Genomic DNA, 71,580 nt, shown 5'->3' with positions numbered 1-71,580 from the left:
TAGCTTTATTTATCATGTCTGTTTTATGCTGTTTTCTAGATACTACTACAACAAGAGAATCCTTCATAAGACCAAAGGCAAGAGGTTCACCTATAAGTTCAACTTCAATAAACTGGTTTTGGTCAACTACCCTTTCATCGACATGGGCTCCACTGGTAAGCCTGGACAGTCTTGCGCCGTGTGTGTGCATGCTCAGATATCTCCTAATCCTAAAGAAGGATAGCATGATTACATAGGATTATACAAGCGAACATTGTATGTTATTTCTCAGTATTCTCCCCTTCTTTTTTCCCTATTCCTCCCTCCCTTGTCTTGACATCTCCAGGAAGCAGTGTCCCTCAGAGTGCCCCTCCTGTCCCCACCGGTGCAACGACCCACTTCCGCTTTCCTCCTTCAACACCCTCTGAAGTCCTCTCCCCCAATGAGGACCTGCGCAGCCCCGGTGGCATGTTCAGCTCTGTGGCTCGACGAATGGCCCGTGGCTCCGTCAGCGACTGCAGCGACGGCACTTCGGTCAACTCTGAGATTGAGGAGGGCAACACAGGAGCAGGAGAGGAGAGGGGAGAGAGGGGTGTGAGCGGAGGAGGAGGAGGACCTGGCGGTGGAGGAGGCTATCGGAGTATCATCCATCCTCGTCTGTCTCATGAAACCCTGTTCCGCATGTATGGAGGACCAGGCAACCCAGCTGCTCACCCAGGCTCCCGTGGTCCTGCAGGGCACCGGATCCACACAGAGCCCCTGTCCCCCTTCCCTGTGTCCCCTCTGCCAGGGCCAGGAGGAGCTGGCCTCTTAGCCCCTCCTCTATCCCCAGCGCTCTCCATGACCCCCACATCTCACCTCACCTACACTCCCTCGCCCACCCTGTCCCCTATGCTAGGCTCCCACTTTTCCTTCAACCCAGAGGACATGAAGCGCTACCTGCAGGCCCACACCCAGTCAGTGTACAACTACGGCCTCAGCCCGAGAGCTTTCCTCCAGTACCCCAACATCGTCATCCCTCAGCCCCACCGGCCCGCCACAGACAAAGCTGGTCTGAGTGGAGAAAGAGGAGCGGCCGAGAGAGCAGAAAGAGCAGCGACAGCAGGCGGAGGAGAGAGGGGAGGGGAACGGCACCACCACCCACCTCTGGCTCACTCCGCCCACCACCACCCACATCCACCTCACTCTGCCCACCCTCACCCCCATTCCCATCCCATGCATCACCCACTCCATCTTGGTGAGGAGCCTCCGCACATGTCACCCTTCAAGTTCAAATTGCAGCCGCCGCCACTGGGCAGGAAGCAAAGGGAGACTCAAGGGCAGAACAAACCCAGGCAGAGCTCGCTGTCCTCAGGCTCAGGATCCGGGTCCATGTCATCTACCTCTGGCCTGGGATCCTCACTGTCATTCGGGAGTGACCTGAGCTCAGCCAGCGGCTCAGGCCTCATTTCTGCCTCCTCCTCAACGCAGTCTCTAAACAGTGCAGGACTTCCGAAGATAAAGGTGAGACACACTGATCTGTGCAGTACTCTGAAATCTATGCAGGGTAAATGTTTGACATGAATCACACCACAAGACGTTTTGAAATTGTTTTTAAAATTCACTTGTATAATGAATCTACACAATTACCAACAGTAAGTCTTGTTTTTAGTAAAGCTTGAATAATTTATATCATTAAAAGTGAAATTTATGTTGTTAAAATGAGCTCCAGTGGTATTCACCATTTCTTGAACATTGAACTAAAATGTTTTACTAATTCATTGTGAATGAGTTTTACATTTTCTCTTTTCCTCTTGTGTTCATTGTCTTTATCCCTTCTTTTACCTCACTGTCCAGGTGGAGCCCATCTCTGACATAGAGTCGGAGGAAGAGGTGGAGGTGACTGACATTAGTGATGAGGACCCAGATGAAAGAGATGAAGAGTTTGAGCTCTTCTCCCCTCGCCACCTCAGAGCCCCTAACCACCACCACCTTGCTAACGGCACAGCTGCACCACAACATCAACCCCATCCTGATGAAGACCTGGATGAGGACGTCTTCAAAGCCCCTGCTCCGCCTCCACCTGGCCTGATGCCTTTTTTTACCTCGCAGCACGCACACTCCAATGCGCATCGTGGGCTGCCCACCCTCAAGATTGAACCCACCGAGCCAGGGGAGAGCAACACGCCCCCACCTCAGGTGGGCTCGGGAGGAGCTCCTCAGACCAAGTGCATCCCCCTGAAGCTGCGCTTCAAAAGGCGCTGGAGCGAAGACCAGCGCATGGAGGCCTCACAGGAAGAGTCAGATGACAAGAAAGTACGACCAGAGGAGGAGAGGGAAAGAGAGAGGCAAAGTAATGGACAAATGGAGATGGAGGAGGACGGGACAGGCAGTGGAGAGGGGGACAGTCCTCCCCCATTGGCATACGAGGGCTCTTTAGCCACACCATTGGCCTCACACCGGAGGGTGAGCGCAGAGCTGCATCGTGCCACTGCACAGCTGTCCCTGGAGAACAAAGACTGCTGATGAGACACACAGCCCAAACACTACTGCTCCAGTAGCACAGGAGGTGGTGCAGGAGTATGTAAATCGTTCCTCTGTAATCCCTCTCCCAAACTGACAAACTAGATTCCTGAAACCTCCAGTGAGCTGAGAGCACAGTCCAACATACACACATATAAAACCAACACCTCAATGATAGCCCAACTCCTGTTTTGTCAGACCCCCTCCCCCAATGTTCTGTCTGAATCAAGGCTCTTCTGGGACACATCCTTTGGGAGGAGGGACTCACTCAGACTCAGCCAACCCAGACTCAGTGACTGTACGGGGGCTGAAATCAAAGGGATGCTCCCTCATGCAACTTGGCCACAAGTTCACCTCCCGCCAGGCCAGTGAAGCTCCAGATGCCCTGTCCCAGTAGCACAGCTCCTGCCTTCAGGCCCCCACCAGTAGGATCAGCAGCCAGTTAACACTTTCCTCAGGGGACACACACTCCCTTACAGCCCAGCAACACACCCAGGATGACAAAGTGCACACTCTCCGCTATGCTACTTTTCCTATAAGACGACAGGACTTTGATAAGTGCCTGCATCTAAAACCCACAGCCCTGGAGTGACATGGAAGAGAGCAAAGATGGGAGAGTGTCAGGGAGGAGGACTGCTTTGAGTAATCATCCTTTAACTCATGAAAGCTTTGCAACATCTGGCAGATACTGAAAAATCATGAGGACAAAAAGGAAAGTGTGTCTCTCAGACTGAAGAGTGGGGCTGTTGCTGTTGTCTGACTGACTCTTAAACCTGGCCCACTCCACTCAGGGAAGCCTATTGCTGTATGTTTATTGGATTCATGCACACAAACACACAACGCAAAAAAAAAAAAACAACAACAACAACAGTGAATGGGACTTGGGGACTATGGACACTAAACAGTGTTCACAGTGACGCAAGACCATACACACTCACAAACATGCACTCACGCATACACAGACTTTGACTCTCTGGCACACTGTTCTCTCAGAGCTTATGACTTTTTTATAACCTTCCTTCTGTCTCTCTCCTGTCCTGCCCCTCTTTCTCTTGCGGACCACCTGTGGAAAGATCATGACTCCACTCACAGAAAAAACAGGAGATGGAAAAGAGGAGAGTGAAGACGAGCTGCTGAGGGGACCACTAGGGGGAAGGCAGCAGGGGGAGGAAGGATTTGAGGGGGCTCCAGTAACTTTTACCTAACCTCCTCACCTCACCTAACATGGCCTGTACACTGAAAATAGTTTCCCTCAAGTCCCAGCAGCACAGAATCCTAGTTCACCAGCTATAGCTCCTCTAACAATCATAGATAGTGTTAAACTAAACCAGCAGACACACGCGCACACACACACAAAGACACACACACACAGACACACACACACACACACACACACACACTGCCTCTATATGCCTTGTTTTTATAGCATGTACAAAAGTGCAAACTGAGCTCTAATAACACACATTCAGACTATATCTTTATATATTCTAAATGAAATTATTATAGATAAGTGAGATTTTAAAAGAACCATAGCATTTAAATGATATGATTGATTCAGGATTTTTTGTAAGTGGATTATTTTGAGTGGTAAGTGTCATGCCACTCATTGGGTAATATAGTATGGAGAGTGGGTGGGCAGAATGAAGAGGGGTTGAGGGTCCAGGATTTTCTTGTACATTTGTTTCATAGACAAACAAGCCAGAGAAAAACAGCACAGGCCAGTCCACCAGCAAGGAAAAAAAAAACAGGACTTGAACAGACTGCTAATGATTCAGACGTGTGGTTCACTCTGCTGTTCACTTCATTTGCAGTAGCTTGCCCTTTCAGCACACAGCCCTCTGCTCTTTCCTGTCTGTACAGTCTAGCTCAGCTCATTGGGGTTCTCCCCAGCCTGAGCTGTCCTGGCCCCAGGCCTCTCAAGGTCCTGTGTGTGTGTGTGTGTGTGTGTGTGTGTGTGTGTGTGTGTGTGTGTGTGTGTGTGTGTTTGGTGGGTGTGTGGGTGTATGAGATAACTCATGGGTTATTAGTGTATTAGTAATCCTGTCTTTTCTCTAAGGCCAGTTAGCATAATGCTCCTAAGTTCGCAGCAGCTCTGGATTTGAGCAAAGGGGGGGGGGGGGGGGCTTAAGGGGTTAATCATTATTGTAAGATAGCCCAAAACAGTCAGACACGTGAGGCCCTGTCCTGAAACGCCCTCTCCTCAAGCTATGCACGCACACGCACGCACACACACACAAAAACACACACACACGTTTGTGATTATGTTTTAACATCCTGGAGCTTTTTGTCTCTGCAGCCTGGTCATCCAGGCGTCTGATTGGTTAACTGAGCTCTGACCAGAGAGAGGCCTGTCCCCGCCTGGCCAGCGACAAGACGGATCTATAGCAGAGAACTGTGAGATAGATGGCCTCCAGGCAGTCTGTGTAGCTGAGCTGATCGAATTTCCTCATCAGACCCCTGTGGTCTGGACTGGAGCGTGTCACAACACAAACACAAACACACCTACACACACACACACACACACACACACCCACACACCCTCACTCCCACCAAGTCCTGTGTCTGTATTTGAACTGACAGCTGCCTTATTACTACTTTTCATATCTCAGCAGCAGATGAGGCATCAGTCCACCTGCTCTGCACTCTTTCTCTGTTCTGTTTCATTTTTTCCCTTGCTCTGTGTCAGGCGTTGTCTGACTTCCTGCTAACTGCGGCGTGATCTTACTCAGTCATGATATTGCAGGGTAAAAAGATTGACTGGCGTCTGATTGTAACACAGGCTCTCTCTCAACCTCTACAGTCAAAGAACGGTAGACAAACAGCACAAAGATTACATTTCTCTATCAAAAGAATAAAGGTTTCTCAGTTTATTTTTTTGATGTCAATATTGCTATTGATTATTGTTGTTGTTATTATTGTTCTCATTGGGTTATTTACCTCTCCACCTGGCATTATTACTATTCCATGGTTCTGTTAGCTGTTGCTTTTTATGTTGTGTACATCACTTTGGATGATGTGGAAACCCCCAAACTCCATTCCCTGTTTCAAACCTTCAAGCCCCTGAACCAGAAATCTTTTTCCTGTCTTTAATTTTTACAAATGTAATATAACTAAAATGTGTAATATTAATTTTGATGCTGACAGAGAAATAACATCGGGGACTGAGAGGGAAGAGCAGTGTCGGAGGATTTTATTTAGCAGCAGAGGGGAAGTGATTTTATCTTTTTTGTCATGTATTGTAATTTTTATTTTATAATGTTACCTTTTTCTCTCTCTGTCTTGTATATTTTTTCATTTTTTGGGGGGAGGGTTGGGTTGTATCATTTTAAAAGAAGAAAAAAGATGTGTATCGTTTTACTGTTTAAAGGTCTATCCTCTCCCTCTTTCAGTCTCTTCTTCTTTCGCCTCGTCTCCCCCGAGCAGTTACATAACACTCAGATGGAGAGATGAGAGTTAATACCATGATGTAACATTGAATTTCTCCACTTCTTTCGTGTTTTTTTTCCAAACTTGTAATTAAGCTGTAATCAGGGTTAATTAAAACCGGTTAAAACCCAATATGAATATCACTGTGTTTGTTTATGCCTGTCTCTCACGCACATCCATATTTATAAATGACATGCAATCAGACAGCAGAGTTTTATTACCAGGGTATTTGTAAACAAGGAGATTAACCCCTGACTTTTTGTCTAGTCAACAGCAAGCCGACAGTTATATGAGGCCGTTTGGTCTTTCAAGATTACTGTAAATTACATTGGAAACAAAATGACCCTAAACTACACTGTACTTTACTTAAATGTTTTTCAAAAGTGGTCTCCACGACTTCACTCTCTTGGAGCGAATATCTTAAAGCAAAAGCAAATCTCAGGTAGGGCGCTTTCTTCTCCATCACTGAAGTACTATAAGGCTGCAACCAACATTTTCTTTAATTATCACTTGTTCTGACAGTTAATTTCTTTAATAAAGGCCCATCATCGTTCCCTGATGCCTGAGTGAACATTCAAGTAGCTTCTTTCTTTTTTTTTGTCTGACCAACAGTCAAAAACCCAAAGATGGTGAGTTCACTATCATAGAAAACGAGGAAACTAGTACATATTCACATTTCAGAGGCTTGTTTCCAGGGAATTATAATAGTTAATATTTAATCAGTTATCAAATTTTTTCCCATTTGTCTCCCAATCAACTAATCAATGTATCACTTAATCATGATTGGTTGATTTCTAGCAAACGATGAAACTGCACAGTGAAAGTCAGTAGAGTTGGAGGTTAATTTGGTTCTGTTAAATGATATCAAATCAATCACCCAGTTCAACCTGTAAACCTCCCTTATTAGCACATTTAATTTGTGCAAGAAACTCAAGTGTATAAATACCAGACTATTTCTTGGCTGTAAGCACTAACGTCCTCTCCTCTGGTTGCCTGCCAACAGCGCATGGTCCAAATCATAACCCCATATGACCAATAAAGAAAAGCACTTTGTCTGCAGTGTTGCCGCCCACCCACATAATGTTCACATAAGACTCAGCCATTTACCTTTACCGAGACGTCAGTACTCGCTCCTTTGTGTAAAGCACACTTGCAGCAACATATTGTATTAAAGAGGCGGAGGATGAGTTGTTGGAGTGATGGCGAAGAGTTGTTGCTCTAGAATACCCCATAAATTTTAGTGTCATATAAAATGTTTAAAGCAAAAAAATGCAAGAAACACCAACAAAAACCCAGCTTCAGCCTTCGTACACGCAGGTACACAGAAACATTTACATACGTTTGAACAAAAGCAAACTATAACTAAAATTAACAAATGAAAATGACAAAACTGTAGCAGCATTTTGACCATTGTGTAAGGAAATAAAATAACATCTGAAGTAGATGTAAAGACTGAAGTCTGTATTTTCATGAAAATATGAAGAGAACCACATTTAACGCTGTTTTTTTTTGTCCTGTGGTTCAGTTAAAGTCCACTTAAGTATTTTGGCCGGTTCAGAAAACGTGCAGTTTAAACTTTAAATCTTATATATGTTTTGACAGGATAAATTATGTGAACAAGTTAATACGAACCGTGTTTAGCCTCTGATGCTTGATCAACACCTCTCTGATAGTATTTATAAACTTGCCAAACAACTAAAACAAAGTTTACTCTTCATGTTGTTCACGTGTTTTCATCGACAAGTTGAGTAAAAACAATAGTAAAAGACAGAGGGAATTTTACATGCAAAGGACTGTAACTGGAAGATAGACATTTATCTGTATCTTATCTATCTATTATCCTCAGATCAACTTCACATCGGATTTGTGTACTGAACAACGACTGTGGATTTTACCCTGGAATCGGTGTAGGGTGCAATCACTATACTGACAGTTTCTTCATTTCCAGGGAATTACTGGTAAGTTTCACCTCTTCGGGCTTCTAACAGTCATTCAAATGAGTCATTCACAGAGGAGAAAATCCCTCTGGTTGACCTCCTCTCAGGTCATAGACATATTCAGCCTGTGAGGAGGGGTCACAAGCAGACACTGGTTCATTTTAAACAGTCGCCAGCCAAAAAGGTTGGGAACCTCTGCTTTAAATGATTCACCCACACAGACGCCTCTGTGTTCCTAAAATATCAGTGTGTGATATATGACTCATGTAACCTGGTTTTACCCGCTTTGACCTTGGTCAGGGTCACTATATACATGTATACAGTGTGTGTGTGTGTGTGTGTGTGTGTGTGTGTGTGTGTGTGTGTTTGTGAGTGTGTGTGTGTAGATTCCTGGACCCCACTGTTGACACACCAGTCATCCAGGTTCTCCATTCACAGCAGAGGAGAGAGAGAAAGAGAAAGAGACCACAGGAGCCACTGTGCTCTCTCACCTGTGCCACATCCCTCTCCCTTTGCTTCCTCTGAGCGCCTGCTTTCGCGGAAATCTGCGCAGAGCCGGCTCTCTTTTCCACATATAACCACAACCTGTGCATTGTGCAGACACTGCACAGCAAGAAGCCTTTGTGATTTACACACACACACACACACACACAGGAGTATTGCATCTACTGCCAGAGTGACGGTACGATGAGATACAGGAGGTATGCTAGTAAATTCACCACATCCTCCACCATACAGAGAAAAACTGCACCACACAGGATTGATGCACTTTCACAGTGACGGCACTTTGTCACATCGAGCACAGACGTGTGCATGCATTGATGTGGTTTGTTTGAAGCTCTGGTACTTGTATTTCCTTTTTCTCCTTCCTTCCCGCCAGTCTTTCTGTTCAACCTATATGACCCTGAAAAGAAATATGTTCATTTTTGTCTCATTTAGACGACTGAAATATCATTGACTGACCAGAGGTGTAAAGGGTAAATAACACTCAGTGAAACAGGCCCAACTTGACTATATCATACACCCCTAGAATAAAACTGGTTCAGTTTGCTCCTTCAGTTTGCTCATTTCCCATTGACTGTCTCCCCCTGTTGTCGGAATTCTTCACTGCACATTATCCAGCTTTAAGTTCATAGTTGAAGTTGAAGTACTGTATTTCTCAGTTCTGTTAACTGTGATCAAGGTGTACCTAATAAACTGGGTACTGAGCTACTTGCATATTATAAACACTGTTGATTATGCAGTTATGAAAGGCTGATTGGACTGATTTGTGGTTAAAAGCACAACATTTTATTATTGTACAAGTAAAAGTTCATATAATTTGGTGTTGTAGTATAGAACAGTATACTTATATACTGCTTATAGATAGATAGATAGATAGATAGATAGATAGATAGATAGATAGATAGATAGATAGATAGATAGATAGATACTTTATTTATCCCCTAGGGAAAATTCGGCTGAGTTGTTGTATAGCCTGATGGCAGTGGGAACAAAGGATATCCTGAACATATACAGTTATAAAACTATGTTATACACTGGGCAGTGATGAGACAATGGACACCTACGATGGAGTGCACTGATTTGCAAAAGCTTGGTAACCACTCGCTTTTCATATCGTCTCTAATACAGGCAGGAATATCTGTGTCCAAGGACACCTGTCCATGGGGGTCCTGTCTTCAGCCCCGGGACATGACGTGGACCCTGTGGAACAGCTGAGTGGTGTAAAGTTACCGTGAACAAGAAGCACAGTGAGCACAAGGGCCTACTGTTCTCCACACTGCAGCTTGTACGGACGCCAGCTTCCTGCACCACTTCTGTTAGGCTTTAATAACACTATGATGTGCTCTCTGTGCCTTTTTTTAGCCATTTATCAGGGTCATGGACCAAATTGCATCAGTGTACAGTAGCTGTTCATGTTTCAGAATGAATCTATAAATGAGAGACATTGATAGATTTCTGCCTTCATATCTTTTGTGGTCGTTTTACTCAAACTGGTTTTATTTCCTGGTTTTATACCAGTGTGTGCTGGCATTGTCTCTTCTAAATCCTTAACCTTACTTATGCAAAAAGTTAAAGTACAAATATATTCGAAGACTGGCTCAAAGCCACAATGATTGATAATTAAAAACCTAGCTGAAGTTTCAAAGACTCACAAGAAGCACATACAGGCATTATGATTCATGCTGATGTTTTGCAGATATACTGTTTACAATGTTAACCATCTTAGTTTAGCATATTAGCATGCTAACATTTACTACTTAGCACTAAACACAAAGTAGAGCTAGAACTGGTGTGTCTTTGCTGAATATTTAAAATCCAAGACTTTCCCTGCTGACTCCAATCCTGTAGGTAACAGGAGTCCATTGCTTCAGGAACTGTGAAAGACTGGCTCTCAGATGAAACAGTGCATGACGTCACAGTAGCACACTTTAAATCCTCACTGAACACTCAGAATCTGAGTTTTATTGTTGGTTTTCATTGTTTTATTGGAGCACACTATCTCCATGACTGCAAAGCTGTTTTGAGAACTCTTTTCAGCTTTCTATTTTCATTGCTTTTCTGATGGGGTTTGACGGGGCATGCGTGGTTTGACTGGAGTGGGTGAGAGGTCAAGGTGAGGGTCAGAGGTCAGAGGTTATGATACTGTGAGCATCTGCTTTAAGAAACCCTGAGGTGAGAGACATTCCTGATGATGGGTCTGGCTTTATGTGGGGTTATGGTTAGTTTGGGGTTAGTATACAGGCAAGAGTTAGTTTACGGTGTTTTCTTCTTCCACTTCTTCCCTCTCTGTGTTTCCCTCCGCGGCTGTCTCTACCTGAGGCTGGGCTGACAGCAGAGCCCAGCAGGAGAGGAGGGTCTCCTGTGTTTGACTGACAGACCAGTGATGAGCATACAGAGAGAGGGTGAAGGGTGAAGGCCAGAGGTCAGGATCCCATTGAGAGGGGGAGAGTAGAGTTGGGGAAACAGACCAAAGGGAGGGTGGGGGGGTGGGGGCTTGCTAACAAGGTAGAGTGGTCAGTGCTGTGGCATGCAAGGAAAAGAGATAAAAACCACGCTGGAAATGATACAATAAGACTTTATTGATCCTCTAGTGGGGCAAAGGGGCCACTGTACCAGCAAATAACTAACATACAACAGAAGAAGAACAAATAATGTATATATATTATCAACACTAGTATTAAGGTATCAATAAAGATTTGAAAGACATGAATAATGCTTGAGTTTGAACTTTCGATCTTAACTGTGGAAGCTGTAGTTTGACAGAAAGAAAAGTTCAAAGCTTACTTACTAGTGTTTTCCGTACCTAACCTAAATACTTAAAGTGAGTTAGGTGAGGATATTTGAACTATCCCGTGTGTTGAAGAAGAGAGGTGGTTGAAACTAGCTAACTAAAGATAGTTAAGTGGACCTTAATTGTTTTGTCAAACAAGTAAAAGTGTCAGCGATGCTCCGTGTAGCTTATTGGTTCAATTTTTCGTATAAAACAAAATACAACAGTATAAGCATTACACAGACCTGTGATTCATAGTGATACTTTTTTTTTTTAAGTATTTGCAATATTAGAGGCGTATCTGTAAGTCTTACACATGACAAAATGGAGGAAAATGAATTTACATTGGATTAGTTATTTTGAAATTACAGCGAACAGAATATCAGCAGTGCAGAGCCTAGGAATGCAACAGGAGTCCAGGCCCAGCACTGTTCACATATGTAGTGCACATTTATGGCTGCTGAATCCCTCACTAAAACTCTGGACCGCTGTTTGGACAATGTAGTCAGTTTAAAAGTTTATGTGCTTCCACAGCTATATTCAATTCTTCATCTTCATTTTCTCCCCAATATTTCATATGGCATTTAAAATGTTTCTCTAAAGGTGCCTCAACCAAGGCTGGATTACCAACCTGGCAGTCATTTAACTCAGATCATCTGGGTATACATATGATTAATCAGAAATTTCCACCAAGTACAATACCAGCTGAGAAGGGCCCTCCAACCTCCATCTTGTCACCTTATCTTATCGAAATCTACTTTAGAGACCCTGTCTGTTTCAGTTTATATTCTGGTCATTCAGTGTAAAATGTACTGTTAAATTGCTTCAGTTTCTTCTTTGTGTCAAGCAGTTAACACACAGAAATAATTTCAATGTAGAAGTAAGGCTGTAAGGCTGCAACCAACAATTTGCTTTCATTATCAATATGTCTGAATATGAAGCACATATGTCGAGTTTACTAGCACAGAAAACCAGGGAAATACTCACATCTGAGAGGCTTGGTACAGTACCAGACAATTTTGGCATTTACAAAAAAGAAAAAAAAACTTTTATGATGAACAAAATTGCTGCCAGTTAATTCTCTGTCAATAGTTTAGTTGATTAATCAGTTAATAATTTCAGCTCTAGAGCACAGGTTGGTTTTAGGGTGCCTGGGGAAATAATGTAAGTGTCATTTACAGTGGGGCTTAATGGGGCTCAACAACAAATCTTTGCCCCAGGATCCCCTGGGATGTTAATCCACCACAAAACCAATGTTTCACTCTCTCTTGTACAGAACCTTCAGTTTGATGTCTGCACAAAGCTATCAAGAAATTAACACTGCCAAACAAAGTAAAATCACACCAGTCCACAAAATGTTTTGAAATTTGCACAAGTTGCAGTGCTGGAAAATGACAACTAGATGTCACTCTACATCAACATTTAATCAACATCCAGCTTTATCTCTGCCCCCCTCCCCTCTCTTGCTCTACACACACACACACACACACACACACACACACACACACACACACACACACACACACACACAAGTGGCAATCACACTCTTACAAAATATTCTGCTCTTTGCATCCAATCAGGACTGTCCTCTGTTTTTAGCTCTACTCATCCCTCCTCTCCCACCACTGCTTGAGTGAGAGATCAGCATGCATGCATCAGATCACACCGACAGGGGACGCTGCTTCTATGAGGTCCCGCATGGCTGTCTGTCTCAACATGAGTCTGGTCTTCTCTACTACACACGGAGCAGAGATTATGTAATGTTTACTATTACCGCACTTTATCTTTTGCAAGGTATTGTGCTTTCTCTTCTGCTATGCAAAGGTTAAAGGCCACAGTGGTGATGTCTTATATCAAAGTGATCACACGTGCAAGAGGCCAGTCTCACGCGCCACATGCACATCTTTTCAGTAAAGACTCAGCACACCGGTTCGCCTCCACCACCGCTGCCTGCAAGTTGCAAACACGGGGTTAGCCGAGTTTACGCCAGACCACGCCCCCTCGGTCCAGCTGGTGGCAACACTCGTGATGACATCACCGCCGCGCGCGCCCATTGGCCCCAAGACGTCGCACACCTGCCCAATCGCCTGCCGGTGAAGTGACGTCAGCGGAGACCGGTCCCGTTCACTTCCAGCGGAGTGGGCGGGGTGGAGACGTTACCGACGTCAGAGCAAGCGGGATGCTGCGCCACCATTGGCTGAAAGCGGTGAAAGTGAGCGTCTGTTGCTGAGAGAAAAGGGAGAGGGAGAGAGACGGAGGGCGGTTTGTGTCGGCTGCAGCACGCAGGAGTCGTTCAGCTCCGGGACAAACTTTTCAAACGTGCACTTAAGCTCATTTCTGTCCTGTGTCAGTGCGTTCACTCTGTTTGCCTAAATGATAACACAAAACAGCGGTTGCAACAGTTCGGATGGCGGGGCCACAGAATAGAAAACTGCCCACCGCATCGTGGTGCTTTAATCCTGCTGCACCAACTTCTTCCTGGACAAGCATAAGCGTTGATGCATTATCACCGTCTGCTCAGGGATGGCACTTGTGCTGTCAATTATGGTAAACATACTCCTTTTCAGAAGGGGAGGGGGCATTTGTGCCTTTCTATTGGCTCTCAGTTATTTGCTCCCTCCTCTCGACCCTCCCTCATGCTGTTCCTATGGTTCCCAAAGCTCTCATTGGATACTGTAAAGTTTGGGACAGGACACCGGTCTTGCTCAGCATCCCCACCACCATTGGCTGCACCCCCCCGTCTGTCAACTGCACTTTGACAGCCCGCCACGCCCTCTGGTCTGTGGCGCCGACGTTGATTGGCTACTGTACCTGTCAGCAAACTCTGATTGGTCAGCTCGCCCAGCTGTTAGTGGTTCATTCACCATTTTGTGACTGTAGTGGGAAAAGAAGACCGATAGTTTTTTATACCCTTGTTTGAGTTTCTGTGGGGGAAAGACATGTTTTGCGGAGGAAAAGTAAAGTGTGAGGCCGGACCGCACAGTCGTCAAAGCCGACAGCCAAGGGATGTTACCGAGAGTTGTGTGAGCCTCCTCATCAGCAGAATAAGACCATAAATCTTCCTCTGGCGAAGGAAAAAGCTCTGTTTGGGTGAGTTGAAACTTAGTTAGCAAAAGGCAGAGAAGCTCAACTGACATGAATTTTCCATTTGCAGGATCAGCGAGTTAGCACGAGACGAGCATCAACTGCCAACCGTCGGTCGCTTGTTCCGATACCGTCCGAAGAAACGGAGTGACACCGCTTGCGAGGCGAGGAAGAGCCGAGAGAGAGGGGAGGGGTGAGGGTGTAACAGCCTAAAAACTTTCTCAAATGTTTTACCGCAGTCCCACGGACGACGGAGAAACATTTTAGCTTCCCGCGGGTGGATATCACTAAATCGTGGTTAGTGTTGAGCACTTTTTCCTTGACCTTAGTTTTCGAGTTTTGCGCGGAGCAGCGCTAGCGTAGTAAAAACAATCGACCTATTTGCAGCATTGCAGCCCAAATGTTTACCAATAGCCTCGCAAGCTTATTTTGTGTTTATAAAATGGATCCTGGGGAGAAAATGGAAAACAACATGAGAGCGTGTTACATCCCGTTTCCTTGTGGTCTGGCTGACGGTGTCATTATGTGGGTACTAGTAGTCTGCAACCGTTGCGTACTACGACTACTACAACCACCACTACTACCAACGTTACTGAGCTGCTTACTAGAGCGAAACACCAACACGGAAAGATTCCTGCTTTTTCCAAGTTTATAAAATCATATAAGCAGACTGTCACTTCACTGGCTCCATTAAGGAAGCTTCTCTGGAGTGGTTGCGTGTATACTCTAGGCGTTGTAGTGGATATTTGCATGCCAAACACCGTTGTATGAGGAAGAATCAGGCCCGTCTAGTTGGGATAATAAAGCGTCACTTGAAACCGGTTGTTTGTGTTTGTTACCGAGCACCGTACAGCAGCGCAGACCGGCTGACTGCCTCGAGTCATAATACTCCTTTGACATTGTGTAGCGCCTCTCGTAGTACTCGCAGAGATCAGCGCATAGAAGCCGGGGATGCATTCGGTGTTTTCTCGGCTTTCCCCTCGCCGACACTCCACTTTTCTGCACTGCAAGCCCGCAATCAGTGTCTGTGCAACCCTTGACATCTCTGACTGGGCAGTTTTAAACAGTTCTGTCATATTGGGTACATTTTAAGTGATAGGAATTTAATGCCTGTTTTTGACATTTGGAGAGTGTCCTCATCTGTCCTGCAGATTTACACCGTGGCATGCATTCCTCATATCTTCATTATTGCACTTGTTTACGCAGAAGACAAATCCTTGATGGTGTAGGCATCTTTGCATAGCTTGTAGAGCAGTTGGCCATTGATGTGGCATTGGCAGTTCTGCCATTTGGTCCCAAACAGGAGCAGTCACCCCTGATCTATGCTGCAGCCTCCTGATCAATATGGGCCAGAATGCACAAATTCCAGGCCTCAATGTTTCTCTTTTATTGATATAATATCTACAGAAAGATATGCCATCCACTAAACAGCTGCCAGTATTCATACTACGTCACAATGGATGCCTCTTCACAACAAGCGCGCGCACACACACACACACACTTCATTGCTCATACATACACACTTCAGCTTGCCCTCTTGCTACACCTAAAATACCATAACGAAATGTTTTCTTTTACTTGTGTTATGTTGCCTGTACGATCACATCCCACTCACTCATGAGAGCACGAACCAAAGTGTGTGTGTGTGTGTAACAGAGAGCATGTTCTGTTCATTTTTTTATTTTTATTTTTATTTTTTTTTTGCTGTTTCATGTGTGAGTGTGTTCCCCAGTGACCCAGTTAAGGGCAAAGCACCCTGCCATGCTGGAGTGTACCAGGGCCACGGCAGGCTTCACTATCACGGCCGCACCACTGCCTTCCTCTGTTGTACCATTGCACGTTCTTCTCTCTCCATCTCTGTCCTCGTCACTGCAGCCCTGCGCCCATACAGACACCCATAAAATGCTTTTAGGAGAGGGATGAGCTGCAGTGTGCCTGGTAACTACGTATACACTCAAACTGACATATAGTGCAAATGCAGCGTTGAACAAGGTACAACCTGAAGACAGCCGTATACAGTCATACCTTGTGTTCTATAAGCAGCTCAAATACCCCCACGTATCCCTCACACACACACACACACACACACACACACACACGTTCTGTGCCATGTTGCAGTGGGGCATAGGCTACATTCTCTACGACTGACGGAATAAACTGGCATCAAGGTGGAGGTTTAGTAGGGTTGAACAGTCCTGTAATAAATACTGCACAACGTCTTCCTCTTGTACTGTTGACATTAAGTTTGGATCTCCTTATGAATGACCATTCTGTGTTTGTGTGTGTGTTTGGCACATACATGCACCCGTGTCCAAACTGCTAAGAAATCACCGGCAAGGTGCTGATTGCATTAAAATGCATATTTTTAATCTGAAAATTTAAAAATGATCAAAGTCATTTTTATGTTTCTTTTTATAGAAATACAAAAGTTATACTGGCCGGAGTGTGAGCTCCTGTGCATGTGTGTGTGGACGAGTGTTTATACGGCGCAATAAATGTGTGAGTGTGAGACAATGTATAGGTTCAAGGGAGATTTTAACAGTGTATGCATCACTACACTGTAAATTCCAGGGAGAGCATTTAGTGTGTGTGTAAAGTTTGATGTTGCTATGCTGTGGAGGGGGGTTACATTGTGCGCTCCTGTTCGTTTAATGAGTGAAGCAGCATCTTTTTAAGGAGGAGTTCAGTCCAATGCAATGGAGACGATAGCCGTCAATTATCTGTCTCTTCAGGATTTACAGTAGCTTTAGACCAGACCAGCAAATATCTCGATCTTAACCTACTCTAATACTTGAAGGTGTAGACGTCTTGAATTGCCAAAATTATGACTGAGTTCCTCTCTGCTTCGCCTGGATTCACCCCAGAGGACAATCAGGATTTTCAGCAGTTCCCTATTTTTTTGGCCCCTAATTTCTGATGAACAACTTGATTTAGACTTGCTCTTGGCATCTTGGATTGTAGCTAACACTAAGAGTTGAAGGTCTGTAGTTATATTCGATTTAAGGGATATTTGTTGAACACACACTGTGTAATTCTTCAGATTTGTTTTATGGAGAAATTATGGGCTCATATTAGGACTATGTGAAATGTTAAAATCCTGTTCCATTTATTATATGGCAGCACTGCAATTATAGATGCTTCCTGCATAAATTCATATACTTTTCCCTGTAATTTAGTATAACATATTTGGTGTCTTTGGCAACCTTGGTATTTTGTCTGGAATTTCAAATAAAATTCAGTGGATAAGATTATTGCTTGTCCACATAACATGTGTTTCTAAGGATGGACTCACATGGTTGAGGCTTTCTTTGATTGATGAATTGTTTCAGGCGGGCTATAAACTTGCACCAAATACTCAGTCCTGAAAGTAAAGATAGGTCAATGTCTAATTCTGAAAGTCCTCTGTTATCTACATGCTGTGCATGCTGTCTGTTGTGCTGTCCAGTGCCTTCAAAGTTACAGAACGTGAATACTCACACATGCCTGCCGATGGCTTATCAGCCAAAGCCTAGAGCATTTTGGGAGACCATGAGCATGACCAAACGCATTTTTCTATGCTAAGATCAGATCCTCGCAAGTCATTCAGTTAACCAGTCAGTCGGCCAAGTGGTCCTGACTCCTTCCTGTCTCTTCCAGTGCACTAGTGTAACTCTACAGGACCAACACTCCCAGTCGAGGCCTCTGTCTCTAATGAAAGGGTACTTGGCCTGCTACTGGTAGGATGTACATTCCTGCAGTAAGAGCTTTCTGTCTTTTTCCGCTTTGTCTGGAAATGCCGATTTACACATGTAATTTACAAAGATCTGCTGTAATTAGAGGGTGAGTAATGTACTGTATGGTGTTTCACTTTAATTTCTTCTCTTTATTTTATTTTCTTTTTGTTGGCAATGGACAGTATGATCCGTTATTTGTTCCACAATATATTTTCTTATTAGCACTAATATCAAAAGTATCCCAAATATTTTTGGATTGATTATATAATTCAATTCATCAAACTTCTATTGAAAAGATCAGAAATGCCTGAAACATTTGTATCTGTTTAATTTTCATACATTTAAGATGAAGTAAATGATCTTCAGTTGCAGACACCTTGTAATAAATAAGCACATATCAATAGGACATAGTTTTTCAAATGTCTGTATCTGCAGGAAGCATCACAGTACAACGAGTAAACTCCAGATGTGAAACTACACACATGGTGCAACTGCAATGAAATACAAAACATCAGTATCACAGCACTGTGTGGGAAGACTTTACAGTGGAAATAGTCAGCTAGTTTATATTGGTCGTAGGTAAATGTTGTACATTACCAATCACTAACAATGATAATAAATCACTGAAAATAAGGAGTAATAAAATGATGATTCAGTAATGACAACAAAAGCCAGTTTGTTCTGTTTATACAGTAAATATTGTGAGAGGTATAGAGGTTAAAATGGCGAGATAGTGATGAGAGTGTGTGAATGACTCGGGTTGTTTATTAGTCATTTTGGACCAGGAAGGGGTGCTTTTCTGTACTGCAGGAAGTGGAAGTGGTGTCATACTGGTATATGTTGTGGATTGTTTGTTACGGCAAACAAACAGTTAATAGTAAGGTCACCTTATGTGTGTGTGACAAACTTTTCCAGTGTCTAGGACAGGGAGTGTGAGTATGTGCGCTGTATGAATTTGTCCGTGTTGTCTTCTTTTCTGTTTGTGGGAATGCAGGCATTTGCACACGTTGGTGAGTTGCTGAGCTTAATCGAGGGAAGCACATATGCACAAGTGTGCGTATGAGTGTGTGTGTGTGTGTGTGTGTGTGTGTGTGTGTGTGTGTGTGTGTGTGTGATAGAGTGAGAGAGAGAGAGAGACTGTATTTAGCCTGTAATCTTGCATCAGTGAGTGTGCCTGATCCTGTGCCAGCCTTTTAATTTCTCTCATTTTGGGCGTATCTTACCATGGCAGATTATTCCAATTATATTGTCTTTTTTGCAGAAGTGTGTGTGTGTGTGTGTGTGTGTGTGTGTGTGTGTGTGTGTGTGTGTGTCAGTGAGACAATGACAAAAGGCGACTGGGAAAGACTGAGACATCGAGAAAGAGTGAGAGAGGGCCAGCGAGTGCTAGAATGACTGTGGAAATTCCCAGTGACTACACAAGAACAGCCTATTTGAACAAACAGCCAAACAGCCGCATACTCCTACCTCTCTCACTCCCTTTCTTTCTGTTTCTCTCTCTCTTATGTGTCGTAGGCTGACCTCATCCGGGCCACTGCCAGCCCTTTACCTCCTGATAGAAGACTAAATAAATGCTGTGTTGTTGTTGCGATCCCAAGTTGAACATGGAGTATCAAGTCTATAATGCGTAGCAGGAGAAAGCTACGCTGTCGCATGTGGAAGTAGCTGGAGGGAGTACAGTGGAGAGATCAGGCGACCTGTAGTCTGAGACTCAAGTGTGTGTGTGTGTGTGTGTGTGTGTGTGTGTGTGTGTGTGTGTGTGTGTGTGTGTGTGTGTGTGTGTTACATAGAGAGATAGAGAGGAAAAGCATTTTTGTCTCTGCATGCATTTAAAGAGATGTAGGCCTCATTAAAGGCAGAACGTAAGAGACAAATTGAAGCAAGTGACCTTGGATTTTTATGTTTCTTTTTCTTTCTTTCTTTCTTTCTTTCTTTTGTCTTTTTATACAATTATTTTTTTCTTTTGCTGACCCTTTGTTTTTGAGTAAACCTACTATATGAATGACACACTCACCACATTAAACGTCAGACATTCTTACCCAGGTTTACCTGGGAGGTAAACCAACATTTCATGATAATCAAAACATAAACAGCTGTTTATTCACCCATCATTAATTATGTAGTATTAAATTAACGGTGATAAGATCTTAACAAGAATGCTGATTTTTATAAGAAAAACACTTGTCCTTTATTTTCATCATGCAGTTGTTTTAAAATGTTGTTGTAAGGTTTTAAAATGGTGGATAATTAATGTTGGAATTAAGATTTTATGTTTTGAGTACACAAACTTGCACTTACTGACAAGTACACACAGGCATGCTTGCATGCACAGTGTTGTGAAGCAGGCAGACATTGAGGGTGAATGAGAGCATACGTTACATATTGAGTCAGTGTGATAGCCAGTGCAGAGTAGCACGCTTCCAGGTATGACGTCATTTTTATTCTCAGCGATTTTTGATTATGAAGATAATAAATGACCACCTGTCTTCTGCATCTACCTCTTCCTTTCCAGACTGCAATACAGAGGACAGACGGACAGAGAAGGGGGAGAAGAAAAAGCAGAGAAAAATAAAAGGAGTGCCTTAGAAGTGAAAAAAGAGGAGCACCACACAATCTGTAGCACTTTGTGAACAGTGAAGAAGAGATGAGGCCAATAAAGAAACACAGAGGGCGTTCTCCACCGTTAACTAGAGGCAGAGGGGGGAGAAGGAGAGGAGGCTCTCAGCCCCTCCAAGAGAAAGACCCCAAAAGAGTCAAGAGGGAGACGCACGTCAAAACCACACAGCACACACCTAACACTCCCTCGACACGCAAACAGAGTCTGCCCACAGCCACCAACTCAAATGAAGAACCAATCACAAACAGCAATAGCCCCACGAGGGCGGAGTCTACTGAGCCGAGGAAACCTGTGGAGTCCGTTGAAAAAGATGGAAAGAAGGCAGAAGAAAAGACAGAAAAGGAGAAGATAGTGGGCATGAATGGAAGCACTGCTATGTCCACTGATACTGTAGCATTTCCTACCTCTGCCCCAGCGCCACTCTCCACAGCTACACCTCCTCTGGCCACAAATCACAGCACCAGTTTAGGCTCTGTTTCTAGTAGGAAAACAGCCACATTTAAGGCTCGTGTCCCCAAGAAGAAATATACATATGAGCACTTTGCTAACAATGCAAGTGCCATGACTACCATTCCTACCTCCAGCCCTGCACTCATACACAACAGTTACTGCAATATTAACAGCAAAATTAGTGATAATGTGAATACACCCAATAATAATTTCAAGAGTAGTAACAGTATTAGTAATAGCATCAATAAAAGCATTAATATTAGCATCAATAGTAATACTAACAATAACACTACAAGTGGTATTTACAATATGACTACAAGTAGTAACAGTAGTGCTGGGAGCCATAGTACTTTTATTAATATAAGTAATAGTAGAAGTAATAATTGCTCAGGTAATCAGCCATCAGTGCTAACTGTGGATAGTAAAGCTAGACAAGCAAACCATTTTGTCTCCGTGGAAGATAGGGCCCTCAGGACAGCAAACTCCCAGGAAAAAGAGTCCCAAGCTGGTGAAAATGAGTCAGAGGGGGCCCCTAACTCGGTGCGTTCCTCTTCCACTGATACAGCCAGTGAGCACTCAGCTGACCTGGATGTGATGGAAGCAACAGGGCCAGGTCTTCATCAAAAAAATTCCCACATCCCAGCTCCCCTCCATAACTCACATCCTGAAGAGGCCAGTCTTTCAGAGGGGCTAGCTGAAGCTCTGGCCAAAGGCATGAAGAACCAGAGAGTCCTGGCTCGCCAGATAAAGAGGACAATGGAGAGTGGGTTTGGGGCTGCAGGGGACAGAGGGGTTAAGGATAAAGACTCATACCCCTCCCTGTCACCTGTGTTCAGACCAGGGGTAGTGCGTAGGGTGAGTGGAGGTACTGTTGATGTCCAGCTCCAAGGAGAAGAGACCCTTGTTAAATACCCTTTCCGTGGTAGAACTGTGATGACATCGTCATCAGGGGCCGATAGCACTGTGGAGTTAATTTTGGATGCCCCCCCTCCTGGCATGGCACCTGTGGCTGTTGGGACCCGAGTGTGTGTGCCCTTTGGTGGAGAGGAGGGGGGTCCTCTCCTCTACAGAGAGGGGATTGTCACTCAGGTGGACCCCCACCCCGGTGTTTCATTTCCTTACCAGGTGCTCTTAAGTGAGGACAGAGAGACTCTGGGTGATGGAGGGGTGGCAGAGGAGAAAGAGAAAAGGAATGGTAAAGCTGTGTGGGTGTCCAGACAGAGCCTGAGACTGCTCACCCCTCCATGGGAGGTCCCACATTTGGATGGTGGGAGGGCAAAGGAGAGAGAACGGGAGAGGGAAAGGGAAGAGAGGGAGCGGAGGGAGGAGATGGAGGTAGAGAGGGAAGTGTGCCAGTTGAGCATTGGAATGGGGGTGCTCGGAGGGGGAGCAAGGTTGGTCCATGGTTTTGCACATGAAGGGGTTACAGGAGGGCATCCCTATGGAAACGTACATCCACCCCCCCACTCCTCCACTGTGACTTCTAGTGCAGTAGCCAGCACAGTTCATGGCTGTGGAAATAACTACTCTGATAGAGAAAGACAGACACAGCCAAACACTCCTGAAGAAGACGTTGAGGTGTCTCGTTTAAGCATGGGCCTTACCGTTGCTTCCAAGCCAGTTGCTGGGATGTCTCAGCAGAGAAACATCATCTCCAAGTCCAGTGGTTACCCTCCATCCTCCCCCCATCTCTCTGTAGTACGGGGTCTGGGGCCTCCACACCTCTCCACCCTAGCTAGTCCTCAGCCACCCCCTTCCCCTGCCTTACTGGGGTCTGAAATGAACAACACCACTCCAAACCTACCTCCATCCAAGACCACTCCCACCCAAACCCCTACTCCTACTTCTGGTGGGGGGTCCTCCTCTACCTCCTCTCGCTCCAGGACTCCCCTCTCATTGGCTCAACAAAAATACAAGAAGGGTGATGTGGTGTGCACCCCTAATGGTATCCGTAAGAAGTTCAATGGTAAGCAGTGGAGAAGGCTGTGTTCCAGGGAGGGCTGTATGAAGGAGTCTCAGCGTCGAGGATACTGCTCTAGACACTTATCCATGAGGACCAAAGAGATGGAGGCAGCAGGGGGAGAGAGGGGAGGAGGTGGCAGCAGCTCAGGGACAGTCACCCCCTCTGACTTGCGAGGCAGAGCCAGTAGTGAGTTTGAGTGGGACGACACATCAAGGGAGAGCAGTGAGACCAGTAGCAGAGGAGACTCAAGGCCCCGTCTGGTCCTACCCTCCCTCCTCCCCCATGATCTGTCTTCACGCTTTGACTTCGATGAGTGTGAGGCCGCCACCATGCTTGTATCATTAGGGAGCTCTCGCTCTGGCACCCCCTCATTTTCTCCCATCTCCAACCAGTCGCCCTTCTCCCCTGCCCCCTCTCCCTCACCCTCCCCACTGTTTGGCTTCAGGCCGGCCAACTTCTCCCCGATTACCGCCTCCCCGGTTCTGCAACACCGGAGGCACAGGCAGCCCAGTGGTACGGGGGGAGGAGGGGGAGGGGGCAGTAAAGCAACAACCTCAGCTGGAGGAGCAGAAAGGGAGAGACACACTTCAGGCATCCAGCCCTCCTTCCACAGCAACCTGACGTTTACAGTCCCCATGAGCCCCAGCAAACGAAAGCCAGATGCACCTCCTCCACCACCCCTTCCTTCACACCACCACGATTACACACCCAAGACAGAGCTGGACCAGGGGGACCTCAACTCTTTCAGGGTGCTGTCCCCCCAAACACCAGCTTCACATTCCCATACACACACATCCACCTTCTCCCGACCCAGAGGGGTGACCACCCCCTCCTCTAGTAGGCCCCCGTCCTCCACTGCTGTCTCCCCTCCTCCTCTACTGGTGTCTCCAACTCCTCCTTCACCTCTCACTCCAGATGGAGGGCCTCGTCGTGTGGTCCCTGTATCCCAACAGGCTTTGCGGGACTCCCCTGTCATTGTGAGGAATCCCGAAGTCCCACTGGCAAAATTTACAGAATGTCCCTTGGGAAGAGGCGGAGGAGGAGGTGGAAACGAGGGAGGGATAGATAACACTTCATCTAAAGACATCGGCTTAACACCCCTCACCCCTCAGCCAATTTCTGGCCTCCAGGTTCCCGTCCCCATTAACGCTGCTACAGCCACAGTACCCAACGGCACCGTCCTTTTGCGAAGCCCAGCCCAGACCCTGGTGCTTGTGTCCCCGACACCTTCTTCCCTGCCCACTACTGACACCCCTGGAACCCCCCTGCAGGCCCTGTCAGTTACTGTCAGCACAGCAGTCACAGCTCACGCTCCAAGTAGCACAGACACCTCTGGGGAACGAGAGGAAAACAGGGGGACGGGGTTCGGGGGTGAGGTCCAGCAGCCAGTTCCTTGTCACCCTTCTCCTACTGCACTGCTGCCCTTGATCCTGCCAGCCGAAAGTCTTCACCCCGTCCCACGAAAGGACATCATCATGGGACGTCCTGGCACAGGTGAGAATTGCTTCATGGATATTTTGTATGTGAGGTCACTGACTTTGAAGGGATGAGGAAAAACTCAGTTATTTCATGAATAACATATAACAGGACCTTTGTGGAATAAGCAATTAAATGGTATATTGTGTGTAGCTATACAAAATTCTCCAAGCAGCGATGAAAGAATGAAACAAGCAAAAATCCTAAAAGGAAATGTATCTTGTTGATAAGAACAAACCATACATCATAATAGATTATTATTCAGAGACAATGTGTTGAAAAATGTATTATATAGTGCAGCTATTTAAAAATGAAGAATAATTACACTAAATTTTCAGAAAGTAGTTTCACTCTTTATAGCTTTGATTACACTGTTAATATGTTGTTTTTTAAATATCACTCTAGTCAAACTTTATTCCTCTATGATATATCAAAGTCCAGCTCTGTATATACAAATGAAAAATGAGGGAAATTTTTCCTTGTAATTTTTCTTGAATCCCCACTTGACCTCAAAGGAAGAATTTTTTTGCAACATCTCCAATAGCGCAGCATGAAGGGTTAGGAGCACTCTGGATAACTATTTAAATAGTACAATATACTCTATGGATAACTATTTAAATAGTTATCCATAGAGTATACTCAGTAAATTTCATTGTCATCAGAATTGTCTCATAACTTTTTAAAGGATATCTTCTTTGGTAGCTATGTGGCTTGTAGTGAGACACACAGTGTCAACTCAGAATGGAGAGAGGGAACTCTCTTTACTGGCCGTGAACTAGTGGGATGACCAGAATTTTGCAGTACGATGGTAATGATTCTTTTTCTCAGACACTGAGAATCCACAGAGAAATGCAGGGATTGTGCAGCTACGGCTTGAGAAAAGTATCATAGGAGAGACAGAGGAATAATTGTGTTCATTCCACTGAATTTAGTTGAAGCTACTGCAAGTGACATAATTATTAGAATAATGAGAAGTCTAGAAATGGAGCTTTACAAGTTTTTCTCTTTTTATTTTGTACACACACACACACACACACACACACACACACACACACACACACACACACACACACACACACAGATCGAGAAAGAGAGGGAGTTATATTGAAGCTTTAATATTAAAATCACATTTTCCTGTTAAATGAAATAGTAAATAGAAAGACCTGGCTTGGTGATTTATTTCTCTCTCTATATATATTTATCTTATCAAAAAATACCAGACAATCATTAATATAGCCTACTGTGTTGTATTTCATTCATCCAATAAATCTAATTAAGGTAAACAATCATTTATTCATCAATCATGGTTGCTTTTAACAGAAAAGTATTAAACTGCTGTATAATGTTTTTTTTTATTTTCTGTAATAACTTGTGCGAGAACAAATAACACCCACAGAGTAATAGAGGGTTAGATTCACATGAACATGCCACAACCTGTGTGTGTTGATGCCCAGTGAAAGAAACGCCTGTTAGCCAACATGCTGTTGTCCCATATGGCTTCCTCTAATCGTCTGTCCACCATCCTCATGTCTGCTTGTAAACTAAATGCTAAAGCTGGTCACGTGACCCACGTAAGCCCTGGAACAGGCTTGTGTGATTGACCAGGTCAGGACTAGTCTTGTTAGAATCACTGCTGATGACAAAACAATCACTAAATTCACTAGTCAGCACACAGTAAAGTTGGAATAATCCCTGCCGTCCATCCCGATAACTCAGAGCAAAGGGGGCTGGGTTTATCTAATGATTTTCAGAACATGACTGTTTTATGTCATGTGTCTTACATTATTTAAAGCCAAACTCTATTATTAGAAAGGCAAAATTATCAAAGTAATAATTAATTTGTTGTTGGTTTGGATTTTAAATGCAAAAGGAAAAGGGAGACGTTAACTGGATGCAAAATTATTTCAGTGCATTCATGTGTGTGTTTGTGTCAGAGAGTGTGTAAGAGAGAGAGTGAAAGTGCAAAAGAGAAAATGTATGCACGGGCATGCATGCTTTGGTGTTTTTGTGTTTTCTATAGGGATTAGACTGTACGTTATACAGGATTAGCTTTGTCGATATTGGAGAGTCCCTCTTATATACGAAGTCATTATAGACAGAAACTTCGTGGCTGAGTGGAAGCAATCATACCTACACTACATGCACAATACACATGGATTCATAATAGAAAGGAACGGGGAAGTTCGATAATAAAATATAAGAATTCTTAAGAAAAAGAAAATAAATGGAGGCATGAATAGGAATAAGTGTTGTCAGAGACTAACTGCTTTGAATCAGTTCTACACAAGAAATTAACATTCAAAGATGAAAGCAAAAGTGTGTATGGAACGTGTGGGCTAGATTTACAATATGTAGGCCAGTTATGGACTGTTTCCACCAACTTGTTTTTGATTTTGTGTGCTAGAGAGAGAGAGGGAGAGAGAAATGGGGATTAGATGAGAAAGAGAATGAGGAATGAGGAATGACATAGAGAGGATGGCCGTGTGGATAAAAAAACACAGAAGGTGGGAAAGAGGAGAATTCAACAGCAAGTTTTATGTAAATCTTTGATTCATTTGTTTATTGAAAAACTCTGACCAACATTCTTATATTAAATGTATGTGTGTCTGTGTGACTTCCTGACCCTAGCAACTGTTATCTTCTTACTCACTACAAACAATTTCCGCTGACTCTTGCTGTGTGTATGTTGATGTGTTGTTTGTTTTTTTGTTTATTAGTGACTCATGTAAAGATATAGTGAAACACATTGTGGGCTGCATTCTTTGCATTGTTACTGAGGTGGGTTGATTTTAAGTCTGTCTGTGTGTGTGTGTGTGTGTGTGTGCATGTGTGTGTGTGTGTGTTCGTTCGTGTGTGCATGTGTGTGTAAGAAATGTGTGTTGTTGTTGTAAGTTTCAGTGTATTGTGTGGGTGTGTGAAGTATTCGTTTCTCAAGGTCCTGTGTGGGAAAACGCTGTACTATAGTGTGTTTGTGTGTGTGTGTGTGTGTGTGTGTGTGTGTGTGTGTGTGTGTGTGCGCGCGTGCGTGCGTGTGTGACAGAGAGAGCATTATTCATCATCAGCTGAAAATAAGAGTCCACTTTTCAGTTCTGTGATATATGAACATATAGTATCAGTTAGTGTAATTCACTTCAGCAGCTCTCAGTGTGTTTGTACTTATCTCTGTGCAGACTTTCATGAGTGTGACAGAGAAGTGGACAGGAAAGGGAGCGCTGTCATTTTGAGTGTACGGTCCCTCCTCAGTCCCCCTTTTTTTTTGCAGCTGAAAGGACGCTGAATGAATGAATAGCATCTCTTTGTGTGAGAGCATGCACGCTTGCCCGTGTGTGTGTGTGCATTTATTTTGAAGACCTTTGAGTCAGGGGCACATGTGGGTGTTTTCTGTAGAGTTAGAAAGGGTGTGTGAGCTTTTGCATACGGTCGTAGGAGAGTGTGAAATATGAGGAAAGTAGGAAACACTGTGTGTGTGTGTGTGTGTGTGTGTGTGTGTGTGTGTGTGTGTGTGTGTGCAATCACACGTTTGGTATGTTTGTGATTTGCAAGTTTGTGTAGGTGTTAGTGTTTTCTTATCAGCTTTTGAAAAATGAAAAAACGGTAATCTGCTCATTTTAATTTGAGTTTTAAAGGTAATTTAGTGTTTTTCAAATTACCTTAAATAAAGATTATGTCAGAACATATTACTATAAAAGTATACTTTAAAAAATCTTTGCTAATTCTTATTCTCTGGGGTCACTGGAATTGTTTAAAAAAAAATGAAAGTAAAGTAGAACTCTAAGCCTTCTGCAGAAATAAAGTTGACACTCCTTGATCTTGAAGTACAATTTCATGATAAATATGTGCATCTTTGTAGTCATTAATGGTAATTAATATTATTTCAAGTACACAGTCAGTATCAGTATAAATTTTATCATGTTTATGCCAAAAATAACACACATTTGATGTCAGTCAGATTCTTGTTCATATGAGGGTGGAAACAAAAATCTTCCCTGAATCCCAGACTATTGAAATTCTCCTACGTTGGTTACCAGCTCATCAGTGATGACACATTGCACCTATTCAAGGGCAGGAAAAACTATAGGTTACGTCAGGCTTTTAAATTAAATTATAATTTTAAAAAACTACAACCCAACAATTAGATGAATAAATGAAATGTGGAAAACTAAACGTTTGGTATGTTCCTGTGGTCTGGTTGGAACAATTTAGTTAGATATTTCAGGAAACTAATATAGTTCTAACACCTTATAGATCCTACAGTAAAGTCTAGATTTAATATTTATAAGACAAAAGGCTATGATATGTAAGAAGAGAGGAACTGGTTAAATTAAATTTCATACAATTCGGAAATAAGTAGTTAGTTAGTTCTTCCTCTCTTTTCTGTGTAACATACAGTGTCATGCCACATATATGCTGTGTTTTTATTAATTCACTCAGAAATATAAGGCGACAGACCCCTGGCTTAGTTAAGCCCCTAAACTGACAGTCACACACTTTACAGACAAAGCAGCATATTTTCTCTGTGTGCATGTGTTTTCCCACCTAAAACATGCTAATGAATAAGTAAATTAAATATTTTTTTAATCTTCCCTGTAACTTCCTGTAAAATAAAACTGTTGAAGGTAGAAAACTGTTCGCGACAAGGTGAAGGATGAGACCATTTTTATGGTGTCACGTGTGTGTTGCATGCAGTGTGTGTATGAGACAGAGTAACCAAGCGTCAATCATTGAGTACCGGATATGATGTGTAAGCGCCAAACGTCTGTTGCCATGGCAACAAAGCAAACATCACACTGATGTAGCCTGTATATAACACAGAACATTCACAAATACAAATAGCTGTGTGTGTGTGTGTGTGTGTGTGTGTGTGTGTGTGTGTGTGTGTGTGTGTGTGTGTGTGTGTGTGGGGCACATGTTCTTGTGTGACTTTCCACTGGGAGAGGAGGAACTTCGGGATGCTCACATGTGTTTACACACCAACACACCATTGGCAGCTCCTTCTTATTCCGTCCTGGGTGTTTTCGTCAACATTCCCTGAGAACAGAAACGATCCTGGATAATCGGAGGGTTTCCTCTAAATTATTTAAACTGCAACTAAAGTGTTCCAGGTCACATATCAATTACACGCTCATATTTGCAGCCACTTCCACACTTTTACTGTTTTTTTCTGTCACTTTAAAAATACAACTGCTATTATAAGCATTTATTTCGAACATGCTTTCCTTTTTTACATTTACTGATAGTGAGATTGTAGCATTCTTGAGCTGCAACTTTCATCACTCTAGCTCTGAAGTCATGGAGGAGAGTGTGTATCGAGTCCTTTTTATAGAGAGGACCTAGATGACTTTGTTGTTGCAAAGGTCTTAAATGAGAGTTGTGTATTTATTTTTTGTGTCCAAGTCCTGGTCTTACCAGAAACACAAGCTTCCTCTGTGTGAACACATAGTGAAACTGCTCAATGTTTCACATACTGTGCTGCATGATTATGTCTGTGAGCAAATTATTATTAGCATGACTGTTTCTTGAACAGAGCATTTCTTTTTTTTTTCTTTTTTAGCATCTTAAAATAATATGTTCTTTTTCACCTTGAATCAACATTCAAAGATATATGTTAAAATATATCACGTATGTCAGTCTTTCACAGTTATAAACGACTGAAAGTGGAATTGCATGTTATGTATGTTATTAAGTTTGCTTAATTCTTTTTTCTCTCTCTCTCTGTGTCGCTCGCCCACACAAACGTGCACACACAGTTTGTGCAACACTGAGTAAACATGTCACACTCTCTTAAGTGCACGTGAATACACTTTTCCGCAACCGTTATTCTGCAGTTGAATACGTCTTTTTCTCTGCTTTCCCATCTTCCTTCGTCTCATTTTTGATTTTTCTGTCTAACACATTATGACACATTTGTTTTAACCCTTTGCTCCATCGCATTGCAGTGGCTTTGCTTCCCCTCCTCTCTTCATCCTGGTCTACCCGGATACGGATACCCGGGAATAACATCCCCACTCCCTCCCGCCCCTGCTTTACGTAACGCTTAAAGCCCTGCATATCCTCCCTGGCCATGGCAACAACCACATCTGGATCACACAGCCATCTAGACTGGCACCAAAGCACATGTGAAGCCCTCAAGACTTACCACAAAAGTCATATGCAACGATAATCCAATTTCCTATTGGGCAAAGCATTCTTTGGGGAGATTCTCAAAATGCACTGGTGCAGTGGGACTCCTTAGTGTGAGGTGGCTCCAAGATTTTGACTGCATGCATGTAAAGTTAGAATGAGATTCACCTTCTTTGGAGTCTCTGTCAAACTCACTTTCATTGTTCTCTTGCGATCACAGTGTTCATGTGCTCCTTACCTCCCAAAGTTTGGAATGAGTTTGTATTTTGCTTAGGAATTTCTTTTCTCTCCTTCATCCCACTCTCCTCTACTTTCCTTTCAGCTGTAGATCAGCAGTGGCTGCACTGGTTTACTGGAGCTGCCTGTCTGTTTGCCATTTATCTGCAGACTAATAGTGCCCCCGGATGGCCAAACACATACATTACAAGTTCCTTCACAGTGGCTAGAAGGATCTGGGTCTCCAAACATTAGTCTCAAGTTTGTGTTTGATGTATTCTACTCGATGGTAATTATTCACTGTTATGAAGAGATAGTTAATGAATCTACATATGAAGCCTAACAGTGTGAAGTGTGTTTTACGTTTAGGCAATGACTTATCTATACAATTCCCAATAATTGTGGTGTCATTCCTCTCAGTACTCAATGGTGGAGTTGTCCTTTGCAACATTGAACAAAATAAGGACTACTGGTTTAATTAGACTTTAAGTGAATCTATAACAAAGCCACAGGCTGATCTAGTGTCTTAAAAATCTCCTTTTTGGGTCACACAAATAGCTCCCTCTGTGTGTCAACAAGCCATGAATAAATGGTGTAAAAATTATTGGTTAAGCTTATGTTGATGCAATAGATGATGATGGTCAGTGGCAGACTGGTGACCACAGGCGACATGGGGACCTGTGCCCAACATAGCTGTTGCCATGGTAACTGCAAAGGATTGGTGGATCGAGTTATAATTGGTCGGAGCAAATGGTGGGTTGTGGGAGGGAGAGACACAGAGCACAGGGGTAGAAGATGAATTAAGGGATGAGAGAGATGGGATGGGAGAGTGAGCGAAGGCGGTGCTCCGCCTGCATATTGCCAGGGTAGGTAAAGAGGAGGTGGAAAAGTTTCTTGAGTGAGGTCACGTGGCATTTGACAGATTTAATTGGGGGGTAGAGACATGCATACATACGCACATTAAAAGCATGATGTCTGTAAGAGGAGACAGCCAATGAAAGCTGCTGAACACCTACACAGATACTGCACTGGCAGCACGGCAGCAGGGAGAGATAGTTAAGCTTAGCTGAGGGGGAATTTCTCTTTTACTGTTTTTTTAACACCTCTCTTCTCTCTTTCACCACTTATCTCTATTGTTTATGAGTAAGCGCTAAAATTCTGTGGTTTCCCACGATCATATTGTGTCTAACTCACCTCCTCTGTGAAACTTTACATGCATGCAGTTGACAAATGTCCTTGTCTTAGCTGTACATCCTTTTATATTCAAATAGATGTTGTGTGACATTTAAAACTGTTTCTGAAGTGACAAAAATACCATTACACAAATGGGTTTGTAATATTTTGTTGTGAATCAATCGACTATTTTGGCATATTCAAACCAGGCTAAAGGGAAAGCTCATTACTCTGCTGTGAATAATTGGTCAGATGTAGTTCATTACTAAGGGCTTGTAATGTTTACCCAGGGTTGTAACCACTGAGCAGCCACAGTAATCCCACATCTCCACCCCTGCCCTATTTCACCCTCTTTTCCTTTCAGCCAAGCTGTCCAACTCCCTCCCCTTAACACACTGTGTTTGCTGGATTGACTTGTTGAGAGCTCAGTGTAGTTGATAAACCTTAATCTCTTATTCTCTCTCCTTGTCTCTTCTTCTAATGCCTTTTAGTTTAACCCTTTCTAAAAAAAAAAAAAACCCTATAGGCTTAAAAGAGGGACAGACAGTCCCCCCCCATATTTTTACATGACGCAAGATGCTTTGCTGGTGCCAGCAGACAGAAGAGAGAGGCACATGAGAGCTGAGTGACGTATTGAGGTGGAGCATAGGCACATTGCAAAGATGCTTCTTTTTGTTTGAAGGATATCATCAGAATATTGCTTTTTATCCCACTCACGTTTTTTGTATAGTGGCACTGATCTAAATCTAGATTTGAGAGATTTGTAACCCAGGGACTGAATGGGTTAACTTTTTTACTACTGAGGACAGCGGCTGCCAGTAGCTCTCACAACCTCATTGGTCAGTTCCCAAGCTCCTGATGAGCCGACTGGCTTATAGTGGTAATTAAGTCTCTCCCAGTGTTGTATTTGTCTTATGGATACATGAACTAAGCTAAGAAAGACTTCTTGACTCATGTCGTATGAGGAGAAACCTTATCATATGTGCAAGTCCTCCTTTGTGTAGCTGTGTTGTACTTACACAACATAGGTATCTTTAAATGTTTTCCCTTTGTCTCCCCCGTCTTTGGCCCCCCACACCCTTCCTCCTTTTAAGAGAAGTTCTGTTTTCACAAGTTGTTTTCTCTCCACCCACCCACCCTCCTACATCCCTCCCTCCCTCCCTGCTTCCCTGCCTCTCCTGCTGAAAATGACTCTCAGTCTATTTTTACCCTCTGGTCCTCTCCACTCTTAGCCTGTTCCACCCATTTTCCCTCTCTTTCTAACCACCCCTACTCTCCTGTTTTCAATTCTTTTCCTCCTCTCTGTCTCTTTCTCTCTCTCTCCTCTCCATGCCAGTGTTGCATCAGAACATTTAAAATTCTGTCTGGAGGAGGCACATTTGCATGATGGAGAGATGGAAAAATGTTTGGGGATTTGAAAGGGCTTTTTATGGTGGAAAATTACATCACTTGCCTCCCTACTGTTAGCTGCGTTACTAAAAGCAAATTATGACCCAAGAAAGGGGTTTACAATCCCTCTCAGAAGTTAATATTGCTGATTTATAATACAGCCAGCATATATGTTTGCATGGACCAACTTTGTAAAAAGACTCAAATAACAGGCAGAATGACCCTGCATACTGTCATAGGTTTAGTGGGTATGGATATGCATGCATCTTGACCTCAGAGCCCTCATCAACATCCTTCCCTTGTGCAGATGGCATAGAGAGACCACAGGCAGCGTGGCAAGCAAACTCACTAGCGCCTCCCTGCATTAGATGGTCTTTATGGGTATTAAAGCATTTGTAAGAAGGAGGGATCGCATCGAACTTCTGTTAAGCCATTGGTTGGCCTATATCTGAGTGTCGGCTTTTGATTCGTTCATTCACACATCATTCAAGGTTTACTACGAATCCTGCACCAATGACATAAAACTGGGGTGGGCTTATTGAAAGAAACATAAAAAATACACACTTTTGAGGCATTACTCCAACGCCAGCAAGTGTTTTCCTGTGAATGTAATAAAGTTATATTGCGTTATTTATTTATTCTTATTGTGTATTTAGGTTAAGTTCAGTTTTTGTGGTGAGAAGAGAAGCTGTCCGTGAGGCCGGGTGAAATTTGCATATGACTGGCATTCCAGTGCACACGCTGACCAATCAGGGTTCGCGGCGGGCAGATGACGAGTGGCTGCTTTGCCCAATAGCCGAGCGGAATTTGCCGAGGAAGGCGGGACAAGGCTGGGCGAGGTTGACAGGACGAGAAGGGGAGGGCGACGACTACGGGGGATGGGGGGGGCAGCAGCCTAGTTTACAACAAGAGGAAGAGGGAGGGAAAGAGAAAGAAAGGGCCAAGGCTTGTGAGAGAGAGAGAACGAGACTAAAATAAGGGAGTAAACTCGGGCTGGAAGCTGTGGAGATGCGATACGAGGACTTTTCTAGACCAAAACAACGCTCATAACTCCAGGTATCCTACGCGGGCTGGACGGTGTGTGCGCCGATGTCGCCCGCACGAAGTGGCTAGCTAACCTGCTGTAGACGGACGGACCTCACCAACGGCTTTAACCAAACCTACTGTATCGGTTCTTCTTAAAGCCCCCCTCCACCCCTGGTCGGCTTCGGGTGCTGTATTCGGGCATCTTCAACCAGCCACTCGTTTGCTGCCTTGAGAGCTTGTCCGAGGAGGAGGAGAAAGAGAAATATAACAGCGATTCATCTCCCTTTTCCTCCTCGCTGAGTGGAGTCAGGAGTGCTCACCGTGCTCGCTTTTATCGCTGTGTTGTAGTCTCATCAGTTGCTAGCTAACGTGAGGTTTGTGGTCAGATTGGCCAGGTAGGAAATGAGATGGTAAACTGTACAGAGATGAGCTAGGCATTAGCTAGCAGCAGAGGGGACGATATTGTTTGTTTGCTCTCTTGATAATCAAGCTGATGGATAGCGGGCTTGTAAGCACTGGGTGATGGATGAATGCACCAGATTTACAGTCAACGACATCTGCTTATGCGTAGTAAACAAGGTTAAATCCAAGTTGATTGCTATTTTTAAATGGTGATTTTGTATCTTGGCAGGTGTTAACTAAATTTCCAGGTTAAGACAGGTGCATGGTGCAATTCTCGGGTCAAGTAATGGGAAAAACAAGTTAGTATTTGGTGTAATGCACTTGTCAAACAGTCCTCGCCGGATTATTTTGGCAGCCATGTATATGTGAATACGCCTTTGTAGTTGAGACATGAGAACAATTGCGTTTCTTTTGCCTCTGTCTGTGCTGCTGGTGCACGACCAGGGGCGTTCCCGAGAGGTTGGTCCAATTTGGAGCGGTGCACTTGAGGCTCCGGCTGTTGCAAGAGACAGCTAAATCACAGTCTATGTGGTTTATTATATAAATCAGAGCGTATTAAAGTAGTCGGTGTTTAAGTAAACAGTGCATACTTGGACAAAAAGCAGATTCTCACGCTCCTCTTCCAAGTTAGACGAATCACCTTATCCCTGATCGTCCCTATTTGCTTGTTGCAGTGCAGTTTAGTCTGATCGATACGGTGCCCTCTTACAGCAGCCCTTTAGCTGTTTGACTCGGAGGCTTTATGTGCTTCTTAATACCTGCCGAGCCCACCTGTCTGCAGCTCTGCTTTAACCGCAGACCAAGGTTTAACATGGCCCTGAAAGACTGCGTAGTTTCCGGGCGCATGTAGTAATCCAGGCCGTGGATGGGCTCAAGGCCTTGTTAACCCCTTCATGGCCGAGCTGCTGTAGTAATGTAAACAAACAGGGAGAGAGGGCATCGGGGGTAATTAGACCAAAGGGAGGAGGAACCTTTTCTTCCATCATAATCATCTTTTCAGTGGGTCGTCTATACACTGTTTCATTCTTACAAATGTAACTTAAGTTTTGTATGTTATTGTAATCGTTTATAGTACATTTTGTCCACCGATGTTTGATTGCTCTGTGTAAGTTATTAGATTGCGGCATTCTGGACGGAGAGATGGACTCTACTTGACAGACATATTTCATTTTTGCTCGCTTTGGAATAAAAAAAGGATACCTCTCTGCCACATCTTCAAAGCCTCATGATGCAGGGGGGTGATGCAGTAATAATTGTGAATGATGACTGCAACCTGTAGGGATGAAACGGACAGACACCATTGAGCACTTGTCGACATCTGTGAGCTTCCAGACAATTTCAGCTCAAGATTTTGGATTAGAAATGTTTCCTTACCTGGATTTGTGTGTGTTGTAGAAAAGAGATTTTAAAAGGACATATCATTATTATTTTTTTTGGGAGAAACATCAAGGATTTTATTCAGCCATGTTCTCATCAGAGAATCCCCAGTATCTCCGCCAAGGATTAAGCATGTTTGGTTAGTCCATATCACTTTCCTTACTGTCTGTATGAAAATACTAGTCTTTTTTGCTGAATCTGTATACACACAGTGGGGTCCAAAAGCCAAGTGGTGTCAGACTTTTGGACCCCACTGTATTTCATTATTGTTTATTTGTAGAATAATGCAACCCTTAATTGAATTAACACTCTGACTGAATATGTTTTTGAAGGCTTAAAAGGGGCAGATATTATTACTTTAAAGTTTTTGAGAGATGCATTCTTATTAAGAGGTTTTTCTTTTTTTTTTTTCAATAATGGAAAGAAAGATAAAATGACTTAGACAGTCCCTTATTCGATTATGAACATTCAGAGTGTACCAGCTTCTGTTCTCTATCTAGTCTGTTATTGAGAACAGAGAGTCCTTTGGTACATCTGCTGTTGTTGGAGTGATTTAACCAGTTAAGTGGCTGGAGGTGTGCTACTGTGGCAGTACTGATATCCTTGGTAGTTCTCAAAGTACTGATATTAGTCTATTCTTCCAAGTAATTATTGTATTCACCTAGTGTCACAGATGTTAACCAGCCCCTGGTTAGATGACAAAAATGGGCCAGTAGTACTCTGCATATTGCCATAACCTAAGCATTGGGCGGTGATTTTAGTATATTTATTTGTTGTGCCAATAGTAATAATGATTATGCATGATCACATTGCAAACAAATTTTAAGTAAATGATTAGAGCTGGTAATTAGAGTAGGAATGTATTTCTGTTGGTAGTGTTGCACTGCGGGCCCTGATTCCCCAAATAAGGAAATAGGCCTGGTTCTCTTGAATGTGATATCTGAGCAGGGGAGCATATTATGAAGTTATGGATATCAGATGGTGTTGGCTGTTAATAAGTAATACTGTTTTCCTCTGCAGTGTGGACCAATGTAGAGCCCCGGTCAGTTCCAGTCTTCCCCTGGCATTCATTGGTCCCTTTCCTGGCACCAACCCAATCAGATGCTGCTTCTCAGCCAGGAGAGGGCCAGCACCCCGTCAACCACCCCCAAGCAGCCAGTCTGAAGACAGGTACTGAATACCTTATTGCTGTCTTAATGACTGTAGAACATGTGTTACCACCACTTTTATGTAATTTTCCTTGGGTTTCCATACTGTTTTGAATACCACATATTATTTACTTTTCCATGAGCAAGTATGCATCTCTTTGTTGTTTTTCCTCAGAGTGTCAGGGGGTGGCAGCGCTGTCACAGGAGCCTGCAGAGGCACCTCCCACTGTAGAAAGAGGTCCACCGTCCCGGCCTCCCCCCTCCTCTGATGAGCCGCCTCCAGAGAAGGAGAAAGGAGATGCAGAGAGAGAAAGGCCTGACAGCGAGACAGAGAGTGATGTGGATGACCCGTTAGTGCAGTTTTTTTTTTCTGTTTTATAGTGATTTTAAGTGAAAAGCTGTGAGGTTACATGAACACACAAAGACACATGCTGCATATTTACCCTCGTGTCAACAGTGTCAATATACAAGAGCAGTTATGTATTTGTCTGTATTTGTCCAAGTCAGCCTTCACAGTAATTTTCTGTGGTACTGTGTACCCACACATACAGTAAGGGAGTGTGATATTTTCTGTATCCTCGCGCTAATTTGGGCAGAAGAGCTCAGTGCCAGAACAAAGCAGATGGGAACAAAAGCATTCCATCTCTGAGCTCTATCACTATATGAAAGGCAGTGGCCAGGCTGTCAGCCATTGAAATGGATGAGCTATCTGCTGAATCTGCTAATGTATCTCATGAGAGATGAATTACTTGTGCTCTGTGTCTACATCTAAGAGAATTGCAGTTCTATGGTACATAATACTTGATATGAAGTAGAAGATTACTCAATATTTAAATATTTAAGAGGGAAAGAGAAAGTAGTGCTATTGTATAAGGCTGCATGTTCGTATTGTTCTCTGGGAAGATGTCTTCTGAAGATTATAAAACAGAGGGCTGTTTTTTGTCTCCTTTCAGCTTCCTCCCTGGAGTTGTACCAGAGCAGCCCCTCTCTACATCACCAGTAAAGCGACGCACTCAGTCCCTCAGTGCGCTGCCCAAAGATGGAGACAAGAGCAGCCCTGGAAAGGTAGCCGTGTCACTGCTAATACAGAACATCAAAAGTATTACTGTTCCTTTTAGTAAAACATGTAATGTAATATCTGTTTGTTTTTCTTTCTCACTTGCTCAGAGGGAGAAGGACCACATCCGGCGACCGATGAATGCCTTTATGATTTTCAGTAAGCGCCACAGAGCATTGGTGCACCAGAGGCATCCAAACCAGGACAACAGGACTGTCAGCAAGATTCTTGGGGAGTGGTGGTATGCGCTGGGACCCAAGGAGAAACAAAAGTACCACGATTTGGCCTTCCAGGTACACAGATGCATTTGCAGACAAAGAGCCCCACAAAAGGACTAGCATATGAAAGCTTCTATGTCAACCTATAGTGCATGTACTATATTTTTGTCTCCTTATCACTTACTCCCTCCGTCTTGTCCCCTCTCCTTTTCCCAGGTAAAAGAGGCCCACTTTAAGGCACACCCAGACTGGAAGTGGTGCAACAAAGACAGGAAGAAGTCCAGCTCTGAAGGTCGTGGGGTCCCAGGGGGCAAAGACATCAGAGAGAGGAGCATGTCTGAGTCCACAGGTTGGTTTCACTCAACTCTCATGATGTACAATAACAGACACATACCAGAAACATTTCATTTATCGTATTTTTATCCTCTCCAGTCCTTTAACAGTCCTTTTTATGCCCCCTGATAGAGCCCCACTCTGTGGAGCTGAAGGGGGTTGGTCCAGGTCTGGTGTCTGAGAGGAGTACAGGAGAGGGTCATGTGGGCCAGCTTACCCGTCCCCGAGCCTTCTCTCAAAGTGCCATGCACAGCCTGGAGCGGAGTGATAGGGGTAATACACAGGCCCTGGCAGAACTGGCACAGGTAAGACATTAGAACAGCTTGTGGACCTGGAAAGATTATTTTGTAACATGCAACCTGGCTTATTGTAAACATTGGAAAAGAAATTTGAATATTTCTTTAACAGAGTGCCGATTGTGTTAGTAAAATTCAGCATTTTTCTGTGATAGCACTTCTCATATAGATAAAAATATACAAAATACAGACAAATTTGGTGTATATATACAGTGCATCCGGAAAGTATTCACACCCCTTCACTCTGCCAACATTTTATGTTACAGCCTTATTCCAAAATGGATTAAATTCCTTTTTTTTTTCTCATCAATCTACACACAATACCCCATAATGACAAAGCGAAAAAGGTTTTTTTTTTTTTTTTAATTTTTGCAAATTTATTAAAAATAAAAAACTGAAATATCGCATGTACATAAGTATTCACACCATTTACTCAGTACTTTGTTGAGGCACCCCTTGGCAGCGATTACAGCCTCAAGTGTTCTTGGGTATGAAGCTACGCGCTTGGCACACCTGTATTTGGGGTATTTCTCCCATTCTTCTCTGCAGATCCTCTCAAGCTCTGTCAGGTTAGATGTGGAGCGTTGCCTTTTTCGCTTTGTCATTATGGGGTATTGTGTGTAGATTGATGAGGAAAAAAAAGGAATTTAATCCAAATTGGAATAAGGCTGTAACATAACAAAATGTGAGGGAAGTGAAGGGGTGTGAATACTTTCCGGATGTACTGTAAGTAAGAGAACCCACACAAATGGTGAACCCCAGCCATTTTAACCTGTTTAAAAAGCATCTTCTCTCTATATTTCTTTATTTCATGATTTCAGATGTGTGGCGATGGTGGCAGCCAGTTTTCAAGCCATGCCCCACCCCTGTCGCAGTCCCAGCGGGGGGTCAGTGAGGACATGACCAGTGATGAGGAGCGCATGGTCATCTGTGAAGAGGAGGGAGATGATGATGTCATTGGTGAGAAATCAGGCTTACTCTACTCGTGAAGCAAAATACTAATTAGAGATGTGTGTTGGTATACTTTCCTGTGTCACTGACCCAATTAATACGTTTCCAGTAACTACACTTGGAAATCCCATTCAGTGGTACAATAAGATAGTCTGTGATTTTGATGTCGGCAATGATGCGCATGTGTCATTTTGTCACAATAGACTTGGTGAAACCATCACGAGATTTTTTTTGTTCATCATGTGGTTTTATTTTTTGTCTTTTGCACTGTTTTTTCCTTACTTACTAATATAGCCTATAATGTGGCAAAATTGCGTCCAGTTTGTGACCACTTCCATGTTTCATTTTTATAGATTTGATGGCATTGAGAGCTGATTCAGACACACATGCCACGTTCACGTCATATTGTTTAAACTGTAATTACAAGCAGTCAAGTGCGGGAAAAAACATTCATTTCAGCCTCCAACTTATAATTCCCTGTGGAAGATATTGGGGAATTTCTGACATTGACGTTATCTCCCACTTGGTGAGAAGAACTACAGAATTGTGAACAAACTTTTGGCAGAATGTCTGGAAATGCTCCGCCGCTGGCATTAACATTAAAATAAAATCCATTATTAACGCTAGGACAACTAATTCAGCTCTTTTAGTCTGTGCTACACACTGTATCTGGTTTCACTTGGAAATTAGCTGCTTCAAATACATAACAAAACAAAAGTAGTTAATTTAGGCTAATTATTTGGTGTGACTACAAGGTTAGCAGGTAGGTTAACTACACTGGAATATTACCTGAAATTTCAGGTAATCAGGAAGTCAGAGTTAGTTTTTTCCCTGTTCTTTCCATTCTGTCGAAATTGCATCAATGCAGCATAAGTAGTGTATATTTTTATTTTCCACAGAGGACCCCTATCCGAGCAGTTCCATAGACCTCAAGTGTAAGGAGCGGGTGACTGACAGCGACAGTGATAACGGTTCTGGAGATGAAAGCGATCGAAAGGTAACATTATTTTTCTCCTGTTATTCATCTTTTTAGTTAATCACATATAGATTGATTTACCATTTAAAAAGTAAGTGCCTTATATGGTATCTTTCTTTTTTCAAAATCTTTTTCTGTTCATCTGTCTTTCCTTTCAGAGAGTTTTTGCTCCAGTCATCTGCTCTACTGCATCATCATCTTCCTCACACCATACCCCTCATGGCAGGAGTGTCTCACTGTCCTCTTACCCCACCAACAAGCGTTATGATGAGGGGAGATCAGGAGGGGGAGGGTTTTCAGATCACAGGAGGAAGGAAAGAGGAGAAGGAGAGGGTAAGGACACATTTGGGGGAGAGGCGGCAGGAGGAGGAGGAGGAGTGCACGCCTCTTCTCTCTCCCTCTCTTCTGGTCAGTCAGTCATTTCCACTTCTCCAGCTGGAGGGCCTCCATCCTCGTCAGTGGGTTCACTGGGTGGGAACCCACTCCTGGGCGTTGGTGCTGTGAGGGTGGCCTCTACTGTGGTGACCAATGTAATGCGTCCTGTTATCAGCACACCACTCCCCATTGCCAGCAAACCCAGAGATGGAGGCACTTCATCCAGCCCACATCCACCAGAGAGGAAGTCCCTGACTCCCCAGCAGCAGCCGCAACTTCTGATTGGTTCAGGACCAGGAGGCGGGGCCACAGCCACAGGGGGTGGGTACTACTCTTCTTCATCACCTAATCCTGTAGGTGGAGGCGTGGGCCCAGGTGGTGTAGTGACAAATTTAGTGTTAGGAGGGGCTCTGTCTGCTCAACCTGCTGTACAGCTCATCACCCCCTCCCCCCAGCCTCAGCCCTCCCAGCATCAGGCCCTTCCCTCCACCGCTGTTTCAGCTCCACATAACCAAACCAATGGGCCCCTGCCTCTGCCCCTGCTTCAGCCCCAGTTCCTTCCTGCTTCCTCCCTGGCACCGCACGGGGGTAAGGCCATCACACAAGTTCAGTACATCCTGCCCACCCTACCTGCCAACACCAACCCCAAGAGTCCACCTCAGCAGCTCAGCCAGCCAACCAGTATCTTCAACCTGCCCACAGCTCCACCCGCACACGTGTCCTTAGCCAATGGAAAGCAGCAGGGTACAAGTTCACTGACAGGCTATACGTCCAGCCCAGCAGTGGGAGTGGTCAGCCCGGGAACCCGAGGTGAGAGCATTAAATCTGCAGTCATGACAGCAAAGCAAAGCAGAGTCATGACAAGGGCTCAGATACATATACGAAATAATCTGTGGTGACTCCTAATAAACCCCCCCCCCCCTTTTTCTGTTGTTGCCTTAGTACAAACACAATCTCCAGTGCTCCAGGGTAAAATGCTTGTTCCCATGGCAACAGTACGGACTGCGCCAGCCCCTGCCCAGCAGTTTCCCATTGTGGCTCCACCTCTTCCTGTCCAGAACGGTGCTCAGACTGGAAGCAAGGTCAGTTAGCACTTAACTGAAGACACTGATATGAGAACTTTAGAAATCATTAAAATTTTGTTAGCAACGCCAAGTAAAAACAAATATGTATTTCACCACTTGTGTTGTCCAATCATACATTTGTATTTGTCCCTTCGATTTTCTTCATGGCCTTCTCTTTCCATGACTCTTTAGATCATTCAAATAGCGCCCATGCCTGTGGTCCAGTCTCAGCTGCCTCAGGGCGGAGCAGTGCACCCTGCCAGCCCCTTCCCCGTAACAGTAGGCACAGCTGCTGTGGTTGCTCCAGGATCAGCGCCTTCCCAGGCTGTACTACTGCCACCAGCACCTACCAGGTAGGAAATAACTCAAAAAACAAACTGCACTGAGACAATGAATATAGATCTTCTACTTTTTTGAACCTACAACGCCACTTTTATATGCTTTTTATTTTGCACTTGGGCATCCGCTGCTGACGTAAGAACAGAACAGATAGCAACAGGATTATTGTGCAACATAACAATTTCAAGTAACTAAAGGCTTATAGTATGTGCTGATGTGGTAAACGTCACCACCTTGGTACCCCAGAACAAACAAACAGATAAGTGTTCAACGATGAACATTATCCTTAACTGACTTTGAAATGCTTTACTGTAGTTGTCTGTTTAGAAAGTCTTTATTTTCATCAGACTAAATCCCCCTCCCGTACCTGCCACTGAAAGACTGTAAGAAACACTTTGGTATCATGTTTGTAAAAAGTGTTTATTCCTTCACTCTGGTATTAAATCTTGACTATATGTGATGATCTACATGAGTGTTTATACACATATGTCTATTAAATGTGTAACTTGTGATGCCCTCTGAAGACAGCTGGGTAATAAATTCATATGTTGGCCTAATTATCATTCCTTGTGTGCAAGAAAATTAAATCTGTTTAATAAATTATTTTATAAACGAAATACTGTGAATGAGCCAATTCAAAAAGAGAAGCGAGAGGAGCAAGAGGAGATATTCATGGTGTTCTTCACATTTCAGGTGAGAATATTTGTAATGATGTGGGTTTTTTTTTTTCCATCGAGGATTTATTTTATCTAGCAGTGCAGGGGAACATAGCGAAATAAAAATCCTCCTTGGCAAATTCCATTGATTAGATTACCAGCACATTTGCCCTAAATTTTCAGCTTCTTTCAGTTCAAGGATTTTGCTGAAAATCCAGCAAAATGCTTACCACAAAAATACAACATTTTTACAGCAGATACAAGGCTGGGTCAAGCCACAGAGAATTTGCTCTTTGCTTAGGTGAGAGTAGGTTTGCAAAGCACTCCCTGATACCCACTGCATGGCCTGATGATAGGTCAAAACATCATTTAACATGAATATTGGGCTTCTGTAGAAATGCTCACCTGGCTGTTGGCACATTTTACACTATATTGATAATTAATGTAATGTATAGAATAAACAGCTAGTGAGCAAACTGAGGAATTATTTGAAAGCCAGAACTTGGATAAATATGTTTCTTTTTACAAACCTCACTGGAACAGCTTGTCAGCATGTTTTATGTATGCACGTAATCCTAGTGGATGAATTAAATAAAAGTTATCAGTTAGCATGGTATATGGTTGACAATCAAATGTTAAGGATAAAATGTCAATGACAAAATCTTTGTTTTATCATAAAGTTTTATTTTTCATAATTGACACAGCATGTATTTTGACTCTTCCACCTTAATGTCAACTTTCACTAATTCACTGCTGTTTTCCAGTAGTGCTGTGGTGCAGCAAGGAGGGGAAAAAGGATTTTAGAGTTCCATTTACGCTTGGGCACTGCTGCTCTCTTGATAACACTCGTGTTGTGAGTCGACATGTAACGCTCTATAATGGAGACTGTTTGAAAGCTTAAAAGCTATTTCTTCAACAGCTAGATGAACCCAACACTGTTACAGATCAGATGTCTGAAAGGGGCTATAAACAAATTACAGATTGTGCCAGAAAAGGTTGACTCAGCCCTGACAAACAGGCACCCATTTAGGAACATATGCCAGCTTTACTCATCCTGTCCTGGGCTTCTGTTGATCTCAGTATTTGTTCAATTATTGTCAGTCATTTTTTTCCTGTATGAAAGAAATCTGACTGATGGCTTCCAAGAAAATACATAAATGCTTCAGAGAAGAAATGGATCAGACGTGCTGTGCTCCAGAATACATGTTTAGAAAAAGGAAATCCAACTCATGTGAAAACGTTTGAAAAGGTGCACCAGCATTGTGCCGCTTTGTTGGTTCACTGCTATGGTTGCTATTGAAGCATGTTTTTTATATATATATATATATATATATATATATATATATATATATACACACACACACACACACACACACACACACACACACACACACTACTCTTGGAATCATTAAATTGGAGCAGGCAAGCCATTCATGGGATTCAGAGTGACTCAGAATCTACCTAAAACTAGAAACATCACTTAACCAAAGATAATCCCTCAGCAACAATCTTGGACTTAAAATAATGATGTGAGCATGCATAGAAAGTGTGATAGAAAGCAGCCAGAAGGAGTGTTTACATGACAATTATCACCCACTAGAGATGTTAAAAAGGTTTATTCAGCCATTTGAAACAGAATGAAATACCCTTTCAAATGGGGCAGTTAATTCTTGAAGTTTTAAACAAAACAATTGTCTGCAAAAGCTGATTACTGTCAAACAGTTGTTATCAAAATAAATATATTATTTTTCCCTCATATTTTATGGAATGAAGTAACTCAAGGCACATTCTGGTACTTGATTGAGTTAAGGTGGCATAAATAATACCAAACAGCATGAAGTTGTAGTGCAGTCCGGATTTCTTAAAGCACAGCGAGTAGACAACATGAGAAACAAAAACTCCAGCAGGGGTGCAGCCGTAGCAGTGCAGCTCTATTCTGGATGTGTTAGTCATGCTGCTGGTGGCCCAAGTTGCCTCTGCCTGCCACCCCCACACTACCTCTCAGCTTCTAACACACACACACACACACACACACAGAGAGAGCACTAGTCATCCAGTGCTGCTCTATGTGATGTACACTCAACCACTGACCCCCCTCTGCAGCACTTCTCTTTTTGTCTTCCTCTTTCTTAATAATCATGTCTGTTCCCATCATTTCTATTCTGCCTCGTTATTATACTTTAACACCTTCTGTCACTGCTACTACACCTTTCTCGACATTTTTCATTACAAAAATGTCATCTACTTCTTCCTGTGTCTCTGTTGGCCTTCTTCACCTTTTTATTTTAATTCCTCATTTTCAGTTTCTCCCCACTAATCACCTCTCCTGCTCCTGTCCAGGATCACCTATGTCCAGTCCACTCCAGGGGTCCCATCCACTCTGCCTCTGGTCTCCACGGCAACAGGCTCTTCCCCCACCCACCAAGCTCTGCCAGTGCCTGGATCTGCATATGTTCCCTCGCCCCTAGCAACACTCGGGTTTACAGCCATCGCACCACCTGGACAGACATTGGTTCAGCCACTGATTGCAGGTCAGTGCCATGGAAAGATGATTTCATAGCCTCTGTTCTTTACAAACACAAAAAGTAGCTTATAAAGTATTGTATGAAATTAGTTACACAAAATGCCCTTTCAACAAATCGGCTCAAGCTAAAATATTTGGCCTCTTGACAAATGGTGAAGTTATTTAGCTAAAAAACAATGTAAATACGAGGCTCATTTAAATCCCAATAAATATGAACTCATAATATCTAATACTGTGCCCGCATGAAGACAAGCATACCATGAATACTAGCTGTGTACTAAAGCCATACTACATCCAAATTTTATACAGCATATACCACATACAACTTGTTATAGTGAACTGCTTTGGCACTTGGTTCACAAAAAAGCACCATACATCATTATTTTATACTAAATGTGTATAAGGTCTGGTGCCAATCAAGTTGCAACTCCAGGAAAGCCCTTTCCAAGATTACAAACCTATTTTTTGTTTTTCATTATCTTTCAAAAGCTGTTTCACTACCACAGTTTATTTTAGTTACCCTCCAGTGGTGTGTTACTTCCCCATTTCCTTTGGACTTTGTGGAAGAATAGTGTCTATCAACAGCACACTCAAAAATTGATATATTTAGTATGCATACAGTCTGGTTTGAATATACTTCATGCAGTCACTTTTTTTAATGGGCACACACTAATGTACATTCTCAAAAGTAAAAAAAATAGTATGTAGTATGGGTTTGGACTACAAGTATGTCTCATTCTGTGCCAGGTGAACAGTGCAGGGTGCTGAAATGAAATTAATGGATGAATAACACAGATCAGTAATACTATCTGCTTCATTTAAAGTTGAAATTCCACAATTTTAATGAATTTTATTCAACTATAAATGAAGTCTGCCTGTGTCATCATGTGTGGTTAACCTATCAATTACAGCTCTAGTCTCATGGTTTAACACAGAACATATATTTGCATATATTATTTTTAGAAATTAGTATTAACATAAGCAGCTTTAAGGGAAAAAATCTCCCACCTAGAAACAGTTTAATACCTTCAATTAATTCTTGCATGAAAAATAAATAATAAATAAAATATACTGAAAAAATGTAGGCCTGTGTGTCCGCTGCACGATTAAAACATTGGCCATCCAATGAAGAATGCTGAAACAACTGGCCTATGGATTAACGTAATTGCTGACCCCTGAACTGCAATATCCACATTTGTCTCTTTACTGAATACCTATACAAACATGTGCTTTGACAAAATATTTGATGATCAGTAGTTGGTGTGGTGTGGCTTTCAACCAGTTTCAGTTGGCCAACACTGTGACAGTAGGACTGCCTTAACACCTCACTCCATGTATAAACCTCATTCACAGGACAAATCTGGACCAACATTGGTTGTGTTATGTTTGTTATGTTATTTGGCAACAGAGAAGAAATATGGACATTTATTCATGTGAAAATGTTCTGTCTCCTTCATCCAGGTCAGCCACCGCTCATAGCCACAGCTCAATCTCCACAGCCCTCCACCTCAGCCCCCGCCTCAGGCTCCGGGGGCCAGATAGTCACCGCCATCTACCCTCCTTCACCTAGCGTCACTATGGCAACAGGGGTGGTCTCCATGACAGCAGTGCCCCCCAGCGTGGTCTATTCCGTCTCCAGCCCTTCCAGTGCTTCCCCTCACATCCTGCCCAAACACACAGCAACACCCGCCACAATCACACACCCACATCCGGACAGACAGGCAGACAGGCACCTGCCTCTGGACAGACCTGCAGATCGACAAGCTGAAAGGCAGGCGGAGAGGCAGACAGAGCTGCTGACACATTCGGACAGACAGCTTGAGAGGCAGATGCAGACCTCCAGCAGTAGCAGCTCAGTGGCACCTCCCAGTGGCTCAGCTGTGTCCATAAGGCCCTGCAGTCCTCCACTTCAAATCCAAACACCTGGTACACTGTTTTTTTTATTTTTTATTTGTCTTTTATATATCCAAGACTAACTTTGCATGGTTATAATTTATAGTGAATTATTTTCTTTCATTCTTTATTTATTCATTTTATCTTTGTTTTACAGGCAGCACACCAGGTACACCCAAACTAACCCAGCTTCCAGTCAGGACCCCTCAGAAAGTGAAGGCAACAGTGGCAAACATACCTGTGGGCAGCTACGAAGGAGGAGGAAGAGGAAAAGAGAGAGAACGGGAAAAGGATAGGGAGCGAGAGAGGGAACGAGAGAGGGAGCGAGAGCGTGAAAAGGAGAGAGAGCGAGAAAGGGAAGCTGCGGCCAACAGTCACTTCTCCTTTGATCCTGAGCCGGCAGGGCAGACAGCGTCTCCATCAACACATCCTGCCGAGGAGCCGCCATTCTCTGACCGAGCCCTGGAGAGCTCCAGTGCAGCGGACTCCTCTGACACAAGGACCAGGGAAAGCACAACCGCCAAAGAGGTGAGAGAAACATCACGCACTGGCTTTCAGCTGTAATACAAACAGAAAAAACTACCCAGTTGTTGTTGACACATAACATCTCTGTGACTGTTTAAAATACTTGAATTTAACTTTCTGTGCAGACTGGATGGAAGGAGTCCCTCCCCTCTTCTCCTCTCCCTCCTCCATCAGCCACAGAGCCTGCTCTGCCTCCCCCACAGACTGACAAAGAGGGTCCTGCGCCCAAAAAAATTAAAGCCCGCCCACCACCTCTAAAGAAGACTTTTGACTCTGTGGACAAGTGAGTTAACACCTTTATGAATCTTTTATTTAAGGTTAGAAAAAATATTGGTGGACAGTGTATATATACACTCTGTATTTTGTGTGTGTGTGTGTGTTGGTCTGGCAGGGTGCTGTCAGAGGTGTATTTTGAGGAGCGCTTTGCGGAGCTGCCAGAGTTTCGGCCTGAGGAGGTTTTGCCTTCACCCACCCTGCAGAGTCTGGCCACTTCACCCCGCGCAATTCTGGGCAGCTATCGTCGCAAGAGGAAGAACTCTACAGGTCTTACTCAAAATACCTTTTTATGATAGTCTGACTAAATGCTTTTAGATTTGTATCTTTAGTTGAATTTAACGAAAATTAACTGGCAACTATTTTGATAATTGAGTAATTTTTCAAGCAAAAATGCCAAACATTTCATGGTTCCAGATTATCAGATCTGTTTCTTGTCCTTACATCATAGTAAATTGAAGATTTTTAGACTGTTGCTTGGAGAAAACAAGACATTTAATATGTCATTGAGGATATTGTGACATACATTTTTCACTGTTTTGTGGCGTCTGTAGACCAAATGATTATTGATTAACCAAGCCAATAATCAGAAAATTAAGCAATAATGAAAATAATTGACAGGTGCAGGCCTAATCTGTAAGGTAGTTGCAGTGATTTGTCATGGATGTTCAAGCATTTAGAGAAAAGCAAATATTCACAGTTTTTATCAAAACAAAGATTTAAATGTGTGATACTCTCTAGATTTTGTTGATGGATATTTGAGCTCTGCTGCTGTTGTTGTTGTTGTTTCATTGTTAAATGGTAAATGGACTCCTCTTATATTGCGCTTTTCTATTCTTATTGACCACTCAAAGTGCCACAGTCACTCGGTCACACACACATTCATACAGCACTTGTACCACACAGACACTCATACAATGATGAAACAGCCATCAGAGGCAACTTGGGGTTCAGTATCTTGCCCAAGGTCACTTCGACATGCGGACTCGACACCTTCTGATTAGTGTATGACCCGCTCTCCCTCCTGAGCCACAGCCGCCCGTTACCAGTGTATATGTGTGTCATTAGTGTAATTCAACAGTAAAAGTATTTTCTGAATGTGTCATTCACATGTTGATTTTCACACTTGCTCTTTGGTAAAAGATGCACTTCATGTTGGTGGTTTTGAAATGAGTTTGCTTCCTCTTTGTGCTTCTAGATTTGGACTCAGCCACTGACGATCAAGTCTCTCCTAAAAGAAAAAGCCGCCGGCGCTCAAGCTGCAGCTCAGAGCCCAACACGCCCAAAAGTGCCGCAAAGTGTGAGGGAGACATCTTCACCTTCGACAGAGCAGGTAACGCACCGAGAAAAGCAAGAGCACTACTAAGACAGACAATTACATTTTGTTCTGGGCAGGATGTATGTAATAGCAGCGTAGGATGAGGGGTTGGGTAGAGAGCTCTTGTTGGTGTTTCTTTTTTTAGTGTTTGCACTGTGCTTTCACTGTAATGTTTTTAATGTTACGTAGTTACTTCAACCTCACTGAGAATCTACCACACATCAGAACCAAGTTACCATATAATAGTTGGAAGTACATGACCAAATACAGAAAAAAATTTAACTGATGTAAGGACTAGTTTGAAACTCTATATATGGGTTAAATAGGAATCAGTGGCTTAGAGTAATGTTTTGCCTACTGCTGTGTTTTTTTTCAAATGGATCCCACCTTTTGGAGTGCATGGGGAGGGACATAATTCATTTCTCTAACCAGTTTCCTGAAGATTCATCCACTCCATCTGTTTGTCCCGTCTCATAGCCACAGATGGAGAAGACATCCTGGCAGAACTGGAGTTTGATAAGGTGCCGTACTCCTCCCTGCGACGAACACTGGACCAGAGGAGAGCACTGGTCATGCAGCTGTTCCAGGAGCAGGGCTTCTTTCCATCAGGTAAGACACAAGCACATACTCCCTACTGTATATACAAACTTTCAGAATGAATTCCCACTTGCAGACATTCATTTTTTGACTTTGAAATTTTTTTTTTTTTATGTTGCTTCCAGCTCAGGCCACTGCAGCCTTCCAGACGAGATACTCTGACATATTTCCCACCAAGGTGTGTCTGCAGCTGAAGATCAGGGAGGTCCGGCAGAAGATCATGCAGACCGCTGCCCCCTCCGATGCCTCTGGTTTAGGTATCTCTGACTCAGCCTGCTCCCTCCCTGGACCTTCTGGTTCCCAGGCAGGAGAAGGATCTGGGAGAGGGGGCGGGGACCTGCAGGATGAAGAAGTGGAGCAGGGGACAGACCTAAGCCCAGAGGAAACACGGGACTCACAGGACTCTTGCAGATGAGGGATGCTGACTTATTAGATTGACCAATCAGTGACTGTTGCTGTCACTCATCTTCATGCCCTACACACTTTCAAGTTTCCAGTTTTTTGTTTTTTTTAAATCCACCCTCTTTGCTTTCCTCTGATCAGATCTTGATTTCTTTCTATCCTCAGCAGCCAACCTTTTGAGAGTAAGAGATGTTTGTATGCAATGTTGAGACTTTTTTTTTTTAATTTGTGACCATTGTACCAAAAAAAGGACATGTGAAAAAGCAGTGGCACAAAAACTACCACAACACAGGCACACAACCTGCAAACTCTTAAATCCCACACTTGAATTAGCACTCTGTATTAACCACCTTGCAGGAAGCTCCCATTGATGCCAGTGAACGAAGAACCATTGTGTACAGCTGCACTCATTTGCCTCGAAAATGAAAGGGTTCTTGTTTTGGACGGAGAAACCTGCTTAACCCGTTCTGAGATGGTGAAAAGTCAGCAGTTTTAAAGAAAAAAAAAAAAAGAATGTTACATGTTTTGATATTTGTTTTTAACAGGGTTAGATGAGTAAAAGCAGTACGTCTCTGCTTGAGGAACAACCTGTATGTAGACTGAACTGTTGTAAGCTTGTTTCTTGTTTCTGCTGACATTCGGGGGCTGGGCCCTCAACAGCTGGAAACCATTTGATTTGACAAGATTGATTTCACAAGCACTCATTGCTATGGACCTGGAAATATCTTTTTCACCATTTCACTGCTCGCATGTAGACCTTCAGGAGGGGTCTACCAGGAGAGACTGAAAAATCGACTGAAATGTTAGTGGACTTCTGGCAGTGCCATCATTCCTGCAATTACCTGTCTGGCCAAGTCCTCATTTCTCACAACTGACCCGAGCACATGCCAGTAGGTAGGAACCAAGCATTCCTGTGCCTCTCATTCGCTAGCCATGAAGGAACGAGGTGGGTCAGAGTCAATGGGCACATCCTGGCTCTTAGTTGTAGAGGTCAGGCTGTTACAGCCTTAATCCTCCATTGCCAAGCAGTTTTATTAACTTTTTTAAAAATAATTTGATTTGTATTTAACATGGTCATATTAAGTTTGTTGTTGTACTATTCATATGGTTATTGTTATTACTCCTATCACTGCAGTGGATCCTGGTCCTTAGTTCTACTTTCATTGCTGGCAGATGTTTCCTTAATTTCTGCCAGCTGTTGATTGCTTGTACTAGTTTTTTTTATATATAATTTTGAAGGCAGGTGAGAGATGCTGCTCCACACCTGTACAGTTACTCCATTGTAGTCTTCCCTTGACTGCCTCACCTCAGCAAGGACCTGTGGTGCAGTTATTTTTATGATTCATTTCAAAGAGGAAGACAAACTCAACGTGGACCTTTATATCCTTTCAACAGTAATAAGCAGTATGTTTTTCAACAACCTTGTATGCCTCTGTCCCTTGCTAAGTTTGACTCTATAGCCTCAACACTTGTACATCTCTTTCCTCCACCTCTTTCCTTCCCTCCTTCCTCCCTTTGTCACTTTATTGCTCTCTCCAGACCTCCTTTTTAGACAGACGGAGAGAAAACTGGGGTAAGTGAGAGGAGGGTAATGAATCAAAGAGAGCTGGTAGGATATAATACTGGTTGTGTCTTTGTGCAAGACTTGGTTGTGTTGTAAATAATTACTGTAGAGTCAGTAGACTCATTATATTATTGATAAGGAAAAATCTGTCATTGAACATAAGTTGACTTTTAAGACACCCATTACCGAAGGTAAAACATGAAATGGAAAAACAATAATAAATATGGCTATTAATGTTTTTGTGTTATACTCCTTGTTTTGCTGTTCCAGTATGCAAGAGAGGAATTTATATGAATAATTTAAGTTTGTAACTGTATCTTTCAGTATGCAAATAAAAATAGGTGTTCAATTAAAGTGATTTTATTGCTGGAAATGTGAAAAATGGGTTTTCCTTCAGCAGAGATAAAATAAATGGCGTGGTTCTACAATGTTATCTAAATAGAATTCTATTTTTTATCCAGCCCCTTTAGACGTAACAGCAGCTGATCAAAATAAGGTTCACATTACTTTTACAGTGTACAGCAGTGACTCTGGATATGTGAAATTTAATTTAATCATCTTGAAAAAACATTTATTGATTTCACTTATTTACAACGGAATACTTTGTTTCAAAATTATGAACTAGCCTTTAAACAGAGGGGAAAAAAATCACATCCATCTCATATAAATGACAAATTTAATCATACAAATGTCATGAGGCACAACCAATGGTCCTTATTCATAATGAATGCCATATTCTTAATTTTAGTATGCATCATTTCAGTACACAAAGAGGGAAGTTGACATACTTTGGTGTGTTTGCTGAACTTAATATGGATTTGTCATTTCAGCATTCTGGTTCCAGTTAATTATTACTCAGGACTGAATCCTCACCCTCACAGTATTCAATTAGTCTGTTTCAGTCTGTATTAAGACTCATCAGTCCAGCAGTAGCTCTAGAGAAATAATTCTAGTTTTTCTGACTGGTATTAGTCCTCAGAGGAGCTGCAAGCCATCCACAGCAACTGTGTCCATGGCGAGGCCATTCTCCAAAGCTGTGTGATAGATCTCCAAGGCCTGCTCCAGAGGCAGTGCTCCTCCCTCACTCGTCTCAATGATGGCGATGGTCTCCCCGAACTCGTTACACATTATAGTAGGAGTTCCCTGTGTCTAAGAGGAGGAAACAGAACTTGGAGTAAGTTCAGCAAACAGCAGAAAATGAGTACACAAACACATTTACAGGTGCTGATTAAATGTCATCCTCTCACTCACTTTAACTGTTCAGATTTTAATTATTCACCTAAAATTTCAGTGCTTTCAAATGGCAGTGTCATGCTTCTTTATTGATTAGGTGAAGTAAATTCATTCTGACCTGCTGAAGATCTGAGGCGTGGATCTGGATGAGCTGAGGCTGCCCGTTAGCTAGTTCCACTGCTGAAGCATCCACCACTGCCACAGCAGAGCTGGTTTCCATGGCAGCTTGAGCAGCAGCCTCCTCATCCAGCCTCTGCTGTCTGGCGTGGGTCTTTTTGTGGTTCCTCAGGTTGGAGAAGGTCTTGAAGGCTTTGCCGCACAGAGGACAAACATGCGGCCGTTCGCCCGTGTGTGTTCGACGGTGTTCAGCCAGGTGCATACTCTGGATGAAACCCTTTCCACATACCTCACAGCGAAATGGCCGCTCCCCCGAGTGTGTGCGCAGGTGCTCTCGCAGGTGTGTGTTCTGACGGAAGCGCTTGCCACACACTTGGCAGGGAAACGGGCGCTCACCAGTGTGGACTCGCTGGTGAAGTGCAACTCCGGAGGAAGACACAAACTGTTTTCCACAGATAGGACACTGGTGGGCTTTAGGCCGCTTCCCAGTGGCGCACCGCGGTCGCCCGGGGCCTAAAGCAAAGTGGCTCAGTCTGTGAAGTCGCAGGTTGGCAGGAGAGTTGAGCTTCTTCCCACAAATGTTGCAATCTAGACCTCCCCGCACAAGACTGGTTGAATCCCCTGATTGTGTCTCTACTGCTGCTGAGGTGGAGGGCTCTGAGGTCAGGTCTTCACCCAGCTCCGCTTGGTTGTGGGTCTCTTTGCCCACTTCTATCCCTGTACCGGCCTGCACCAGGGTGGGGTGCTGCCCCAGACAGTGGCTGTCTCGTTGCCTCCTGCTCAGGAAGCCAGCCTCACAGTGAGGACAGGAGAAAGGGGCTGGAGCCCCCGGGTGCTGGGTGTAGCGATGTGCTGCTAACTTCGTTGACCAGCGGAAGGTGGCGGGGCAGTCGGGGCAGCACAGAGTTGCAGCATTGGAGTGAAGCAGGCTGTGCTGACGGAGATTGGAGGACTGTGAGAAGGAGCGGTGGCAGACATCACAGCGGTATGGGCGCACACCAGAGTGGATGAGGTTGTGCCTCATTAGATTGGCAAGAGAAGAGAAGGTTTTGCCGCAGTCAGAACACTGAAAGGGCCTCTCGCCGGTATGTGTTCGTATGTGGTTGCGCACGTGGATCTGCTTCTTAAAAGACTTGCCACAGATTCCGCACATAAAGCTGCGCTCAGTGACATGGGACTTGCGTCGATGTTGAACAAGCTGCAGCTGGGAGGAAAAGGTCTTACAGCATGAACGACAAGAAAAAGGCCCTTTGTCTGATGACGCAGCTGCAGCAGCTTCTGTGGAGCTAAACGTGACTCCTGCATCAGTGTCATCCAGGGGAGCAGGGTCCGTAGCTAAGCCAGACTTGGTGGCATCCTCCACCTGCTGTGACTCATCAGTGTTATCTTCAAGTGGGGCAGACTCCTCCATGTTGTTGTCTGCCCCCTTCATCTCCACTTCACCTCCTTCCATTTTAATTTGAGAGCTTTGTATTGGAGCTTCTCCCAGTTTCTCCATCTCTTCCTCTGTGAGAGGGGCCAACAGGTTGGTTTCTGTGTGGGAATTCCTCTTTTCTCTTGCTCTCTGTAGGATGGCAAGGGCTGAGAGCGATGCTCTTCTTGGAGCTGAGACCTACAGGGGACAACAGGCAAATGTTACATTAAAATGTCATACTAACATGAGGTTGTGGACACAACTGGGAGATGCATATGCTAACTACCATAGAGTGAGCGGCCGGTGTGCCAGATGTATCACGGTTGAGGTGGGTGCGACGGTGGTAGAGGTACTTGGTCATGTTGGTGAAGGTTTTGTGGCAGAACTGACACTTGTGAAGGGGATCTGCAGTGTGGGACTTCCTGCAAGAAACCAGATGAAACAGACAGAAAAAGTCAACAGGTCAGTTTCTCATCATCTTCTAGGATGTGTTGGTGTCTCCAAACCTCTTACCTGTGCATGATGAGAGTCATCTCAGTGGTGAATCCATTGCCACAGTCCACACACAGGTACCTGGCCACACCTGAGTGTGTGCGCATGTGCGTCTGCAGCGATGTTGCCTTCTTGAACACCTTGCCACACTCTGGGCATTCGTGTGTGCCCTGCTCGTGCACACGTTTGTGAGCAGCCAGCCGGTTGACTGAGGTGAAGGTGCGGTTGCAGAGCTCACACTGTTGTGGCTTGGTCCAGACTGTTTCTTTCTTCTCTGCCACTCTGATCCTAATGTCCTCCACCTTCTCTGTAGACTCTTCCCTCCCTCGTGCCTCCTCGCAGCCACCCATGACCCCCGACTCTCCACTCTCTTTGTCTTGGCCCAGGAAGTGCTCCCCCTGGTGCTGGAGGAAGTCCTCTGGAGTTTGGAAGAGAAGGGAGCACTCTGAGCACTCGTAAGGGTGGATGACCACCACCTCTGTTGGCTGCTGCTGCTGCTCCTGGACAGAGGGAGCCAACCTTAACTCCAGTCTCTGGACACCATTTTCCATGATCCCCAGCTTTGCTGATGAGCCTCGGCCGACAGCAGGCAACAGAGGAGGCAGCTTGGAGCGGCGCTGAGTGGGGGCGGTGCAGTTGTCTGCCAGGGCTTGAGCCGTGAGAATCTGCAGGTGCATGGTGGCAGAGCCAGGGGTCGCTGTCACAGGAGGCAGCAGGGAGGACCGGGAGGGTGCAGCAGCTTTAAAAGCGGACTGACGTTTCTTGTTCTGTTGTTGTTGCTGCTGCTGGGCAAGCACCTGGAAAATACACAGAGAAATGTAAAGAGAGTGAAACCCTAAAACCATTCATCTAGTCCTCAAATCTATGCTTCCGTTGTGAGATGTTTACTATCCCAAGTACCTGCGCCAGGATCTCCCCAGCCTGCTGCTCACTCAGCACGTAGTTCTGCATACTGTTCAGTGGAGTGACGGTGCCATCAGGCTGTAGCACATACTCCTGTTGCAAGGGCAAAAGAAATGAACATCAGTTACTAAATTTCTACTCTCAATTAAGGCAATGCTACAAAATAAGTCAGTGATATCAGATTTTAGAATAGCAAAGATGCTTCACATTTTAGATCTGCTGTCACTCATTCATTTATTTTAGTAGATTATCAGATGCTTGGGAGACCGGATGTCTATGGATTGGCTCTGACACTCATTCAAACTAGTGCTGTCTAAAATTACAGTATAATCGCAGCAAGCCAGTCTGTGCTGCCCTACACAACCCAAATAAGAGAGTCACTGAAATAAATTCTGACAGTGTAAATGTGCAAATTTAACGCAGCCTACAGCATATGGGCATGACTCAAAAGTAATGAATGCATGGTCAGACACAGTTGTAAGTGCATTTTAACACTGTCACCATCACTTAGAGATTTCCTGAAGTGCTTGCTTTTAGATTCACAGAAAAATATTACCAAAAATTTTACCAGCTTTTGACAACTATCACTTTAACTGTTTTGAGCTGTGCACACATGAATGACTCAGCATGGTAGAAAATAAAAGCGTGTTTTGTTTCCTTTTCTGCTCCACTTCGTTCAAAGATTTGGCCAAGTGTTATATTAAAATAAAATTACAATTCAGCTGATGATTTACAAGAAAGGTTATAGCTAAACAAAATCTTGTATTGAGAGGATGTGAAGGAGTGTGCATAACAAGGCCTGTTTTATCTATCTCAGTGCATAATTACATGGTGTAAATACAACATCAATTTCAGCAGGCAGCTTATTTTCACAGACAAAACAACTATTATTGTGTTAAGCAGCCTCCACTCAATTCTGATAATAACAAAAAAACGTATGCATTTGTACTCAATAATTAAAACAATTAAATACTGATTAGTCTTTGTCAACATATGTTTGATCCCTTACCGTGGGTTCTGTGTTACTGTGTGTGCTGCTCCTGCTGTGGGTCCGCCGGTGCTCCAGCCATGTCTCAGGCGAGTCAAACAAAGCCAGACAGTCGAGACACTGGTACTGGACCGGTCCCGACACCTGAGCCTCTGACCCAGCTTCCTCTGTCTCCAGGACCTCGCACAACTCTAGCAAACAGTCACACACACTCACAGTTAGTGTTGTTTTTTTAACCTTAAAATGACTAACAGCCATGCAACTGGCAAAAATGTTGAATGCACACTTTAAATGTGAAAAGATTATATTGTCAAAGCAAGCAACCTGACAATTGAGTTAGTATGATGAGTCTGTAGTTAGCTTAACCGAGAACTTTTTGCTTCCTCTCATATGACTGCATTAATATATTGCACAAATGGATTTCCTTATAAGAGCACGAGTTCACTTCCACAGTATAGCATCATGTTCAGCCCATCTGCAGTACATTATTATTATTATATCATCACCTTCATGCTTGCTCAAAAAACACATAAACCAATGTCACCTTGTTGCTCCACCTCCATCCCAGCCTCTCTCATGTGCATCTCCTGGTGCTGCAGCAGCTCCTCTGGGTTCATGAGGAGGGTCCCACACTCCAGACACTGGTACTGCTGGGTTTGCCCCATCTCAGGGACACCATGGATGGTCATGCCCTCCACTACCTCCCCTTCCCCTTCTCCCTCTTGGCCAGTGTGGATCTGCTGGTGGATCAGCACATCCTCAAGGGTGTTGAAGAGCTGGTGACACTCACTGCACATGTACTGGTGCTCCACATAAACACCTTCTGCCTCCTCCTGCTGCTCCGCCATGCTGGCACTGTGTATCTGTGTGAGTGTATGTGCTGTCTTATGTAGATTGTGAGTGTAACATGAAAGGGGATATGTGACAGGTGATGAGGCTGGTGAGTGTTAAAGTGAAACCACTGCTGTGTCCAATGAATGACGACTTTTTTTTTCATCCAGTCCAGTATAAGAGCACACCTGTGGTAAACAAAACATGAAAATGACAACATGTAACACTGAGCAGCATCGGTAAATAAATCAGCCGTTACGTAGTAGCAATGAAATTGTTAAAACATTGGCACATTTGCCATTATCTTATATTTTACAATAAAAAAACAGCACTGTTGACACAGACATTATGATACAATCCTGCGGACAAACATCGCAATTTTCAGCCGTTAGCCAAATGAAGGCCCTCTACTGCTAACGATACGACCACTACTTAACACAACCTTACTAACCATTGTCCGATTCTCCCCAAATATGTGATCCCTATCTTTGTTTACAGTGTGATGGCACATGGAGAGCTGTTGGCGGCGCTCCCTCCGATACTGCAGACCTGTTTCTCGACACCGCGGTTTCCTGACAGCGGCTGCCCGGTTCGTCGGGCGGTCCGTCAGGCGGCGCTACCCACTTTTACCCGCAGCTCTCCGGCTACGACGACGACGGGCCCTTCTTTCCCCTTACCTCTCATTCACTCTCGTTGGACAATCCCTCGTGTAGCCATCTCTCTTCGTTCACACAGGCGTATGCCTTTTTGTCAGCCCCTCGTCACTAACCGTGCCATGGAAATCAAAAAAACTGAAACGTATCTGTGGGAAACTACATTTCAAAGCGTGAAATGATACGTTTGCCCGCCGATCGCCTCCATTCTTGTGCTTCAAAGCCCCGCCCAATGCGGTAGTCTCGGCATTTCAGATTCCATGATTGGACAGGCTGACTGTCAATCATAAACCATGCTCTCCTGCTGGAAATTGTAGTTTTTTTGTCGGTTGTTGAAGCACAAAACAGTTCGTTGTTTTATTTTTTTGTAATTATTATTTATACATTTCTTCAGTTTATTTATGAATTGTGCTAAACTAGTTTGTGTGCTTTGGTGATGTCTGCCTTTTTCAAAATCCTTTAGGCTCGCGTGTGTCGTAAAGGGCAATGTTGATCTTGTTAATTATATGTTGACTGTATATTCATAACCCAACTTCAATACACACAGCACATATACATTTGACATCTTTTCTATTTGTACTGTATGAAATAATAAAGTTGTAGTTTTTTTTTCATTAACCAGAGTAGGAAAAGGGGTTTGCTGTTAGAGTTTCTATGCTCATGGTTATAAAAGTTGGCTACAAGTATGATAAGACTGATCATGTAGAATTTTTCTTTCTCTTTCTCTATCTGGCTGTGGTAAAGGAAATCAAATGAGATGTTTTCCATTTCATAGAGAAACCGTGATAAATTCTGGAAATAACGTTAGCAGATAGATCCTTTCAAAAACTTGTACAGTATTGACCATTCCAAGATGAACAAGTGACTGACAGGCTTAGTGGAACCCCCCAAAAAACCCACAAAGAACACAAGCGGTATCAATGGTTTTAACAAATCTTGTACAAATCTTGACAACTAGGACAAAATATGAATTTAAATTCTATTTATTTTTATTTTATTATTATCATATATTTCTATGGTACCCTTTTCCAGCAAAAATGATTCCTGTGAGAAACAGCATAAAACAGCAGTTTATTAAATACACTTAGCTAAAACAAATGCAGTCTTATACAACAGTCCTGCAAGAAATACCTTCATGAAGGTTATGTTCATTTTTTGTTGAAACTGTTTTACAGAGTTGTTGATACAACTTAATGATGATTTTGGAGGATGCAGTTTGCCGTGCTGTTGAGTTGTATCTTGTCAAACTCTGACGGGTTTCTATTATTTTGCCCACCGCATTTATATCAATCAGGGAAGACTAAATAACAGAATTACTGTACATCTCTGTATAATACCTTACAGTTCAACAGCACCCCTACATCCTCGAAAATGACCATGAAGATGAATCAATACCTGTCTAAAATAATTTTAATAAAAATGCTGTTGTATTGGACTGCATTAGTTTTAGCTAGGTATCCCTAATAAACCGACAACTGAGTGTAATGAGGCCATGAAGCTCTCAACAACTCAGTTTCCCATCAGCCCTTGCGAGCGTTACGTCGTTGTGCGTCAACTCCCCAGTCCCCCCACCATCATCGTTCTACAGAGGAAGAAAGGGGGAGACGGGCAGCCTATACAGAACGCTGTAAGTGTAGTTTTTTATTTATATCGAATATTAAAATACATATAGATAGCTGAAATCTGTGCCGGTCTGGCTGCGAATAACACTCAACCTTGCCCCGGCTTTTAGTTCACACAAATATGAGCGGCAGCGGGCGGCCCAGGACCAGCTCATTCGCTGAGCCTCCCGGAGCTCCCGGATCCGCTGCAGCCGGTGCCGGATCAGCAGTAGCCGGTGGAAGCTCGACAGGAAAAACTGGGGCTTCACAAGCCACTGGAAGCAGCTCGACGAGCTTTCCGAATCTGAAACTGCCTAGTGAGTATTGTTATATTTTTCTTTCATAAGCCCAATTTACATGTTATTATTAAAGCTCGAGCTGTGCGTTATTTTAAAGGAAATGTGTCGGCGTGTGTTTAATCTCGATCATTGCCGCGGAGCTAACCTTAGCGGGTTAGCTAACTTAACTTAGCTGTCCGGCTAACGTTAGCTGTGTTTTTCACTAAGGAACCGCTGCCACCAAGGGCTTTTATCGCATAGCTAACATTATCGTTAGCTGGTGGTGGCAAGCCTAGAACCAAGCCGCTGATTTTTCGACGTTAGATAACGTTATGTCATTTTTTCGGCAACATTACCAAACCATTATTATTACATTACAATCCAAGAATAGAGTTGGTGTTAGCCGATGCTTGAATATATTCGTCTTTAATATCAGATGTGGAAGCTAACTAGCTTGCTAACGTTAGTAAAGAGTAGGCTGAAAATGATCAGGTTTAAGTTTTTAGGCGTCGTCCTCGGTGTAGTCTGATCTTGCACAGATAGTTTTTCTCCAAATTAGGGTAACATTAGTTTACAATGTAGTAGCCTCAGTACATGGGAATTATTTTCAGTCTAATTTCCCAAATTACTTAGGTTCCAGCTGCTTATTAACCAGCAAAGGTTGACCATCCTTTATTGTTATCCAACTGCTCGCCAGGATGACTACACTTATGGATACCTAAAAGCATCGATCCATGATTTCAAACAGTTGGTCCACTACATGAATCCATACCAGGGTATCTTTAAAATCAGGAAAGCGAGAATGTTCTTGCTTTGTGTAATGGAAACAGTTTGGCACACCTGTATCTGGCGTATTGCCTGTGCAACTGTGCCACCATCCTCGGGTGGAAGACAAGTTCTGAATTATAATCAATTTTTGTACACCTTAGAAGGAGCCTTTATCCCCTTAAGTAATTATGCAGATGGTTGAATATGCTCACTTTCTTCACCATTTTGATGGTTGTACTGGAAACCCTGCTTTGCCAACAGCAAAGTCACTCCAGTTGGTTTTGCTGGTGTGATGACAAGAACTTGCAGAATGCTCAGGGGTCATGTAGCTCTGCAGCAGTAGCAGTTGGCTGAAGATCTAAAGGTTTAAACAGAGGTGTGCAGAAGGGCAGACTGCAAGACACCAAAGGAAATAGCTTGTGTCTAATAACGGGAAAGAAAAACTGGAGGTCGGCAATAAAAATAATGGTCAGTGTGATCAATAATTGATCATTACCACAAGTGAAATGACAAAGCAAATGAATGGAAATCAAAGATAGAAATTCAAATAAGTCGCTGTGCTTTAAGTCCCTGCTGAACTCAGTACTTGCAGCCAATCACCAGATCTTCACTAAGTGACTTGGCTCATTCACATCCATTGGTTTTAAATGCAAGATGGCGTTTTCACTTGTACAGTTTTTAGAATGTTTCAGTCTTGGTCTTCAGAATCTGCTGAACTCTGTGAAAGCATTGTTCTTGTGTCAGGTGACTGGACCCTGCAGAAACCCAAACAAAAGTTCTGTTTTAGACTACATCAACACTAACTGTGTTGACTGGTCGAGTACTTGCTGCATTTTGATTAACCCGTGATGTTTAGTCCGAGCGAGCGAGGAAACACATTCTCCACACTGCAAAACGGGTCCGGAAGAAGGTTAAAAAAAACTTTAAAAGGAAAATTAAGGACCACAACAGCCGGAGTGGCTTGGGTCGCCACCCATCACGTATAATATGGGATCGTCCCGTATTTGAAAATAAAATGCTATTGACTATTGAATATATACGGGACACAATTTTTCCCGTATTTTCGTTCATGTTATCCCCCCAAAGTGCTGTGAATAATGTAATGTCAAGTAATAATTTTGCATAATCTTCCCGGGACTTAAGGCCACGGTGGAAACACAGACAACAATGGGCCACAGGAACCTTTTAGTTCCTGAAGAACTTTTGGTCGAAACGCAGCTTTTTTTTTTTTTTTTTTGCAAACTTCTCTACATTTTATCAGCACCAAGTTCTTCCTAAACTTCTTTACCCGTTTGCGCTAAAACCTTCCTTACAGGACAATCACCTGTCATAAATAATTAAACTATTTTAGCCCTTAAAGAAAGCATAATAACAAATATAAGCATAACCACTGTAGTCCATCTACAACACTTAACTCAAAAATATAAACTGTGATGTGAACTTAAATAATAACAGAATTTGTGCAAGCAAAACAAAGAACCTGGCTTCAGGGGAAACTGAAACAAATTTTATGTGTTGAGCACAACAACAACACGCACACACCAACAATATTGGCGATTTGTTTCCTGCTGAAATCAAGATGATCACAATTGGCTCTTGCCTGGCTGTCGCTCACACTGCGTCAGAGGATATTTGCATAAAGTTGAGCCTTTCTCCTTTTGCCCATGTAGTGTAGCTGGGTGCTCTTTGAGTCTGCCGAGTTCATGCCCTGCAAAGCCAGGTCTCATTTACAATGAATTGCAGCCATCATCCCAGCTTTTTGAAAAATGTGTGAACGGCACGTAAGCTGTCCAAATATGAAAACATCTCTCCATCTCTACCTTTTGGCCTTTTGTCCAAATTAACCTGGCTGTTTTTACACTGAAAACTAAGCTCTCTGGAGTGGATAAATCCAAAAACCCCAGGCTCAATTTTTAATGTGCCCTGGGAAAACAGAGCTTTCCCAAAAGGAATATTTCTGACTGTTCAGACATCGTCAGGTGCAATGTAGCAGTGTTATTGAAAAGGCCGCTGTCTGATACCTATACTCCCTGATTCTGCCAATACTGCCAGTCATACAATACAGGCATCCATTAACTTATATTCACTGTTGTTAAACACTTGTCATGTTTTAGTGATTTCATCAATGATTCTACTACAGCGGTAAAGGAATAACTGTTCTTGATTGACAGGTAGCATTAAAAAGGCACAATTGAATCACTACTTTGTACTCATTCACTTGTCTTATACAATAAACAAAAACATATGTCAGCAAGAACAACTAAATGGTGTCTTTGGCGATATTGAAAAATGGTATCAGTGATCACTGAGAGCAGGAGGAGGAAGAATAAAATATTTATCCATTTTGGCTGATCGAAGCCTCCAGAGATGGTGGCTGTGACAGATTTAAAGTGATTACATTTGGCCAAACAAACATCAGTTGCACATTCATTCCTACCTATCAAATGTTACATGTAGTCAAAGACAACTTACTGTACAAGAAATTAATCTAAGTAAAATGTCTAAAATCAGAAAGTCTGATCAGATAAGAAGAGGAGTACAAATCTGAGCAACCATTTATCACCGGCTTTTATTACTTGCGCTTTTAATACCTGGTGCTATTGACACATTTCAGTATGTACCAAAATATGGTTTAATTCTTGGCTCTATTCATTTCTGTTCTAGAGTGCTTTCACACGAGAGACTTGTTAAAATCACTGGTTTGGCCTTGTGTCTGTTAACCATTTCAAAAGTATTAAGCTACTTCACTTGGACCTGTAGGTTATGATGTCATTACATCCTGTTACACTTTTTAAAATCGCAGCTGCCTCCATCCAGCCTTCATATCCTGAACCCACACACACCTGTATTATTAGTGGCATAAAAATGGTCAAGAGAAGAGATGCATTGGTACAGATCCAGCGACTCCAACTTTAGACATGACCAATCCACATTAAATACATTTTCCTCATCAATGTCATTATGAAATTCAGTATTTTATTGGGCCTCGACTCAGTATGTAGTGCCAAGGCCTCATGTTACCTTACATAAAAATGATTCCAATAAGTTCTATATGGATTTTAAATTCAGAAAAAAGCTAAGATATTTCTTTTAGTCCTACAGTGGGGTAGATTTGCAGTATTGTAGCAGCAAAGTGGACAGTACAAAGACAGAAAAAAGGAAAAACTGCAAAATGACAATACCAAAAACGATAAATAATATGATAAAATAGATAGATATATAGATAAATACTTTATTTATCCCTTAGGGGAAATAATAATATAAACAAAAAAATAATAGCAGATAGTGACATTGAAAGAGAGCGCCATATTGGATCAATACTCTGCAATGCATCGATAGATACCCTGAGCTGAGGTATTGAAATCGGTAACAGGAAAGAAAAAGTTGAATCTGTTCATCACAAGAGAACCATCTTGAGTCTGTGTGTTATGAAACAGTTACATTAACTGTAAACTGTTGTGAGCTGTGGTTGATTAGCAAATGTGTATATCATTGATAGAGTTATCTGTAATGTATATTATGTGACTGTGATTTGCTTCTGATGCATCCTCTATTGTGCATCCACAATAGTGGATGTGTAGATGAATGGATTAAAAGCCACACCCAGTGTAAATCCATCGCCATACGCAATTAGGCAAGGTGCCATTATAATTCCCATACATCACTAATGGTAAAATACTAGTTGTAATTTGTCCTGCAGTTGCTGATCATTGTGTCAAGTTAAAAGTGGGCTTGGGTTTTACACCTACCAACAAGCTCCAAGCCAATTACTTATAAGTGTGGGTGTGATGAAAGTCACTTTGCTCATCCTTTTTCTCTTACTCATCAGGCTTGCATTGACGTATCAGAAACCAAAGCTATTCACTGACAGCTGGGCAGAGTGCTCATCTGTGCATTCATTATTCAAGGGACTATCATGCCACAGCTGCTCCATATTTAATGTGCTCCCCTCTGTCTTAACTTGTTTAAAATGAGTGAAAGTGATGCTAAAAGGAAACACAGAGGAGCAGTGTATTTTGGAGCTGGAACACAGGAATGTGCAGGACCCACACAGTGACTGATCTCGAAAGCTAAATATTTCCTGCTGACCCGAGGGTAGAGATCAGATCTAGGCCAATCATGTGGATTCGCTATCGGCTGCTGTTTACTGTTAACCTTGAAAAAGGTTTTGGTGGAAAACTGCCAAAAAAAAAGAAAAAGTATATGGTTTTCATTTTTCATTGATAATCAATTGGAGATAATAGTTGAATTTGGAACTTTTGACATTTTTTTTTTGCAGACAGAAATAGCAGGTGATGACGCCAAATTGCTGTCTTGGTTTTTTTTTGTCAGTTTATTGAAGAGACCTAAATGCTTCATTGTCTGACTCCATTTTGAGACTCGGAGACCGACTAGAGATCAGGAGGGGTCCTGTTGAGACAGGCGAAGTGAGCAAGCCCAGGAAATGGTAGCACTTCTGGGTGTGCTACTGTCCACGCAATTTCATCACAGGCTCTGACAAGCCTTTTGGCAATGGGCCTCTTTTTTGCTCCTCTTCCCATCCCAGTGTCATTGCTTCTGGTGCCGATTTGTCAGATCATTCTTGAACTAACACGTGCACGTGCGTAAAACACTGAGCAGCTACTTGACCCTAACTAGAGCTGTCAGTGACTGTTAGATCATGAGCTTCTCACTTTGCTTGATTTCCACAAGGTCAAACATTAGCCAATGACACTGTTGGACTACTTTAAAACATACACCTTGTATTCATTCATGTAAAATTTCCTCTAATATTAGTGCTACAGCTCTCACTTGACCCTTTAGCTGTACATAATATGATCAGGGTGTAGTTGCACTTTTACTGTGTTCCTTTTTACGGGGCCACTTTTTCAGCAGAGCCTCTTAGTTTTGACTTGTGTTCTATTTAATTAAATCCAACTTTGTTTTGATTTAACTAATGGAAGGGTGAGGCAGTAATGAATGAGAGTTTAGATCACAACATCACAACAAGTGTTTCTTATCCAGAGTTACACCTCACACTGTGACATGGTAAAAGGCTATTTTAGTGTTTCCACCGCAGGAACTTTCCCCAGGAACCAGGAACCTTTTGAGGAACTATGCACGTTTCAACCGCACGAACCAGGGTCTAAATTTAGTTCTTGGGTAATTGATCGATCCCCAAAAAGGTACCTGGTCGGGGGGTAGTACTTTCCAAAGGTGCTTGCTGCATTTTGATTCACCTGCGATGTTTAGTCCGCAGCGAGTGAATAAACATTCTCCACACCACGAAACAGGTCTGGAAGAAGGTAAAAAAAACTTAAAAGGACATCAAAAAAGTAAAGGACCACAACAACCGGGGTGGCTATGGTTGCCATACGTCACATATAATACACGATCGTCCCGTATTTGAAAATAAAATGCTGCGTCCTGTATTGAATATATACGGGACACAATTTGTATTTTTGTTCATGTTATGCCCTCAAAGTGCTGTGAATAATGTTATGTCAAGTAATAATTTTGCATAATCTTCCCGGGACTTAAGGCCGCGGTGGAAACACAGACAACAATGGGCCACAGGAACTTTTAAGTTCCTGAAGAACCTTTGGTTGACACGCAGCTTTTTTTTTTTTTTTTTGCAAACAGCACTATGTTCTTCCTAAACTTCTTTACCTGTTTGCGCTAAAACCTAATAATAACAAATAAAAGCATAACCACTGTAGTCCACCTATAACATTCAACTCAAAATATATATAGCACCTTGCAAGCAAAGCAAAGAACCTGGCTTCAAGGGAAACTGAAACAAATTTTATAAATTTATTTGGTAATGGTAAAAAGCAGTGATGTGTATTTGGAATACTGTTGGGGAATCATCTGTTAATTGTGACGACATATTACTGATCCAAGACAAGTAGTCTGGGTCAGACTCTGGTTGAACTTCAGTTGACCTGCATCATATGCATGTCTCCAGTATGAAGGGGGTTTCAACTAAGTTCACCCAGGGGAGCAGGGGAAAGTGTTGTGTGAAGTATCAGGAGCTCATTACCAGCTAGTGCAGTGTGTCTGGGGAGCCACCACATAGGTCACAACCATTCAAAGGAGAGAGAGAGCTAGTTGATGTTTGGCTTTTCTCTCTTAGGGATACTGGTTTAAAAGCTAATCTGGAGAGGTTTGTGTTAGGAGTATGTGTCTTACATTTCTGAACATAACTTTATGGAAAGTATGGTGCTTTTTATGCTATTTCTTATTTCATCACAGTATGTTTATAATTTCAGAATAATAGATATGTAACTGGTGTGAGGCCACAGTGAATGTCTTGACTGGGACAATTTTTTACAATTTCTGAATCTCCATGACAAGATGTACTTGTGCTTTCATTCACAGGAGACAGTGGCAAAGTGACGACGGTGGTAGCCACGCCCGGCCAGGGCCCTGATCGCCCACAGGAAGTGTCCTACACAGACATAAAGGTTATAGGAAATGGCTCCTTTGGAGTGGTCTACCAGGCTCGCCTCATCGACAGCCAGGAGATGGTGGCAATTAAGAAGGTTCTCCAAGACAAGAGATTTAAGGTATGCTTAGACAGGTTTACTCAGATAATCATAGTAGAGCAAAATGCTATTGTCTAAAAAGGAACTTTGCATCTACAGAAAAGGTTGTTGTGGCTTTTGGTATGTGCAAATTTTTATTTAATTTTATTCTTTTTTAAGCACTGCTCTCTCACTCTCTGGATTACAATATAGAGTACAGTAGGAGTAACTATCTTAAATTAACTGTCAGTTTGTTGTGAAAGTTTTTTGCAGAATTCACAATCTGGATTTCTCTTCCCTTTCCTTTTTCTTTTCTTCATTGTAGAATAGAGAGCTGCAAATAATGAGGAAACTGGACCACTGCAACATTGTGAGGCTACGTTACTTCTTCTACTCCAGCGGAGAGAAGGTGTGTGTAGTAGAAATCGAGTTTCCAGGTGGAGCACTCTGCCTCCACACCCAGCCGTTTTTATGGTGCATGCATCAAGGATGATTCATAGACATGTTCTGGACTTGTAGAACTTTGTCTGATTTGTAACATGAATTCACACTCTTTCACTGAGTCTCTCAGATTATTGTTGTGGTTTTGCTTCTCCCCAAAATGTATCTGCATCTGAGAAAACACAATCTAAACTTGAAAGGGAAGAAAACGTTTATGTATTGTCTCATTCACAATGAGAACAACAAATATTAGAGTTGATGGGATTGTGAATCACTGACAAGTGAGATTACCTCTTGGCCCATAACTTCTGATCTGTGCTATACTTAAGAAACAAAATAATTGTGTCCCTGAATTCCTCAGATCAAGATGCATCTTTATATAAGTTGTACGAAGTGGCATGTACTGAATTTATGTCAAATCGGATACAACAGACATAGCACATCCTCACTGGCATAGAATTACTCTATAACTCGATTATTCTAACCCGCCTCTGTAAAGAGTAAAAATTCATGCATAATATTTCCTAATGAAAAATTTTATGGTTTATGAATTAAGTACAGCAAACCAGAATATTCTCCCCTGCATTCGAGTCGAGTAGTGTTTATGCTTCATTGTACTTTTGCAATGTTTACTATAGCAGGCCAATTAATTGTTTTTACACTCATAATGACAGCTGTGTGTTAGTGCTTATGAAGTGGAACTGCAATGTCAAAGAGCTGTACAACTGTAATTGTTTATTTAGTCATTGTTTGCAGCAAATATCCATTTAAGATAAGTGAAGTATAATCATTTCTTTCTTATTTCCTCTTATTTCTTCAGTTATATAGCTAATCACTGCTCATAGCTCACAGCATTAATTATTTTTAGTTTTCTTACTTTATCCAATCAGCATATTTTTTACACTGGTTTGTTCTGTAGATTATGCTCATAGCACTAAATTTAGTTTTTTGTGAAGTAATAACTTTTGATTTGGATTGGATTAGATGTCACATCCACTTCTAATTATACAGCCCTCTTTCTTGCTTTTTTCCTCCTTTCCAGAAAGATGAGGTGTATTTGAATCTGGTGCTGGACTACGTCCCCGAGACGGTGTACAGGGTGGCTCGGCACTTCAACAAGGCCAAGACTACCATCCCTATCATTTATGTTAAGGTAAGTAGACACAAAAAGACATACAACACAGCTGGGGTGTGCTCCTGGGTGTTTTCCCTTCGCCGCTTTCACCACACCACTCAAGGCATCAGAATGTTAAATTAAGTTCAGTTATTCAAGGATGACACACTTCATGTCTGTACATCACAAGTGAAAAGTGCAGTTATCATCTTAGAAGCAAATACTGTCTGGCCTGTCCAGCCACTACTTGTTATATTAAGTCCACAGTGTTTGCAGAGGTTGTGTTTTCACCCTTGTCTGTTTATCTAAAAAGCAAGGATTGCAAATCAAGTGGACATTGTCTGATAGTGATGTGGGATGTGCGTCTCAAATGCATTATAGCTGTAAATTAATAAATGGGTCTGATTTGTATTTTTTGTACTTTGTACATACTTACACTGGTCACTGGTTTCCATGGTAGGTTGTCATCTCTCTCCATGTGTCAGATAATAAAAGGTATTAGATTTAATATTTCATCTTAGCTTTTTGAATTTAGTCTCATTTAGTCAGATCAGTTATTGTGCAGTATTTTACTGATATTTGGTGGAAACTGAAGGTAAAATTTTGTTCAGTAATTGCCAGTGGATGTAATGAACAACCAAGTATTTTCCTGTTTGTTTTTCACAGACAGCTCACTCTTTAAGGATTATGAAAGCAGAAAGGGAAAGATGGCCCCATGGGAATTAACGTGTTTGCAATACACTTGGTTCCCTGTCTAAAAGGGTGCTCATTTCAGGGAGAATGTTTGTGTGTTTACTGTGTCTGCAGCAGCAGAGAGGACATTATAGCTGTCTCATGGCCCATTTCCCTACCTCAGCCTGCTGCTCCCCTGTGGCTTTGAGATGCATACTGATCTCTCCCTCTTTCCTCTCCTGTCATCCCTCCTTCCTCCAGCGACACACTTCAATCACAGCATGTCTCAGGCCTTCTTTTCCCCTTCCTTGCCCTGTGGGTCTCATGTTTTTATCATGTCTCTCATTGTCTCCCCCTTCCTCACCCCTTTTGTATCTCTCTCTCTCTCTCTCTCTCTCTCTCTGCACCCTTTTCAACCATCATCTCTCATCCCTCAGTCATCTTGTCTTTAATCATTTTGTAATCTGTGGCCGGCCTGCTGTCACTGCATCATGTGGGTAATAATGATGATAATGGTGATGATGACGGTGGTTTCATATTAAGATGCTTACCGTCTGCATTCCACAGACACATTAAATGGGTGCAGACTAGGATGTGTAGTCAAATGTGAAACAGGGGTTGGATGAGGTTGGTTACGAGTCTTCGGGGAGAATTTTTCACCCCTTTATTTTTTTTTTTTGTAGAAACATGCCACTGCAGGCTGCATCAGACACCATACAGATGCTTCTTTCAACATGTACAGTGAACCTGAAAACCGATCAGGGAACATATAGAAATGATGAAAATCTATACAGACAGACACTCATGTGCTCCTGCCTTTGGAAAAGAAATTATATTGCTATCTAATCTTGAGTAAAATAGCCAGATATATCTGTAGTACAGTAACCATGAACTAGGGTTAGCTAGAATTTAGCTCAGTGGTCCCAAGCCTTCTTG

General features: G+C 43.0%; 4 protein-coding genes across 4 annotated transcripts in view; 3 read left to right on the top strand and 1 right to left on the bottom strand.

Annotated features, from left to right (window-relative positions):
* The window catches only part of erfl3 (Ets2 repressor factor like 3), a 51,100-nt gene extending 45,061 nt beyond the window's left edge, over positions 1-6,039 (top strand). The window contains exons 3-5 of the mRNA XM_023429906.2: positions 40-155; positions 326-1,482; positions 1,816-6,039. Of these exons, the coding sequence (XP_023285674.1) occupies positions 40-155; positions 326-1,482; positions 1,816-2,484 (1,942 nt within the window). The 3' untranslated portion in view covers positions 2,485-6,039. The remainder of the gene's footprint in view (positions 1-39; positions 156-325; positions 1,483-1,815) is intronic.
* Positions 6,040-14,002: 7,963 nt separating this feature from the next.
* cicb (capicua transcriptional repressor b) lies at positions 14,003-52,987 on the top strand. Its single transcript, XM_023429910.2, has 21 exons — positions 14,003-14,208; positions 20,428-24,439; positions 37,145-37,294; positions 37,448-37,622; positions 38,226-38,337; positions 38,440-38,622; positions 38,764-38,896; positions 39,013-39,185; positions 39,998-40,136; positions 41,027-41,124; positions 41,262-42,288; positions 42,421-42,560; positions 42,735-42,895; positions 45,878-46,068; positions 47,523-47,987; positions 48,112-48,482; positions 48,605-48,762; positions 48,871-49,022; positions 49,951-50,085; positions 50,548-50,679; positions 50,793-52,987. The coding sequence occupies exons 2-21, from the start codon at positions 20,560-20,562 to the stop codon at positions 51,080-51,082; spliced, it is 8,265 nt and encodes a 2,754-aa protein (XP_023285678.1). The 5' UTR covers positions 14,003-14,208; positions 20,428-20,559; the 3' UTR covers positions 51,083-52,987.
* A 190-nt stretch (positions 52,988-53,177) lies between these two features.
* Positions 53,178-59,486, bottom strand: znf526 (zinc finger protein 526). Its single transcript, XM_023429911.2, has 8 exons — positions 59,289-59,486; positions 58,325-58,799; positions 57,802-57,971; positions 56,790-56,885; positions 55,911-56,686; positions 55,684-55,819; positions 53,985-55,595; positions 53,178-53,782 (listed from the first exon to the last, which is right to left on the bottom strand). Exons 2-8 carry the CDS (start codon positions 58,626-58,628, stop codon positions 53,609-53,611), a joined length of 3,267 nt encoding a protein of 1,088 aa, XP_023285679.1. The 5' UTR covers positions 58,629-58,799; positions 59,289-59,486; the 3' UTR covers positions 53,178-53,608.
* A 1,328-nt stretch (positions 59,487-60,814) lies between these two features.
* Positions 60,815-71,580, top strand: part of gsk3ab (glycogen synthase kinase 3 alpha b) — a 16,824-nt gene continuing 6,058 nt past the window's right edge. Inside the window, exons 1-5 of the mRNA XM_023429914.2 lie at positions 60,815-60,891; positions 60,997-61,182; positions 68,272-68,459; positions 68,743-68,826; positions 69,901-70,011. Of these exons, the coding sequence (XP_023285682.1) occupies positions 61,008-61,182; positions 68,272-68,459; positions 68,743-68,826; positions 69,901-70,011 (558 nt within the window). The 5' untranslated portion in view covers positions 60,815-60,891; positions 60,997-61,007. The remainder of the gene's footprint in view (positions 60,892-60,996; positions 61,183-68,271; positions 68,460-68,742; positions 68,827-69,900; positions 70,012-71,580) is intronic.

The sequence above is a fragment of the Seriola lalandi genome, unplaced genomic scaffold (assembly GCF_002814215.2).
Source record: "Seriola lalandi dorsalis isolate HSWRI2012SDOR001 ecotype SW California unplaced genomic scaffold, Sedor1 jcf7180002054900, whole genome shotgun sequence".
In the NCBI taxonomy this organism is placed as follows: Eukaryota; Metazoa; Chordata; class Actinopteri; order Carangiformes; family Carangidae; genus Seriola; species Seriola lalandi.
The sequence above is the reverse complement of the archived record's forward strand: the minus strand, read 5'-3'. Positions and strand labels throughout refer to the sequence as shown.

What these genes read in the sequence shown, in the direction of transcription:
- znf526 (XM_023429911.2), bottom strand. Translation starts at nt 58,628, where the DNA reads ATGGCGGAGCAGCAGGAGGAGGCAGAAGGTGTTTATGTGGAGCACCAG. An exon ending in ACAGTAACACAGAACCCACG is followed by an intron (nt 56,886 to 57,801) that starts GTAAGGGATCAA and finishes CCCTTGCAACAG; the next exon opens with GAGTATGTGCTACAGCCTGA. An exon ending in ATGACTCTCATCATGCACAG is followed by an intron (nt 55,820 to 55,910) that starts GTAAGAGGTTTG and finishes GGTTTCTTGCAG; the next exon opens with GAAGTCCCACACTGCAGATC.
- cicb (XM_023429910.2), top strand. Translation starts at nt 20,560, where the DNA reads ATGAGGCCAATAAAGAAACACAGAGGGCGTTCTCCACCGTTAACTAGA. An exon ending in ACAAGAGCAGCCCTGGAAAG is followed by an intron (nt 38,338 to 38,439) that starts GTAGCCGTGTCA and finishes TCACTTGCTCAG; the next exon opens with AGGGAGAAGGACCACATCCG. An exon ending in GGTTCAGCCACTGATTGCAG is followed by an intron (nt 46,069 to 47,522) that starts GTCAGTGCCATG and finishes TCCTTCATCCAG; the next exon opens with GTCAGCCACCGCTCATAGCC.